The sequence below is a fragment of the Artibeus jamaicensis genome, unplaced genomic scaffold (genome assembly GCF_021234435.1).
Source record: "Artibeus jamaicensis isolate MK-2021 breed Jamaican fruit bat unplaced genomic scaffold, CSHL_Jam_final scaffold_1964, whole genome shotgun sequence".
In the NCBI taxonomy this organism is placed as follows: Eukaryota; Metazoa; Chordata; class Mammalia; order Chiroptera; family Phyllostomidae; genus Artibeus; species Artibeus jamaicensis.
In genome coordinates, this window is record NW_026522030.1 from 57,675,634 (window position 1) to 57,747,223 (window position 71,590).

At 43.9% G+C, this 71,590-nt stretch overlaps 5 protein-coding genes across 5 annotated transcripts; 2 read left to right on the forward strand and 3 right to left on the reverse strand.

The window, feature by feature from the left end:
• Window positions 1-1,786: 1,786 nt before the first annotated feature.
• LOC119056300 (interferon omega-2-like) lies at window positions 1,787-2,356 on the forward strand. Its single transcript, XM_037154690.2, has one exon. It carries the CDS (start codon window positions 1,787-1,789, stop codon window positions 2,354-2,356), a length of 570 nt encoding a protein of 189 aa, XP_037010585.2.
• A 20,685-nt stretch (window positions 2,357-23,041) lies between these two features.
• LOC119049818 (interferon alpha-4-like) lies at window positions 23,042-23,632 on the reverse strand. The gene has a single exon (XM_037145958.2). The coding sequence runs from the start codon at window positions 23,630-23,632 to the stop codon at window positions 23,042-23,044; it is 591 nt and encodes a 196-aa protein (XP_037001853.2).
• A 5,206-nt stretch (window positions 23,633-28,838) lies between these two features.
• LOC119043283 (interferon omega-2-like) lies at window positions 28,839-29,408 on the reverse strand. Its single transcript, XM_037137211.2, has one exon. It carries the CDS (start codon window positions 29,406-29,408, stop codon window positions 28,839-28,841), a length of 570 nt encoding a protein of 189 aa, XP_036993106.2.
• Window positions 29,409-48,890: 19,482 nt separating this feature from the next.
• Window positions 48,891-49,688, reverse strand: LOC128626046 (proline-rich protein HaeIII subfamily 1-like). Its single transcript, XM_053656419.1, has one exon. The coding sequence runs from the start codon at window positions 49,686-49,688 to the stop codon at window positions 48,891-48,893; it is 798 nt and encodes a 265-aa protein (XP_053512394.1).
• Window positions 49,689-62,125: 12,437 nt separating this feature from the next.
• Window positions 62,126-62,695, forward strand: LOC128626008 (interferon omega-2-like). Its single transcript, XM_053656143.1, has one exon. The coding sequence runs from the start codon at window positions 62,126-62,128 to the stop codon at window positions 62,693-62,695; it is 570 nt and encodes a 189-aa protein (XP_053512118.1).
• The last annotated feature ends 8,895 nt before the right edge of the window (window positions 62,696-71,590 follow it).

A 71,590-nucleotide genomic window follows, 5' to 3' on the forward strand; every position in this document is an offset into this window, starting at 1 on the left:
ATCTCCAAATGTAGCAACAGACGAATCATAGGGATGAGAGAAGGAGAAAATGAAGAGCGATAAACTGAAAACTTTTTTGAAAGGAAAAAAGTCCCTAAGCTGGTGAAGGAAATACACATGCAAGTGCATGAAGCACAGAGAGTCCCAAATAAGATGGATACAAAGAGGCCCACTCGAAGACACATCATAATTAAAATGCCAAAGTTTGCAGATAAAGAGGACATTTAAAAGCAGCAAGAGAAATGCAGAGAGTTATGTACAAAAGAGTTCCCATAAAGCTGTCAGCAGATTTCCCAAAACATACTTTGCAGACTAGAAGGCACTGGCAAGAAGTATTCAAAGTGATGAAAAGGAAGGACCTCAAACATGAGTTACTCTATCCAGTAAATCTAATGTTTAGAATTGAAGGACGGATAAAGTGCTTCTCAGACAAGGTAAAGATAAAGGAGTTCATTAACACCAAGCCATTATTATAGGAAATGTTAAAGGGAACTATATAATAAAAAGAAGATGAAAGCTATGAACATAAAAATGGCAACAAATTCACAACTATCAACAACTGAATCTAAAAAACAAACTAAGCAAACAAGCAGAACAAGAACAGAATCATAATTATAGAGATTATTTGGAGGATTATCACCTGGGAGGAGGAATGGGGGAAAAGGTGCAGGGATTAAGAAGTACAAATTGGTAGGCACAAAATCAACAGGGGGATGTTAAAAACAGTACAAGAAATGGAATAGCCAAAGAACTTAGATGCCTGATCCATGGAGCTGAACTCTCAGAAGGGATTGCTGGTGGGAATGGGGGTACTGGGCAGAGGTGGGCAAAGGAGGAAAATTAGGACAACTATGATGGCATAATCGATAAAATATATTTAAAAAATAAAAAAGAGTCAAAATAGATTTTCTTAATTCCTGGGTTTTCCTGTCAAATTCTTCTTGTACTTGATTGATTGACTGATTGATTGATTATTAGAGAGAGGAGAGGAAGAGACAGAGAAAGACAAAGAAACGTCAATCCATTGTCCACTTATTTCTGTATTCATTGGTTGCTTCTTCTATGTGCCTTGACCAGAGGGCAAACCCGACATCTTGGCACATCAAGATGATGCTCTAGCCAAATTAATAACACAGCCAGCATCTCTTATCAACTTGTTTATAAAGAAAAGAAGAATACTTGATTCCAGGGTCTAGATTATTTTTATTTTGCTATCACCCTTAGATAGACCAGACAAACCTTATTTTTTTTAATTTAATCTGCTCAGGGAAAAGTATTCTTAATGCAGTGGGCCATTTTTTGTCTGGTTTCCTAGTAAACCTAAGCACACACTTTATTCCCTATGTAAAGATCACAAAAATGTTCAGATTGAAGACCCAATTTTGTTTCTGATACAGTGAAGAGCAAAATGTATGCAATAAAAGTTGTGCACAAGTATGTGTATACGTGTGAGTATTTAACACCTACATACACTTCTGACTTTGTGATAATGATGTTTCTCATTTGACTAAGTATCCTTTTGGACTGACACACGCCTACTTCAGCAAGAAAATTAAAATGGCAAAATTAACAGTGCAGATTGATGACATCATCTTAGAACACATGGAGAGCTCATGAATGAAAACAAAAAAGGAAGTAAAAATGTAAAGAAATGTTTAGAAAATGAAAATTATTGTGTCTCTGTATTTAATGGCCATGCTTACAAACAAGTTCATGGGCTAACTAGGGTCCAAGGTTGTTCACCAGACACCCAGTTCAGCCAGGCCAGCAGCCCCCTCCTGTGCCCATGGCCCTTCTGCTGTCTCTGCTCACAGTCCTGGTGGTGCTCAGCTGTGGCCTCAGTGGATCTGTGGGCTGTGTCCTACCTCAGAACCACATCCTGCTCAGCAATGACAGCTTGGTGCTTTTGAGGCAAATGAAGAGAATCTCCACTTTGTCCTGCCCGAATGACACAGAAGACTTCAGATTCCCCCGAGGAATCATAAATGGCATCCAGGTCCAGGAGGCCCAGGCCATCTCTGTCCTCCAGGGGATGCTCCAGCACATCTCTGACCTCTTGCTCACAGAGCACGCCTCCTCTGCCTGGAACACCACCCTCCTGAACCAACTGCGCATGGGGCTCTATCAGCAGCTGGAGGACCTGAAGCCCTGTTTGGTGCAGGAGATGGGAGAGCAAGGCACTGCTCTGTCATCCCAGGGACCTACACGGGCTGTGAAAAGGTACTTCTGGGGCATGTTTCTTTACTTGAAAAAGAAGAAATACAGTGACTGTGCCTGGGAGTATGTCCGAGTGGAAATTATGAGATCCTTGTCTTCAATAATAACCTTGCAAGAAAAGTTAAGTAACATGGACTGAGACCTGTGGTCACCTTGATCCAATTGTCACTGGTGAATGTGCCTGATCACCCTTGCACATAATAAGACTTAAGTCATGGGAAAAGGCTCTCATTTCTGCTTTAGTCACGGAATTTATTGACCTTAATGGAGCACATCTTTTGTCAGAGTGTTCTGCAAGAAAATCTTACAAAATTTAGGTACTGGGATATCTCTCCTTAAGAGGTGATGGCCCTGATGTTATTTATTTATTGCTTGTGTATATATTTATTACAATTTGTTCTTCTATTCTATCATAGTTAAATATTCAACAAAATTTGCCCTTATGTTGTATTAAAATTTATAAAACATGTTTACTTTGTTATGTTGTTAAATTTGCACTTGCTTTAATAATTACATTCTTATCAAAGAAAACTTCTCGGGATCTTTTATTCTGAAAACTTGAATCTTTACTTATTTTCCTATTTACATCTATCTCAGAATAATACCTGTGTCATAAAATGCCTATCAAAAGGTGGAAATCCATGAACTTGAGAAGAGTCCTGGAATATGTGGGGTCTGATCAGTACTTATGTCTGAGCTGTAACTGAATTACATTCAGTTCACAAGGAGCAGTGGGTAGAAACGTCTCAGAGGAATCAGCTAGACTGAAGTGGGAAAGGTACACGGTGTTTATTGGCTGATTCTGGCACCCGGTACCCTTCCTCCCACCCTCTTTCTGGTCCTGCTTCACTCATTGCTTTCACTCCTGTCTACTGTCCCTTCACTCCCCCCACCTTACTGCCCACACCCACAGGTGCTGTGGTTCTCTTGTGTTTTCAGCTTCATGGTTTCATTAAGGGTAAAAAGCCACAGGGACAGAGCAAAAGTTGAGTGGAAACTCTTTCTTCTTCAAAACTATTATAGTCAGGTCTATTTCTCTGAGTGTCCTGATGTGTATTTTTGGGCCCTGAGTGAAGGCCATTGTTATGATAATGAAATAGGTGGTGACATAAAGGGAATCAGCTCAGTTCAGTTTACTGTGTAGAGTGTGTGGATTTCTCAGACAGCAGGGAGAGATATCAATTTGAGAGGAGTTTTTTGAAATATTGCCTCAGGTGACCTGGTCAACACACTAGTTTGCTTTTCTATATATTGTGCATAATATTTTAATAAATTTTTGTCTTTTATCTTTCTCTTTCTTACTACCTCTTCTTGGTGGACAGGTTCAGCAGAAGAGGAAAAGCTTAGCAATTCTGGACTTTCACATACCTTTCTTGATGGCCTTTTACCTCTAGAATATCATGACCCTATCTATACAGGGAGCTGTGGAAGATACACTATATACAAGATCAACCAAAAGGTTCATCGGGTTTTCTTCCATAAGATGGCTCTAATAGTGCTCAGTTGCCTTTAACTTCATTTGAAACAATTTAGTTTGGTTCTATTGTTACAGCTGTCATATCAGCATGCATTCAGAAAAAGCACTCATCCAAATCAGTGAATTTCTGTGTAGCCATTTTAATATTGAAGATGAAAAAAATTAGCAAAATTTTTAGCATATTATGCTTTTCTTTTTCAAGAAAGGTAAAAAGACAACTAAAATACAAAAAAGATTTGTGCTGTGTATGCAGGAGGTGCTGTGACTGAATGTGGCAAAAGTGGTTTGCAAAGAGATTTCTCGCTGAACAATGGTCTCCATAGTTAAGTAGACCAGGTGAAGTTGACAGCAATGAAATTGACATATCGGTTGAGAACAATTCATGTTATACCATGTAGGAGATAGCAAACATACTCAAAATATCCAAATCAACCATTGAAAATCATTTGCACAAGCTTGGTCATGTTAATTGCCTTGATGAATGGGTTTCACATAAGTTAGGCAGAACAAACTTTGTTGGCCATATTTCCCCTTGCAATTCTCTACTTAAACATAACAAAAACATTCTGTTTTTAAAACATATTGTGAATAGGTTATGAAAGGTAAATATTTTACAATAATGTGGAATAGAAGAGATCGTGGGGCAAAGAAAATGAACCACCAGCAACAACACCAAAGGCCAATCTTCATCCAAAGAGGGTAATGTGTATATGGTAGGTTTCAGAAGGAGTCCTCTGTTATGAGCTCCTTCCAGAAAATCAGTCAGTTAATTCCAACAAGACTGCTCCCAATTAGACCAATATAAAGTAGCACGGAATCAGTCAACGGAAAACACATAATCTTCCGCACGGACAACACAAGGCCACATGTTTCTTCAATGACCCAGCACAAGCTGTTACAGCTTGGCTGGGAAGTTCTATTTCTTCTGCCATATTCACCAGACATTGCACCTTTGGATTTCCATTTCTTTCTGTCTTGACAAAACTGTCTTAATGGGAAAAAATTACAACTCCTTGGAAGACTACAAAAGAGACCTGGAAGAGTTCTTTGCTTAAAATGATAAAAAGTTTTTGGAGGATGATATTACAAAGTTGCCTAAAAGATGGCAGAAGGTAGTGGAACAAAAGGGTGACTACGTTGTTCAATAAAGTTATTGATGAAAAAGAAAAATGTGGATGACTTTTGCCAAGATGGAGGCTTAGGTAGAAGCCTTTTGCCTCCTCACACAACCAAGTTTAAAAACAACAAAGTTTTAGCAACAAAAATGCAGCCAAATCACAGAAAATTGAACTATATGGAAGTCTGACAAAAATGAACCACTCAGCCAGACCAGTAAGAGGGGCGGAGTCAGCAGCAGAGTGGGGGTTGGGCAAGAAATATCCACTGGACCAACCCAGGCGCGTGACCCAGGTGTGCATGCAGCCGTGGGCAAATCCCAGGTGTGGAGTAGCAGCAGGCGGACCCACTGAGGGCTGACCGTGGTCACATATTCGCGTGTAGATAAATCGGCGAAGGAGCGAGCAGTGAGATGGACCGGGAAAACCCCAGGGGTGGGAAGCAGCAGAGGGGAACACCATTGTCCCTCTCTGACCCCGCCCCCACATACAGAGTCACAAACCAACAACCTGGGTGGCCCCACCCTGGTGAACACCTAAGGCTCTGCTCCTCATACCTAACAGGCACAAACAGATCAAAACATTATGCCTCAAGAAGAACTCAAAGCCCCAGAGCCCATAACTCTAAGCAATGAAGAAATAACCAAACTTTCAGATGCACAGTTCAAAACACTGGTGATCAGGATGCTCACAGAACTGGTTGATTTTAGTCACAAATTAGAGGAACATATGAAGGCTAAACTGAAATGAAGGGAAATGCACAGGAAACCAATAGTAATGGAAAGGAAACTGGGACTCAAATCAAGGGAGTGGACCAGAAGGAAGAAAAAAATGACCAAACAGGAAAATATGAAGAAACAAGAATTCAGAAAAAAAGGAGAGGCTTAGGAACCTCCAGGACATCTTTAAACGCTGCAACATCCGAATTATAGGGGTACCAGAAGGGGGAAAGGAACAACCACCAGTGAAAAACTTATTTGAACAAATAATAAAGGAGAACTTTCCCAATCTGGCAAAGGAAATAGACTTTCAGGAAATCCAGGAAGCTCAGAGAGTTTCAAAGAAGTTGGACCCAAGAAGGAACACACTGAGGCACATCATCATTACATTAGCCAAGATTCAAATGAAGGAGAGAATCCTAGAAGCAACAAGAGATAAGGGGACAGTCACCTACAAAAGACTTCCCATCAGACTGTCAGTGGATTTCTCAAAAGAGACCTTACAGGCAAGAAGGGGCTGGAAAGAGGTATTATTCCAAGTCATGAAGTCCAAAGACCTACAACCAAGATTACTCTATCCAGCAAAACTGTCATTTAGAATGGAAGGACAGATGAAGTGCTTCTCAGATAAAATCAAATTCAAGGAGTTCATCATCACCAAGCCATTATTATATGAAATGTTAAAGGGACTTACCTGAGAAAAAGAAGATAAAAAAATGAACAGTGAAAGGACAGCAAACTCACAGTTATTAACAACCACACCTAAAACAGAAGCAAACTAAGGGGACAGCTAGGTCAGGAGCAGAACCATAGAAATGAAGATCACATGAAGGGTTAGCAACAGGGGAGTGGAGAAGGAGAAGGTGGGATAAGGTACAGAAAATAAGTAGCGTAGATGGTAGGTAGAAAATAGATAGGGTGAGGGCAAGAATAGTAGGGGAAATATAGAATCTAAAGAACTTGAGACACGTGGTCATAAACTAAAGGGGGGAATGGTGGGGAAGGGGGTATGCAGGGTGGGGGGAATGAGGGGAGAAATAGAACAACTGTAATGGCATAATCAATAAAATGTATTTTTAAAAAATGTAGCTAGAGGTAGAGAAGCATAAGCGTAGCAGCGCCCCACGGTCTCTGTTTAAATCACCAAAACTTCAAGTTGGCAAAACAACACACACATAATTTAATGTAACACACTGAATGACACCAATTTAGTCTCTAAAGAAAGAACCTGTATAACAAAATTTTCCATATATTGCATTGGCCAAAATGTTCATGCAATTTTAAGTACTAATAAAGACACATTTTTCTTTTTTATATATATTTTATTGATTATGCCATTACAGTTGTTCTATTTCCCCCCTTCATTCCCCTCCACCCAGCACACCCCTCTTCCACCATTCCCCCCCTTTAGTTTATGACCACGTGTCTCAAGTTCTTTAGATCCTATATTTCCCCTACTATTCTTGCCCTCCCCCCTATCTATTTTCTACCTACTGTCTATGCTACTTATTTTCTGTACCTTCTCCCCCCTTCTCCTCCTCCCACTCCCCTGTTGCTAACCCTTCATGTGATCTTCATTTCTATGGTTCTGCTCCTGACCTAGCTGTCCCCTTAGTTTGCTTCTGTTTTAGGTGTGGTTGTTAATAACTGTGAGCTTTCTGTCCTTTCACTGTTCATCTTTTTTTATCTTCATTTTCTTAGGTAAGTCCCTTTAACATTTCATATAATAATGGCTTGGTGATGATGAACTCCTTGAATTTGATTTTATCTGAGAAGCACTTCATCTGTCCTTCCATTCTAAATGAAAGTTTTGCTGGATAGAGTAATCTTGGTTGTAGGTCTTTGGACTTCATGACTTGGAATACCTCTTTCCAGCCCCTTCTTGCCTGTAAGGTCTCTTTTGAGAAATCTGCTGACAGTCTGATGGGAAGTCTTTTGTAGGTGACTGTCCCCTTATCTCTTGCTGCTTCTAGGATTCTCTCCTTCATTTGAATCTTGGCTAATGTAATGATGATGTGCCTTGGTGTGTTCCTTTCTGGGTCCAACTTCTTTGGGACTCTCTGAGCTTCCTGGATTTCCTGGAAGTCTGTTGCCTTTGCCAGATTGGGGAAATTCTCCTTTATTATTTGTTCAAATAAGCTTTCCACTCATGGCTGTTCCTCTTCCCCTTCTGGTACCCCTGTAATTCAGATGTTGCAGCGTTTAAAGATGTCCTGGAGGTTCCTAAGCCTCTCCTTTTTTTCTGAATTCTTGTTTCTTCATATTTTCCTGTTTGGTCATTTTTTTCTTCCTTCTGGTTCACTCCCTTGATTTGAGTCCCAGTTTCCTTTCCATTACTATTGGTTTCCTGTGCATTTCCCTTCATTTCAATTAGTTTAGCCTTCATATGTTCCTCTAATTTGTGACTAAAATCAACCAGTTCTGTGAGCATCCTGATCACCAGTGTTTTGAACTGTGCATCTGAAAATTTGGTTATTTCTTCATTGCTTAGAGTTATGGGCTCTGGGGCTTTGAGTTCTTCTTGAGGCATAATGTTTTCATCTGTTTGTGCCTGTTAGGTATGAGGAGCAGAGCCTTGGGTGTTCACCAGGGTGGGGCCACCCAGGTCATTGGTTTGTGACTCTGTATGTGGGGGCGGGGTCAGAGAGGGACAATGGTTTTCCCCTCTGCTGCTTCCCACCACTGGGGTTTTCCCGGTCTGTCTCACTGCTCAATCCTTCACCGGTTTATCTGCGCGGGAATATGTGACCACGGTCAGCCCTCAGTGAGTCCACCACCTTGCGCCTTCAGTGGGTCCACCTGCTACTCCACACCTGTGATCTGCCTAAGGCTGCTGGCATGCCTGGGTCGAGCGCCCAGGTTGGTCCAGTGGATCTTTCCTGCCCAGCCCCCACTCTGCTGCTGACTCCGCCCCTCTTACTGGTCTGGCTGAGTGGTTCATTCCATATAGTTTAATTTTCTGTAATTTGGCTGCATTTTTGTTGCTAAAACTTTTTTGTTTTTAAACTTAGTTGTGCAAGAAGGTACAGTGTTTCCACCTATCCTCCATCTTGGCAGAAGTCTTCTCTAGCTACATTTTAAGGCAAGTTTCAGCATGGCTAGCTGTTGATTTAGCCAAGTTAATACATAAAATTAACCATCACAAAAACTGCCCTGGAAAAAGTATGTCCAAATTCTCAGGGCCTCTTTTGTTCCTGTGAACAGTGAAATCACAAGAATAATAAGAGGTCAGACTCTGTTGTCAGAAGGCCTAGCTTGTAAAATGCTGCTGCTATCTTGAAAAAGTTAATCTACCTGTGGCTGTTTTCTTCTTCATAATATGGGGATAGTAGAAGGAGCTGCATCTGCCCACTTTGTTAGTTCATGTGTACTAAAGCAAGTAGAACAAGACTGACACATGAAAGTGCTTGACAAACACTTGTTTTTAAAACACATGTACTCAGAGTGTTCAAAGGGATTGGTTGCAGTACAAATTCACATGTTTAGCATCAGACCCAGACCATAATAGGTACTCAATAATGTCATTCTTATTTTTAATATGGTGATATTTTCCAGCTGTATTATCTTGAGCATTACTGAGATTGAGGTAAATGAAGTTTTATTAATTGTATGAAATGTACATTGAAAACATAACATCCATGATTTTGACAGTTAGAATTCAAATTGGGTGATCTTATTTAAAGTGAGCCCCTTGTTGGTGGTATGATTCCACCTCAGAGTTCACAAACCAATGACATCTGGTGGGAAAAACTAAAAGAACAGTCATGTGGCTGGTTTGGCTGAGCTGGAGGTTGTCCACTAGACGAGAATTACTCTCCTTTAAGACCCTGTCAGAGCAATCAGCTTCTGTCCTTTCTTCATTCTATTCTGCCCTTGATACTTCCCTTTGCTACAAGTTTTATTGCATTAAATAGACCTGAATTATATTTTGTCGTTTTGTTAATCAAAGATCAGCCTTTTTGTTCTATTCAAGCCTGAAAACTGATTAGCTCTGGGTTATTCATGTCAGGGAGGAAAATCCACTGAACCCAGTCCATCCACTTCAGTGTCAATCTCACCACAAAACACCCTCACAGACACACTCAGAAGGACCTTTACAAGTATCTGGGTACCTCATAGTCCAGTCAAATCCACACATAAAATTAACCACCACAAGGATATGAAATAAAATACTGAGAGTTTTATTGCTAGTATTGCTAAACCTGAATATTTGTCATGCTTGGTAGTATGAATTGGGTTACATCATTTCAACCTGACATAAAACTGTATGAAAACATTCTCTGAAACACTGTGTGAGTGATAAAGGGTTTAAAGTAAGTTTTGTTTTGGTCACAAAGTCCTTCCCTTCTGCAAGAAGGGAATAGCACTGGGTATGCATACAAGTTTTTGGCAATTAAGAATAGCCACTATGTCTACATTATATGAAATCATGTGGATTTCACATAATGTAGGGGGAAATCATGAGGGGTATACCATGACCCCCTCACCCAAGGTGGATGTGTGTTCTCAGGGCAGATCAAGTGCCCATAAATAACCCCTACTGGAGCCTCGAATTCATAGAGAGACTCTGCCCTGTTCACCCTGAGTCTCACTTCCCCCAAAATTTGCTTATTTTTCTGGAACACAGGTCATACATCTGCACTACGAGGGCTGTTCAGACCCCAGGCCTCCTCTTCCCCAAGCAAGTTTATACTTGGCGTAGCATCTGCACATTAAGTCCAGAAACATGGGCAGTGTGGACTTCGTCCAAGTGTAGCATCACCCACATGCTGAGCACTGAGCTGGGCCTGCAGGAGAGAGACTATAGCTCTTCCCACCCTGCTTGGCCTCAGGTTCTTACTGTTCTATGTAGAGAAGTGAAAAAAGCATGGCTCTCAGTCTACTTTGTGCCCAGATCTGACTCTGTTCCTCAATTTCTCTGGACTTTGTTTGGGCAGGTCTCTGCTCTGAGCTTTGGGGCTCTACTTTGTCTTTTGAGATACAACTTAAAAAATAACTTTTTAAAGATCTGTGTAACCATCTGAAAACTGCCGTGTGGAGGTCAGTGGGTATTCTACAGCACCCCCAAGTGGGTTTAATTGGACTGTGTGTGCAGCTTGTTATATTTTCACAGCATTGTTTATTAGTTAAAGAATATGACTCTGCAGCCAGGGCTATGGGCTGTACCCCAACTCTAGCTAAGAGTAGTGCAAGCTTGACAAATAACATAAACTCTTATTCTCCTGTGTTTCATCCTTTTTCACATATGAGGACAATAGTAGCACTGTTTTATAGAGATTTTGTCAGGATTAATGGGTAAATACACACAAAATATATAAAAGTGTGGCTGGCAAAAATAATCAAGATAGAGGGGACTACCTGCAGAGAGGAGGCAGGAGAGCTGGCTGAGGGAGTGACTGGAAAGCAACAGTAGGGACATTTTGACGTCCTGGGGAAAACCATTTTTATTTGTTTGTTGTTTTTCATGGGTATAATTTTCACAGTACATTCAGTGAATGAATATTCCTTCTGCCATTGCTGAAGATACATGCTATTTTCATGTATTATACTCTTAAGACATTCCTGGGAGTTAGGAAACATATTTGGTAGATTTTTATCCTCCAAAAGCTGGTATGTGATGGGAGCCAGGCCTATTTTTCTAAGGAATAATGGAAAACCCATTCAATATGTTGAGATAAAACTAAAGCCAGGGAAAAGCATAAATATTCCTCCACCCTTTAATGGCCTTTACCACTTTCCACCTACAGTCTTCAAACATGCCCATACCTACACATTAAACATAGCAGATATCTTAGGTGCATATATATGTTACATATGTCTCACACATATATTAGATGCCCAAAGGTTGTGGTTTGAACGTAGGACCATGATAGGAATTGCTTTGGATCTGCAGATTGCTTTGGGTAGTGTAGGCATTTGAATGATGTTAAGTCTTTTTATTCATAAACATGACATGTGCTTCCATTTATTTGTATCTTCTTCAATTTCTTTCTTCAGTGCCTTACAATTTTCTGAGTACACGTCTTTCACAATTTTGGTTAGGTTTATTCCTGGGTATTTTATTAATTTTGAAGCAATTGTGAGTGGGACTGTTCTTAATTTCCCTTTCTGTTTGTTTGTTTGTTTTTGACATATAAAAGTGCAAGTGGCTTCTGGATATTAATTTTGTATCCTACTAATTTGCTGAAAACATTGACCTGTTCTAGTAGTTTGCTGGCAGAATCCTTGGGGTTCTCTATATACAGTATCATGTCATCTGCAAAGAGATACAGCTTTACTTCTTCCTTTCCAATTTGGATGCCATTAATTTCTTCGTCTTGTCTGATTGCTGTGGCTAGGACTTCCAGTGCTATCCTGAATATGAAATAATAGTATGTCCTGAGAACATGACATCCCTGTCTTGTTCCTGATCTTAAGGGGAATGCTTGTAGTTTTTGCCCATTGAATATGATGGTGATAGTGGATTTCTCACACACAGCCTTTATTTTGTTTAGGCATACTCCCACCATTCCCACTTTGCTGAGTGTTTTCATCATAAATGGGTGCTGGACTTTATCAAATGCTTTTTCTGCATCTGTTCATATGATCATGTAGCTTTTACCCTTCATTTTGTTTATGTGTTGAATCACACGTATTGATTTGCAATTGTTGTACCAACCTTGCATTCCTGGAATAAATCCCACTTGATCACAGTGTATGATCTTTGTGATACATTGCCACATTTGGTTTGCTAATATTTTGCTGAGGATTTTAGCCTCTACCTTCCTCAGGGATATTGGCCTACAATTTACTTTTGTAATGTCCTATATGGTTTTAGAATTATGATAATGTTGGCCTCATAAAATGAACATGGGAGCCTTCCCTCTTCTTGAATGTTATGAAATAGTTTGAGAAGGAGAAGTAGTTCTCCCTGTAATGTTTGGAAAATGCACTTGTGAAGCCACCTGGCCAGGCATTTTGTTTGTTAGAAGTTTTTAGGTTACTGCTTGAATTTCACTAAGTGTAATCTGTCTATTCAGATTCTTTGATGTTTCCTGATTACTTTTGGAAAATTATATGTTTCCAAACATTTATGCATTTCATCCAGCTGGTCTGGTTTGTTGGCATATAGTTGTTCATAATACTTTCTTACAATCCTTTGTATGTCTTTAATGCCAATTGTTATTTCTCCTCTTTTATTCATTTCTGATTTTTTAAAAGGTTTATTTATTTATTTTTAGTGAGAAGGAAGGGAGTGAGAAAAAGAGGGAGAGAAACATGAATGTGTGGTTGTCTCTTACGTGGCCCCCACTGGGGACCTGGCCCGCAACCCAGTCGTGTGCCCTGGCTGGGAATCGAACCAGTGACCCCTTGGTTTACAGCCAGCACTCAATCCACTGAGCTACACCAGCCAGGGTGTCATTTCTGATTTTATTTGTTTGGGTATTTCTCTTTTTTTCTTGATGGCTCTCATTTAGGGTTTGTCAATCTTGTTTATGTTTTCAAAGAAGTAGCTCTGGGATACACTGATCTTTTGTAACATTCTTTAGACTTTATTTTGTTTACTTCTGCTCTGATCTTTAATATTTCCTACCTTCCACTCACTTTGGCCTTTATTTGTTGTTCCTTTTCTAGTTCCTTTAAGGGTTAAGTTAGATTGTTTCTTTGAGTTTTTCTTTCTTTCTTTTTTTTTTTTGAAGATAGGCCTGCAATGCTATGATTTCCCTTCCTAGGATTGCTTTCCTTGTGTCCCACAGGTTGTGGATGAGTGTGTTCTCATTTTCATTTGTTTCAAGGTATCTCTTGATTTCTCCCTTTGTCTCATTGTTGAGCCATTCATCATTTAATAACATATCATTTAGGTTCCAAGTCTCTGCATGTTTTTCACTGTTCTTCTTGTGATTGATTTCTAGTTTCATAGCACTTTGGTCACAGAAGATGCTTGATGTGAGTTCAGTCTTCTTAAATTTACTGAGACTTCTTTTGTGTCCTAACATGTGGTCTATCCTAGAAAACATTCCATGTGCACTTGAAAAGTGTGCATATTCTACTGCTTGGTGTGACATGCTCTGAATGTATCAATTAAGCCCATTTGATCAAGTGTGTTGTTTAAGGCTGCTGTCTCCTTGTTGATTTCCTGCCTGGAGTGACTATCCATTGAAGTCAATGGAGTGTTAAAACCCCAACTATGACTATATTTCTGTCCATTCCCTTTATGTCAACCAATATTTGCTTTACATATTTAGGTGCTCCTATGTTGGATGCATAAATGTTTACCAGGGTTACATCTTCTTACTGGAATGTTCCCTTTATCACTATGTAGTGTTCTTCTTTGTCTCTTAATATACCCTTGGTTTCAAAGTCTAATTTGTCACACATTAGTTCTGCTACCTCAGCTTTTTTTCTTTTTTATTTGCGGGAAATAGTTTTCCATTCCCATACTTTTAGTCTGAGTTTCCAATGATGTATTTCACAGAACTAGAACAAATATTTCAAAAATTTATATGGAACCCAAAAAGGCCCCACAGAGCAACTATGAACCTGAGCGAGAAGAACAAAGTTGGAGGAATCACACTGTCTATAAGGCAATAGGAATCAAACTATACTATAAAGACCTAGTAATCAAAACAACATGATACTTGCATGAAAAGAGACACTTAGATCAATGGAACAGAGTAAAGAACCCATAAATAAACCCACATCTCAATAGTCAATTAATATTTGACAGAGGAAGCAAACACATACAATGGGCTAAATATAGTTTATTCAATAAATGGTGTTTAGAGATTGGACAGATATGTGCAGAAATATGAAACTAGACCACCTTCTCTTACTACACAAAAGAATAAATTCAAAATAAATCAAATATTTAAAAGTTAGCACCAAACTGTAAAAATCCTAGAAGAAAACATATGCAGAAAAATCTCAGACATTGCTTATAGAGAGATTTTTTTCAGAAATATCTCTTGAAGCAAGGAAAATAAATGAAAAAATAAACAAATGGGACTACATCAAACTGGAAAAAATTTTCACAACAGAGGAAAATATCAACAAGATTTGAAAACACACAGAATGGGAAAATGTATTCACCAATACATCTGATAAGGGTTAATATCTAAAATTTATAGAGTACTTATGAAACTCAACACCAAAAAAACAAACAAGCCAATTAAAAAATGGGCAAAGGCTCTGAATAGACATCTTGGGCCCCTCGGTATGTCCTCCTTGGAGAAGGCATGTCTGTTCATGTTTTTTGTACATTTTTTAATTGGGTTGTTCATCTTCCTGGAGTGGAGTCATGTGAGTTCTTGATATATTTTGGAGATCAAACTCTTGTCCAAGGTATCATTGGCAAATATGTCTTCCCATATGGTTGGTTCTCTTTTCATTTTAAGACTATTTTCTTTAGCTATGCAGAAGCTTTTTATTTTGATGATATTCCATTTGCTTATTCTTTCCTTTATGTCCCTTGATTTAGGGGACATGTTGATGAAAATATTGCTTTGTGGAATATCTGAGATTTTCCTGCCTACGTTCTCCTCTAGGATTTTTATGGAGCCATGATTTATACATAAGTCTTTTATCCACCTTCAATTTATTTTTGTGTATGTTGTAAGTTGGGGATCAAGTTTCATTTTTTGCATGTTGGTGTCCAGATAGCCTAACACCATTTGTTGAAGAGTCTGTTTTTTACTCCAGTTTTTGCTCCTGCCCTCTATATCAAATATCAATTGACCATAGAGACTTGGTTTTATTTCTGGGCTCTGTATTCTGCTTCATTGGTCTATGGTTCTGTTCTTTTGCTAGTACCAGGCCATGTGGATTACAGTGTCCTTGTAATGCAGTTTGATATCAGGTATTGAAATCCCGCCTACTTTGGTTTTGAAGTTAGTTGTGATTCTTCTTGTGACTACATGAGGAAGCAAAGCATGTCTTCCTACACCTTCATCTTGACTACAAGTTACCAAATTTTCTTTCTTTCCTTTCTATACCTTGTTTCTATTGTTTATCCTTATTATATTACCTCCCCCTATCCTTTAAAATAATTTTTCTTTCCTTTAGTAATCTCATACTCTTTTTCTTTCTTGTAATACTCTTTTTCTCTTTCCACCTCTTTAAATTTTTCCTCATTTATCATTGATATTGCTGTTGTTGTTGGGGGTTTGTTTGCTGGCATGGGTTTGTTTTCTGTGTTTTTTGTTGTTGTTGTTGTTGTGTCAGCACCTGTACAACAGCATACAAGAGGTGGTGGGGTTTGAGAATCTCAGTCAGCCAACCAGACCAGGGAACCCAACCAATGAATGAGCCCCCCAAATCATAACACAAATACAATAGGAGGGACCCCATTAACTGCACATAGTGCATCTGTAGAGTATCCAGCTCAAGGGATAAAGGAGACTGCACAACTGCATTTCAACATACTCCTCCCACAGAAGACCACCCAGTGAAGACAGGCAAACAAAGCAGAGCAATCTAGTACGTAGAAACAAACAAGAAGTCACCAAAAATAGGGAGACAGAGAAACAACCCCCAATCAAAATGAAAAGAATAATCTCTGGAAACAGGATTAAATGAAAATGAGGCCAGCAATTTACCATACATAGAGTTCAAAGTAATTGTTGTAAGGATGCTCAAATAGCTCTGTGAAAACTACAAGGAACTTTATGAGAGCTACAAGGAAGTTAGTGGTAACTATATCAGCATGAAAAAGACGTAGAGATTGTGAATACAAACCAGGCAGTAGCAAAGAATATAATATTTGAAATAAAGAGTACACTGGAAGGAATGAAAGCTGGCTAGATGAAGCAGAGGATTAAATCAGTGACTGGGAAAACAAGGTAGAAAAAAACACTCATCAAAGCAACAATAGGAAAAAAACTCAGAAAGAATACAGATAGTTTAAGGGAGCTTGGAGATAATATGAAACATAACAATATTCCCATCATAGGAATACCAGAAGGAGGTGAAAAAGAGCAAGGGATAGAAAACCTGTTTGAAAAAATAATGACAGAAAATGTCTCTAACTTGGTGAGGAAAAAGTCAAACAGTTCAGGAAACACAAAGGTTCCCAATCAAGATGAACCCAAAGAGGCCCACTGGAAGATATTTTACAATTCAAATGTCAAAATTTAAAGAAAGAGGGAGAATCCTAAAGGCAGCAAGAAAAAAACAGCTAGTAACATACTACAGATCTCTGATAAGGCTATCAGCTGATTTTTCAACAGAAACACTACAAGTCAGGAGTGACTGGCATAAATATACCAAGTAATGAAAAGCAAGGGCCCACAACCAAGGCTACTTTATCCAGCAAAGCTGTCATTTACAATGGAAGAAAATATAAAGAGCTTCCCGGACCAAAAAAAAAAAAAAGAGGCTAAAGGAGAACATTTCCATTAAACCAGCATTTCAAGAGAGGCTAAAGGTACTACTTTAAGGAGAAGAAGAAATAGAAAGAAAGAGGAACAAAAGTACAAAAGGAAAAATGGCAATGAATAAGTACCTTAATCAATAATAACCTTAATTCTAAATGGATTATATGCTCCAATAAAGATGTAGGGTAACTGGCTATATAAGAAAACAGAACCTGCATATATGCTGTCTACAAGAAACGAATCTCAGGACAAAAGATTTACACTAGTTGAAAGTGAAGGGATGGAAAATATATTTCATGCAAATGAACATTACAAAACACTGGGGTAGCAATACTTATATCATACAAACTAAATTTAAAGACAAAGGCCATAATGAGAGATAAATAAAGTCACTACATAATACTAAGGGAGTTTACCAAATAGGATATAACCCTTGTAAATATGTATGCACCCAATATAGGAGCACCTAAATATATAAAGAAAATTTGGGGAGATTTTAAGGGATAGACAGCATACACTCATTGTAAAGGATTTTAAAACCCCACTGTTAACAATGCATAGATGTTTCAAACAAAAAATCGACAAGGATAGTTGTTAACTTCATTAACAATTAACTTCACTAACAACTTCATTATTGTTTAATGAAGTTAACAACTTCATTAAACAATACTTTCAATCAAATGGCTTAAATGATATTTATAGAATATTGCACCCCAAAGAATCAAAATATACATTCTTCTCAAATACACATAAATCATTTCCACAGATAGACCATAAGGTAGGACACCAAATAAACATTACAGTAAAGAAAACTGAAATCATATCAATCATCTTCCTGGATCACAACAGTTTGAAACTAGAAACTAACCTGAAGGAAAAAAACTCAAAAGTATTCAAATACATGAAGGCTGAATAACATGTTCTTAAATAATCAATGTTTTAGCAATGAGTTCAAAGAAGTAATCAAAAAGTATCTGGGAAAATTAAAATGAACACACAAAATCTCAATTTTGTGGTACACAGTAAAGGCAGTCCTTAGAGGAATTTCTTAGCAATACAGGTCTACATAAAAAAGATAGAAAAGTCTCAAGTAAACAACCTAACCCTACATGTGATAGAACTAGAGGAACACCGATAAACTAAGTCCAGAGCAAGTGGAGGGAAGGAAATAAGATTAGAGCACAATTAATGACATAGAAACAAAAATAATAATAATTCAATGAATTATTTTTTAGTCACAAAGACTAAGAATTATTTTAGTCTAGAAGAATCAATGAATCCAGGAGCTTCTTCTTTGAAAAGATAAACAAAATTGACAAATTTTAACCAGACTTATGCAGAAAAAAAGTCAGAGGACCCAGATGAATAAAATGAGAAGTGAAAAAGGAGAAGTAACAACTGATACCAGAGAAATACAAAGGATTGTAAGAAATTACTATGAACAACTATATGCCAAGAAATTGTACAATCTGGGCAAAATGGATAAATTTTTAGACACAAACAATCTTCAAAAACTGAATCAAGAAGAAGCAGAAAGTCTAACTAGATTGATAACAACTAGTGAAACTGAAGCAATAATCAAAAAACTCCAAGTACACAAAAGCCCTTAGGTAAATGGCTTCACAGGTGAATTTCACCAAGCACTCAAACAAGAAATAACTACTATCCATCTCAAATGATTACAAAAAAATTAAGAAGAGGGAAGACTCTCAAACTCTTTTTTACAAGGCCAGCATTACCTAATTCCAAAACCAGGTAAAGACACAACAAAGAAGAAAATTAACAGCCAATATCTTTGATGAACATAGATGCTAAAATCCTCAACCAAATATTGGCAGTTTGGGTCCAGCAATGCATTAAAAAGATCATGCACCACGATCAAAAGGGATTTCTCCCAGAGATGTATGAATGGTACAATATTGACAAATTGATATATGTAATACACTACAAAAACAAAACAAAAAACAAAAATCATGTGATCACATAAGTAGATGCTAAAATTGATAAAATCAACCACAATTTATGATAAGAACAGTCAGCAAAGTGGGAATAGAGGGAGCACACTTCAACATAATAAGGATCATATACAAGAAACCTACTGCCAAGATCATACTCAAAAGAAAAATATAAAAAAGGTTCCCTTAAAGTCAGGAACAAGATAGGGATGTCTACTTTCACCACTCTTATTTAAAATAGCACTGCAACTTCTAGCCAAAGCAATTGGACAAGAAGAAGAAAAAAGAAGGCATCAAAATTGGAAAGGAGGAAATAAAACTGTTATAATTTACAGATGACATGATAGTATACATAGAATACTCTATATATTCCACCAAAAAAGTACTCTACCTAATAAATGATTTCAGCAAAGTAGCAGGATATAAAGTCAACCTTCAAAAATTGATGGCATTTTTGTATACCGACAATGAATACTAACAAAGAGTAAATAAGAAAAACAATCCTATTAACTGCAGCAATAACAAAAAGTACCTCGGAATAAATTTAACCACTGAGGTAAAAGATCTACACCTGGAAAATTATAGGACACTGTAGAAGGAAATTGAGGAGGATACAAATAAGTGGAAGCAAATACCATGGTCATGGGTTGGAAGAATTAACATCATTAAAATGTCCATACTACCCAAACCAATCTATAGATTCAATGCAATTCTTATTAAAATACTAATGGTGTATTTCAGAGAACTACAACAAATATTTCAAAAATTTATATGGAACCAAAAATGACCCCAAATAGCCTCAACAACTTTGAGAAAGAAGAACAAATTCGGAGGGATCACAATACCTGATATAAAACTGTACTACAGGGTTAAGGTAATCAAAACAGTCTGGTACTGTCATTAGAACAGACACATAGATCAATGGAACACAGTAGAGAACCCAAATAAATCCATCTTTTTATGAGTAATTAATATTTGATAAAGGGGACATGGGCATACAATGGAATAAAAATTTTCTCTTCAGTAAATGATGTTCAGCCCTGGCTGGTGTGGGTAAACGGTTTGAGTGCTGGCATGTGAACCAAAAGGTTGATAGCTTGCTTCCCAGTCAGGGCCCATGCCTAGGTTGCAGGCCAGGGCGCTGGTTGGGGGTGTGTGAGAGGCAAATCATTGATGTTTCTCTCACACATCAATGTTTCTTTCCCTCTCTTTTTTCCTCCCTTCCCCTCCCTAGAAATTATTAAATTAAATCTTTTTAAAAGGTAAAAAATAAATGCTGTTGGGAGAACTAGGCTGGTACATTAAAAAAATGAAACTAAACCACCAATTTACACTGTATGCCAGAATAAACTCAAAATGGATAAAAGACTTAATATAAGTTGTGAAACAATAACAGTCCTAGTAGAAAACATAGGCAGTAAAATTTCAGACATCCCACATAACAATATTTAGGCCAAAAAATAAAGAAAAAAATAAAGAAATGGGTTTATATCAAATTGAAAACTTCTGCATGGCTAAAGCAACCATCATCAAAATGAAAAGGGAAATGACTGTATGGTAGAACATACTTGCCAAAGATACATTGGACAAGGGGTTCATCTCTGAAATATATAAAGAATTCATGGGACTCAATCCCAGGGAGATAAGCATCGCAATTTAAAAAATAAGCACAGGACTGAAACAGACACCTCCAAGGAGGACATACAGATGGCCCATAAACATATGAAAAAATGTTCAACATCACTGTTTATCAGAGAGATACAAATTAAAACCACAGTGACATATCACATCACACCTGTCAGAATTGCTAACAATAATAATTCAACAATCAACAGGTACTGGCCAGGATGTGGAGAAAAGGGAACCTTAGTGCACTGTTGGTGGGAATGCAGACTAGGGAAGCCACTGTGGAAGACAGTAAGGAATTTCCTCAAAAAGTTAAAAACAAACTGCCTTTTGGCTCAAAAATTCAACTGCTGGAAATAAGAATCCTGAAACACCGATTCAAAAGGAGTTATGCACCTCTCTCTTCAAAGCAGCACTATTTACAATCACCAAGTACTGGAAAGAGCCTAAGTGTGCATCAGCAGATGAGTGGGTCCAACAACTGTGGTACACTTACACAATGGAATGCTATGTAGCAGAAAGAAAGGAGGAGCTCCCACCTGTTGTGGACACATTGGATGGAATTGGAGAATATCATGCTAAGTGAAATACAAATAGCATATGACGACACTTGTAAAAGGAATCTATGGAACAAAATAAACTAATGAGCAAAATAGAACCAGATGTGGAAACATGGAAAAAGACTGACAGTGGCCAGAGCAGAGAGAAGAGGGGAATAAAGTTGGAAAGAAGGGGAAGGGATTAGTCAAACAACATGTATGAATGACTCGTGGACAAAGGAATCAGTATGGGGATAGATTGTGGGAGTGGGGATGGGCAGGGCAGAAGAGGGCAAAAAGGAAAAATTAGGACAACTGTAATAGAATAACAATAAAAGTGATGGTTACTCAATATGACAAGTATTGAGTTGTCATATTGTTCTATTAAGTAATAGCTGATGTCTGGTATAATAAATCTGTGAAACTAAAAGTGTACTTTTTAGAGTTGTTTAATTAATGTTAGTGAGATTTTCCTGATTACCTGGGGTCCCATTCCTGGACTGGCAGCTCCTCCTGCCCCCCAGAGTCCTGTAGTATGTAAAAGGGGTAAATCGTAGGGAGGCTTTGGTCTGCAGAGTAGGGGTAGCCAGAAAGCACATCTCACTCTCTCCCTTTCACTGGCCAATCCCAAAGAGTCCATGCCCTGACTGCAGCTGGAGACTGTCTCTCTGTAACACAAAGACTAAGGAAAAAGGCTAGTGAAAGCATTAGAATCCATTGTTGCCAAGAAATAGCCTTTTTGTAGCATGAATAGACATCCCCAGGAAGTGGTAAGATTTCTGTCCACAGTAGAAGCCTGCTCTCCTCTTGGTGGCTGCCCTTGCTGCACTTGGGGACCAGGGGGTGGCCTTTCCTGAGAGGAGTTTCATTTGCCCACCACAAACTGCATCTTGCTTTCTGTTTCCTTTTAGCTACAGGGTCTATTACATCATAGTCCACAGACGTTAAGGAAAGCCTCTCTTGCAGATGTTTCTGCAAAACCTAGAAATGCTATTGAACTTTTGCTTTCTACTTGTGACATTCTGCTCTCTAGGGAAAACTTGATATGAGGCAATGATGCTGAAACCAAGACTGAACAAGAGCAGTTGTGTGGTTGGGTGGAGAGGTAAAGAGAATGAATGGCAAGCATGGTCTGGGGATTTCTACCTGGAGAGGAGGGAAACTTGTGTGATACGGGCATGTATCTGAAATGCCCCCATGGCATCCCCTGTAGATTGCAAACTCACACACCCAGCTGACAATGGACATTTGCACTTAGATGTCCAACTGTGGAGCAGACCTGCTCCTTCCAACTGTATGCCCTGGCATTCTCCACTCCAGCTGCTGGTGAGAGAAGTCACTTGTTTTTTCTTCCTCTCAATATACCATTTACCATAAGTGATAATAATTTTAATTATTGTGTTCAGGGCTCTTTCCCCACAAAAATCTAAAGTACATGAGAACAGTAACTGTATTTGTTACAATCACCTCTATATCCTGAGGGCACCACACAACCTGGCTTAGAGAAAGTCAGTAAGCACTTACAATTTGAACACAATGTGATGGGTAAATGAATTGTGCCATCTATTTTGTAATCAGGTTGCACAGTCTGGCTTGCTGTTTCGCTTCAGGATGAATCAATACAGTAAGTTTCCTACTGTAAAAATTTAATAGACACAGATAATTATAAATTGACTAAAATAAAGAATATATTTTATATAATAACACAATATGAAGGCGCACATGCCGAATGTTACATGAACCATAAAAGTTAAACTTTCCAAATACATAAAAAATTGAATTTTAAATTAATAAATGAATAAATAAATAAAAATACATACATACATGCATAATTAAACATTAGCACAGTCCTCTGTAAGCCACTGGTACCTGTAAGGCTGAACAGAAATTGATATACTACTCCTGAAAACTTTTAACAAATCGATTTCATTCATGTGATGATCAGAGCAGAAGCCAAAGGAAGTCTGGTCTGGCAGAACAGGAAGAAGTGTGATATTGTTAGTGAAGGAGAATCATGTCCATGCTGAGCCAGGTGTCCCTCCTTACTGTGCAGTTTCCTCCTCCTCCTCCTTCTCCTCCTCCTTCTCCTCCAAGATTTCAGATAAAGACAAGGATCTGCTGATTTCTTCTCTGACAATCTCCCAGGCACAAGGGCTGTGCTGCTTCTCCTGCAGGTAGAGAGTGATTCTCTGGAAGTATTTCCTCACAGCCAGGATGGAGTCCTCACTCATCAGGGGAGCCTCTTCCATCCCCACCTCCTGCATCAGACAGGCATCCAGGTCACTCAGCTGCTGATAAAGTTCATTGCAGAGTTGGTCTAGGAGGTTCTTGTCCCAAGCAGCAAAGGCGCCCTCTGTGGTGAAGAGGTGGAAGGTCTGCGTGAATACCTCATTGATGACAGAAGTGGCTTGAGCCTTCTGGAACTGGTTGCCACTGAACACCTTCAGGGGGAACTCAAAGTTGTTTCTGTCCTTCAGGCAGAGGAAAGGGGCGGTCCTTCTCATTTGTCCCAGGAGCACCAAGCTCCTCCTGTTAACCAGGCTGTGGATCTGAGGCAAGTCACAGCCCAGAGAGCAGATGGAGTTGCAGCTGAGTGTCACCAGGGCCACCAAGAAGGAAAAGGGCAGGGCCATTGGGATCCTTCCAGATGCTGCTGGCCTGGCTGAGCTGGGTGACTCTCTGAACCTTGGTCTCCAGGCTCTGTGAGGTCTAACTTTGTGCATGTGTCTTATATAGGGAAGATAGGACTTTTCAATTTCTGAGTGTTCCTTTCCTTTCTACTTGTTTTTGCTTTCCTTAATGCACTTTCTACATGCATTTTCATCACTATTTCTCCACCATATTTTTCACTATTGCCCCATACACAGAGACTTTCAGATGTTTTTCTAATTGAAGCCACCAAGAAAAGTATAAACACAGATATATAGTGTATATATATATATTATATATATATATATATATATATGAGTGTAAATAGTAATGTATTGTGTTTATACCGGTGTTTTATGAATAAAAGAAGAAAGTGTAAATTATACTCATTTTATTCAGTGCAGGATTAAGATTGGATAAATACAAATTTTACACTTCAAGGAATATTTAAAAGCTATTGTCTTTTAATTTAATGTAATTAAAATATCAATATAAGTGATAATTGATTAGTTTAATTAGTTTAATGTAACTTTATAACTAATTTTATACAACAATTTAAAAAAAGATTTTACTTATTTTTAGAGAGAGGGGAAGGAAGGCAGGAAGAAGGGAAAGAAAAATAAATGTGTGGTTGCCTCTTGCCTGCACTTTACTGGAGCCCTGGTTCACATCCCAGGCATGTACCCTGATTGGAGACACTTTGGTTAAAAGACCAGCACTGAAACCATGGAGCCACACCAAGCACCTTATGCAGCAAATTTTAGTGTACTATAGTAATTTATATTGAGAGTTATGTATCCAATTATGTGTTCAAATAAAATCACCACCTGGCTTATTTCATTTAGCATAATGCTCTCCAGTTCCATGCATGCTGTTGCAAAGGGGAGGAGCTCCTTCTCTTTGCTGTGTAGTATTCCATTGTGTAAATGTACCATATTTTTTGATGCATTCATTTACTGATGGGCACATGGCAATAGTCAAGGTTGCTTCCACCACTTGGCTATTATAAATTGTGCTGCTATGAACATTGGGGTGCATAGGTTGTTTTGAATTAGTGTTTCATGATTCTTAGTGTGTAATCCAAGCAGTAGACTTGCTGGGCCAAAAGGCAATTCCATTTTTAGTTTTCTGAGGAAATTTCCACAGTGGCTGTGCCAGTCTGCATTCTCGCCCACAATGTACTAGGTTTCTTATTCTCCACAACCTCATCAGAACTTGTTGCTTTTTGATTTGTTTATGATGGCCATTCTGATTGGTGTGATGTGGCATCTCATTCTGGTTTTAATTTGCATCTCTCTGATGGCTAGTGATGCTGAGCATCCTTTCATATGTGACTGCACCCTCTGTATGTCCTCCTTGGAGAAGTGTCTGTTCAGAACTTTTGCCCATTGTTTAATTGGGTTGTTTGCCTTCCTAAACTAAAATTGTGTGAGTTCTTTATATATTTTGGAGATAAAACCCTTGTCTGACATATCATTGGCAAATATGTTTACGCATACAGTTTGTTCTCTTTTCATTTTAATGCTGTGTTCTTTAGTCATGCAGAAGCTTTTTATTTTGATGAGATCCCATTTGTTTATTCTTTCCTCTGTTCCTTGCTCTCAGGGGACATAATTGTGGAAATATTGCTGCATGGAATATCTACATTTTCCTCTCTATGTTCTCCTCTAGGACATTTATGGTATCACAACTTATATTGAAGTCTTTTAACCATCTTGATTTTATTTTTGTGTATGGTGTCCATTGGTAATCGAGTTTCACTTTTTGCATGTAGCTGTCTAGATGTCCCAACACTGTTTTAGGAAAAGGCTATTTTACTTCATTTTATGCTTCTGCCTGCTTTGTTGAATATTAGTTGACCATAGACATTTGTGTTTATTTCTGGGCTCTCTGTTCTGTTCCACTGAATTATGTGTCTGTTCTTATGCCAGTACCAGACTGTTTCAATTAATGTGGTCTTGTGATACAGTTTGATGTCAGGTATGGTGAAGCCTCCTACTTTGTTCTTCTTTCTCAAAATTGCTGCAGTGTTTAGAGTAATTTATGGTTCTGTATAGAAAATTTAAATTTATTTAACACTTTAAAATAATACCCCTGTATAGATATAGTTTTACAACATTGAAAAACTTTAAACACTGTTTTAAAATTCTTTTCTTAATATTTATATTTAACTTTCAGTACTGATTCATACCAAAAAATAATTTTTAACTTCACCAGATGCTAGATACACATCTACATATTGTCAACATTTTACCTGTTTAGCATTTGACATACTTTGTTGAATAACTTTAGTAGAACTAAATAACACAACTATTTGCATTTAATTTCAAAGCCCACATCACACTGAGACTCCAGCCTAAGCAACATCCACAAGACCGTTGACGGCGGCTCGTGAGTGAGCAAAGGCTAGGCCACCTCTCACAGCATCACTGTGAGACCCAGTGAAGCATGGAAGGAAAGTCCTCCAAGGAGCCACCAGGTCACCACAGGTCTGTGGCACTGATCGGGCACACATTTTGTGTGTCCTCCCTCAACTTAAGACCAATCCTCCCAATGTGATAACAAGAGAATTCAAAGAGAAAAGTGAACACTGAGAAATACAACTTTTGGGTAAAGCTGAGTTAGGAGAACCAAAAACCATTGTAATACCTATGATTTGTTGTCACTCATAAGAACTAATTTTTGCACACCCTTGGGGGCAATATGACCCATAATGAGAATACATGACTTAAACAACATCAATTTGAATCCTTCTCTGTATTTTTGTATGACATTTCAAAATACTCAAAGGACTTTCAGTTTTCCATCAAATCTCTTATTCTTAAACAAAAGGAAACTATATAAGTAATGAGGCTTAATTATTACTAACTATGCCTATGTAAAAAATGTACTCTCAGATCTGATCCAAAACTCTCTCTTTTTTGCATAAGAAGTGATGTTGTCTCAGCCCTCCAGATTCTTACCCTTTAAAAGGTAGGCAGAGCCCAGGCAGGTGTGGCTCAGTAAACTGAGTGCTGGCCCATGAATCAAACAGTCCCCAGTTCGACCCCCAGTCAGGGCACATGCCTGGGTTGGGGGTCAGGTGGTCAGTAAGGGGCATGTGAGAGGCAACCACACATTGCTGTTTCTTTCCCTCTTTCTCTCTCCCATCCTCTCTATACAAATAAATAAATAAACAATTGTAGAAAAAATGAATGGTAGGTAGGACACCCTTGGTAAATTGGCTCTCTAGTAACTGGACTCTCTGTTATTTTCTGTGTTACTCTGGGCACCAATCCCAGAGTGATCACTGCTAAAGTAATTTTTACTGACGCAGTCTCTCAGATATTTTCCACATACTGGAAGGCATCATTATGGCCATATTTCATTAGGGTTATAATAGACAATGGCTAATATTTTCACTCTCTAATATTTCCACTCTACTCATACTAGTGTCAGTAACTTCTACTGAGTTTACTGTGAAAATCCCTAGGATTTTTTAAAGGTGCACAGGCTCTGGATGTTGAACTTGCAAGAGCAGTGACATAATTTTCAGCCTTTGCTTAGCATTATATTAAACTCACATGTATCCCCTAATCTCTCATTTGCTCTCTGCTTCATCACGGTAGAAAAGTAAGTAGCCTGGTGTCACATAGAGAACCATCAATCCAACTCAAGCTCTCCCTGCTTCACACACTCACAACATCAGACAGTTTACCACACTTCTGTCTGGTGGATCTTTACTGAAGTTACAATGACGTATCATCTTGCTGAGCTTTTGGAGACCCCTCACAAACACTGATGAATGATCATATGCTTTCGGGTACCTCCACACACTTCTGGGGGATAGTGGCTCCATTTCCGTTGGAACTCCAATATGTGGCATGTGATAGTCGGAGCATGACTTCAGGTCCAAAGGCAAGAGTTGGAATGCTGATCCTTCAACTGCTGTGTTGTCTCCTACCCTGCTCATTTTTCTTCATTCTCTAAACATGACTATATTCTCTCTCATACATGCCAGGCATGGAGACTTTAATTACCAGTTATGGTCTGAACGTTTATGTTCCCAGAGAACTCATATGTTAAGGTCCTAACCTCAAAAGCTACAAAGCATTGGCTAGGTCATCTGAGGCCAAGGTTCAGGAAATCCTCCCAGACTGTTATCTCCCCTTTCTGTCTGGGAAATGCACACAACACACACACACACAGCAAACTGAACTTAGCACATTCCTTTGAGTCAGCACCTATTTCTTCACAGTAACAGTGGCCTTCACTCAGGGACTACAAATATGCATCAGGACACTCAAAGAATCACACCTGAACTACAACAGTTTTGAAAGACAGAGAACTTCTGCTCACCATTACTCTATCCCCCTGGCTTTGTACACTGAGTAGAAACCTTGAAGCTGAAACCAGCAAGGACCAGAGCAGGTGTGCAGGTGGGCAGTGAGGTGAGGGGCACAGGGATAGTACACGGGAGTGAATGCACTCAGTGAAGCAGGGCCTCGGAGAGGGTGGGAGGAAGAGTACCGGGTGCCAGGATCAGACCATAAACGTGTCTTTCCCACTTCACTCTAGATGACTCCTCTCAGACATTCTACCCACCGCTCCTTGCTGTCTAAATGTAATTCAGTTAAAACTCAGACATGAGTACAGATCATATTCTATATTTTCCAGGAATCTTCTCGAGTTCATGAATATTCAACTCTTGATAATCATTTCATGATTAGCTCAGGAACTGTTCTCTACAACTTAATAGGAAGGTACTATTCTGAAACAATTTTATATAGAAAAATAAATACATTTTCAGACTAACAGAACACAAGCTGTTTTCTCTTATAAAACTTTAATTTAAAAAGAAAATGAAACTTAAATAATAAAAAAGCATGCTTTTTAAAGTCTAATAGGTAAAGGCATATACTGATTACATAAATACAAAATAAGGTAAGACAAAAATATGTGAATAATAAACATACCAAATATACATAAATAAATAACAGCAGAAACTCATCATTCTGAAACTCATGTCCCAGAAGCTGAATTTTGTGACATGATCTTGCCTAACACTCTGACAAAAGATACACTCCATTAATGTCAATAAATTCTGTGACTAAAGATGAAAGAAAAGCCTTCTCCCATGACCTAAGTCCTATGTGCAGGGGTGATCAGGCACATTCACCAGTGACACCTGGATCCAGGTGACCACAGGTCTCAGTCCATGTCACTTAACCTTTCTTGCAAGGTTATTACTGAAGACAAGGATCTCATGATTGCCACTCGCACAAACTCCCAGGCACAGTCACTGTATTTCTTCTTTTTCAAGTAAAGAAATATGCCCCAGAAGTACCTTTCCACAGCCCGTGTAGGTCCCTGGGATGACAGGGCAGTGCCTTGCTCTTTCATCTCCTGCACCAAACAGGGCTCCAGGTCTTTCAGCTGCTGAGAGAGCCCCATGCGCAGCTGGTTCAGGAGGGTGGTGTTCCAGGCAGAGGAGGCGTGGTCTGTGAGCAAGAGGTCGAAGATGTGCTGGAGCATCCCCTGGAGGACAGAGATGGCCTGGGCCTCCTGGACCTGGATGCCATTTATGATTCCTCGGGGGAATCTGAAGTCTACTGTGTCATTCGGGCAGGACCAAGTGGAGATTCTCTGCATTTGACTCAAAAGCACCAAGCTGTCATTGCTGAGCAGGATGTGGTTCTGAGGTAGGACACAGCCCACAGATCCACTGAGGCCACAGCTGAGCACCACCAGGACTGTGAGCAGAGACAGCAGAAGGGCCATGGGCACAGGAGGTGTTGCTGGCCTGGCTGAACTGGGTGTCTGGTGAACAACCTTGGACCCTAGTTAGCCTATGAGCTTGTTTGTTAGCATGGCCATTAAATAGAGAGACACAATGATTTTCATTTTCTAAACATTTCTTTACACTCTCACTTCCCATTTTGTTTTCATTCATGAGCTCTCCATGTGGTCTAAGAAGATGTCATCAATCTGCACTGTTAAGTTTGCGGTTCTAATTTTTCTCCTACCCTGAGGTGTGTTGCCTTGACCAGTGTGGCTCAGCTGGTTTTGTTTCATTCCACAGAAGGAATGGTTGCCAGTTTGATTCTGGTCAGGACTCCTCCTATGTTGAGGGTTTGGTCCCTGCACAGACACACTAGAGAGGCAACCAACTGATGATTTCCTCTCTCTTCAATTTATCTCTTTCTCCCTTCCTTCCACTGTCCCTAAAATAACAATAAGTAAATAAAATCTTTCATAAAATTAAAGAAAGGGAGACTTGAGATGTGTCAGGTCAAATGGATGCTTGTCAGTCTAATGAGAAATCTCACTGTCCTTAACTCAGAAGTGTATGCAGAGGTGAATATACTCACACACATGCACATTTGGGCACTTTTTATTCCATGAATATTGCTCTTCTCTGTATTACAGAGAACATTTGGCCTGCATTCTGGCCAAAGCATGTTTGCCTCCTTACTTTGCATAGGCAGCCAGGCTCCCTTGGCCCAGTGGGATTGTGTGTTTTGCGAGGTGCTCACCAGGCCATGTACAGCAAATGAGCTCTTTGGGTCCAAGGACTCAGTTTTTTTACCTTTCCCTTCACAGCAAAGGCTGAGGTTTTCAGGGAATGAGTTTCCGGGATATTTCCCTTCCCCAGACCCATTCATGCAGGAATTCTATAGACCTGCCGCTTCTTCCCAACATTTAGAAGCTGGTTGTCAGTGCTCCTGGGGCTGTGCCCACACCCCCGGCAGGAGTCCCGGTCCCTTTCCAGTGCCTGTTGGTGTGGAGTCAGCCCACATCCTGGTCACTGCATTTCCCCAAGCACCACCTCATTCTCGAGAGAGGTATTGGCTCTAGGCTCTTTTCCGTCTGGAATGACACAGTGTCCTCAACCCAAAATCTCCTGCACTCAGTCCCTGTGGGCAGGGTGACCACATCCGGGGGTCTTCAGAATCCCCCTTCTGTGCAGGGGCTTGTGTCCCACCCTCCCCCCTGAGTGTCTGTGTGAAGGACCCTGCTTCTCAGTGGTGACCTCCTCTTCCCTTGGGCTGTGACCTGGGTGTCAGTGGGGTCCTCAGCCCTCAACGCTGATAACCAAGTTTATTTTGTCTTAGTAGGTGGATGAATTAGTAAACCAGTTGCAATCATTTTACCATTAGTAGATCAGTATTTTTTATGTTATATAGGTACAGCTTTCCTTGTTCAGTTTTTACTTAATGATTGAAGAGTTGTTATGCTTAAAACCTCTGAGCTGGGTACAAGGCATTCAGTGAGGATGTTCCTTCATCAAAACTCATACTGCAGACACTACTGAACTTCAGTTGTCTGTTCAGTCTGTGTTTCTCTACTGGGTTTCTTCATTTGCCCAGCTCTGTCTCAGGCTCAGCATGCAGGGCAGTGGGCTCAGGCTGCTGTGTCAGAGAGAAATATCCTTCTCTCTTTGCCTGTTCATGACATTCACTGTAAAGTTCATTGACATCATAGTTACTACATGTTGGTTTCCTGGGCAGAGTGTGGCTTGCTCCTACTTTGCACTTCATCCTGAGGTCGACACAAGCGAAGGGAAGAAAAAGAAAGGCAGTGGGGCTTCACCCTGTTTCTCTCTAGGTTTGAAGAGTTCAGATGTTTTATTTCTCATTTCAACTTTCCCAGAAAGCAAAATTCACAGTAGTTTGCAGATGAGAATAAAATTCTGAATGTCATAAAAGTGAAAGAAGGGAAGTGACTTTCCTGATGACAAAATGATACCATGTAAGTTGGCAAAATCCAGTGTACCAATTTTGCTCTCTGCTGCTATGGTGGGGTGGGGGGGTGAGGATGAAAGGCAGAATGAATTACACCAAAGCAGAAGTGGGCTGCTTCTGCCACAGAGAAGATCAAGGAAGGGGAACCCCTGTGTCAATGTCCAGCCTTCAGCTTTGCAAGTGCAGCCACTTCATGTTCCTTTCCTCTAATCCACGTGGGGTCACTCTGAGGAGAGAAGGGAAGAGTGACAACAACCCGCTGTTCAGAGACTGGCACCCCCCGACCTTACTGCTGGGACAGGAGCGCTCTCTGCAACGTGGTGGGTGCTACCCGGTGCCTGAGTGCTCTCCTGAGTTTACAGATCCACTCAAGGGAAAAAAATTGTCTTGGAGCAACTGGAGTTAAGAGTAAGAAAAGTAGATGATCCTAAAAAATTCTGCTCTTAATCTAGACAGCAATAACTATGAAGACATTTTAAATGATGGCCCCGACATTTACTGCATGCTAAGTATAAAGCAGACACTGTTCTAAGGTGTCTGTAATTCTTAAGTCAGTCATCTCAACAACCCAATTTGGATTACACTGGTTTATGCCACTGTTTGGTGAGCAATACAAATGGGGAGGGATGAGCTCTTCTGAAGGAATCAAATGTCCCAGGTCAACACTTAAGGACCTTGAGATAAGGACTTGTCTGGAAGGACCTGTTACAAGACATCAAGCAGAGAAATGGCCATGGGCCTTATGGAGGAGATGAAGGCGTGGCATAAAGGCAAGAAGCAGCGGAGATGAGGTGCTGAAGGACTCCAAGTTCCACTGCAGGTGCCAAAGCATTGCTGGCTATTGTATGCAGCAGGGCTGTGGTATGGGTCCATTGAAACGACTGACTTTAAATTCCGAGGAAAAGTAGACAAAATGACTTTTAAATAGTTTTAAGGGAGTAGAGTTTCTGCCAAGTGAGCCAAGTTTACAGCTGGCACTGGAGTAACCCTCATCCCTTCCAATAGTCAGGAGGCTGCTGTGCTCTCAGGGTCACCCATGCTGGGGACACTGCTTTGGCCTCGTCTCTGAGGGAGAAGTCCATGCACTAATGTCCACTTTGATCCTCTCCCCCTTTGAATGGGAGTGACCTGGGGACACAGGGACTCAGAGCTGGCCTTTCCCATCGTTCCCCCTGCTGAGCACCTGCCTGCTGTTGCCCACACTTTACATGCCTCCCTTCTCCCAAGTTCTCCTGCTGCTGCTGCGGCTTCACCGCCTTCCTGTTTCTGGAGGGACTGTGTGGGCTTTTGTGGTGGGCAGGGGATTGTGGTGGTTGTTGCTGCTGCTGTTTTTGAGCAAAGGTGAGTCCTGCAGGGATGCAGCCTCCTCCCAGTGGGGTTAGATGTGGAACTGCCTAAGCAGGGGCTGGGATGAGCTTCTGGGTTCTTACCCAAGTCCCGTGTGCACCAGGCTCGCCAGCTTTACTGAGTTTCCCTGGGGGACTGGGCATGAGGGAGTGTTGACAGCTGCAGCCCAGATCCAGCTGGCAGGAAGGATGGAGGCGGGGCCAGGGTCACATTGTCCCACCAGACTCTGGAGGACCTCTGCCTCTTCCAGCTGCTGCTGCACAGTGACCCCTCACAGGCGATGCCTGGGCACCTGCCTCCCTTCTCACCACTGGGTTGTGAGGACCAGCTCCACAGGGTGACCTGTGCGGGACTGTGGGGGCTGGGCACTCCCTCCCCCCCACTCAGCCCCCAACCCTGCTGCTGGATCCTGGAACACTTTTGCATATTGAAGAACTCTGGGATATGAAACAGGGTATGGCCATAGTGAGTTTCAGGGCAGGGTGAGAGCATGGAACCAAAATTCCGTATTTTACCATGTATAAGGCACACTTTTTTGACCAACTATTTGAGGGGAAAATAAGGATACACATTATACATGGGTAGTACTACTTCCATATCTATATAAATGTCCTTAAGAGTTTTATATATGCTTATGTGTTAGAAGTGTAACTGTAGAAAGAAATGAACATATCTCAAAAATAATACCGTGGAATACAACAGATTTGATTCTGAAGGTCAATAAAGAAGAAAACAGAATTAGGAAGTTAAAAGGAAAGATTTGTTTCCTGACTATTTGGGCCAAAGACGTAGGTGTGCACCAGACACAGCAAAATACAGACTAGCTTTTACACCCTGAAAATATAAAGAAGAAACAACAAAATTCCTAAAATAAAAGTCGGGGGGCGGGGGGAGACAGCAAAATACTGGAAAGTGTCATGACATTTGAAAGATGTTAGGCAATCACAAGGACAGACCCAGGTGAAAACACCAAAAGTGACCTTTCTGTGCATCTCCTTCGCCCCTACAGGTGGTGAAGAAGTAGACGCAAGGGACAAAAATGATGTGACAGGTTGATTAGAGCCCTTTCAGCCCTCAATGGAAAGGAACAATCAAAAGGTTAAATGATGGGCACTGAGGTTCCTTCCTGCACCTGCCTATTGTAAATTGTGCTGCTATGATCATTGGGGTGCATAGGTTAATTTGGATCAGTGTTTAAATGTTCTTAGGGTAAAATCTCCAGCGCAATTGCCGGATCAAAAGGCAGTTTCATTTTTGGTTTTCTGAGGAAATACCATACTGTTTTCCACAGTGGCCATCAGCAAATAAGTGGATCAAAACCCTGTGGTACATTTACACAATGGAATACTATGCAGCAGAGAGAAAGAAGGAGCTCCTGCCCTTTGCAACAGCATGCATGGAACTGGAGAGCATTATGCTAAGTTAAATAAGCCAGGTGTTGAAGGACAAATACCATATAATCTCACCCATTCACTGGTACATAAGAAACAAAAGAAAAAAACAAACGAAATATAACCATAACCAGAGTCATTGAAATTAAGAACAATCTAACAATAGCCAGAGGGGAGGGAGGAGGGGACAGTGGGTAGAAGGGTTTTCAGCAACTACTATCAAGGGCACATGGACAAAACCAAGGGGGAGGATGGAAGCAAGGGAGAAAGGTGGTTTTAAAAGGGGTGGTGCAGGGTGGGAGGGGTGTGGAGAAAATACAGACAACGGTAATTGAACACCACCAGTAAAATATAATTAAAGAAAAAGATTGAGTGAGTACCTGAGGCACAGCTTTGAGAGACTCCTGCTACCTGCCTGAGCATTTCCCTCACCACACGCTTCCCAATAAACTCCTTCAAGGACAGTTTGGCTAACCTGAATACCTCTCAATTCCACCCCAGCAGTTAACCTCCAGCTTTCGGTTGGCAAGGATTGTATTCTCTGAAATTCCTTTAAGTAGTGCTCTCTCTTCCCACTCAGTGACTTTGGAAGGGAAGCAAGTGGAGTCATTACTCCAAGTGACAATGAGGATTTTCTCCTAATGATAACATTGAGCAACGTGAACGAACCCATGGTGGGAATGAATTTGAAAAACTGCCAGCTTCCTTTTTAGAGAGAGTGGGTGCACTTTCCAATAGGACAGGTATTTCCTGGTGGCCCTTGCTTCTCCACACCCAGAAAGACAGACTCTCAACCTCCCAGTGGCCCACAGAACTGTCAAGGGATACTGCTTCTGGGCTCTCTCTGGCCAGCAGAGCAGCCTGGAGGCCAGAGACACATTCTGCCTGTTTCCATAGAGCTGCCCACTGCCCAGAGAGGACAGGTGTCCGCTGTGTGTTCCTCCACTAAAATGCAAAAGCTAAGGGAGTGAGTGTCCACAAGTGTTGGGCTCAGTTCTTTCCAGGACAGGGCCCCTTGTGGCTCTGAAGATATAGGGGGAAGGGACCACACAGTTCTGCACAGAACAGAAAGAAGCCTGCCTGCTCTTCCCTCACTTGGGGGGTGTCTTTGCCTGTCATGGGCAATAGGTGGCTCTCTTCCTCTGTAAATGTTCTAATGAGTCAGTCAGTCCTGGGAGGAAAAGGTGTCTGACTGCCCAGTTCCTTAGCTTCAGCACTTGTTACATCATTGTAACAGGGCCATTCCTCAGTTCCAAAATTATTCTTCAGAAGAAGATAAATAGTCTTTTAGACGGGAGTTCTGAGAAACCTAGAACTTCCACCCAACTTGGCTTCTAGTTGGTGGTTTTCTACTCTTGGGTGGCAATTGGTGGCTGGAAGCTTCAATGGGACAGAGCACAGCTGTGTGGGTGTGGGGGGGGTGTGTGCACTGAGGGGGAGTGAAAGAGGAGAGCACGCTGGGAATGGCTACCCTGGAGAGGGGAACTTAGAAAAGCAAGGAGGTAAGGCCAGGGGTGGCAGGAGGCATTAATAAGAACTGTAGAGGAGTATGTTTCACAGTCTCGGTGACAAAGTTCTTTCCAAAGAACTAAGCAAGCTGCCATTCCCTAACTGGACGTGCAATCAGACTTCTCTTCCCTGTGAGTCGTGACTGTGCTTCAGTCTTGTTTACAACACGGCTCAGAATTTTGTTTTTCCAGCTGTCCTGGTCCCCAGAGATGTGAGGCTCACTCTTCCTATATGCACCTATGGGAAAAGAAGGAAACAATGACCATATTTAAGTTTGTGTGGTGCAATACAGCTTAAGTCTTTTAAATGTTTTAGTTTCATTAACAGTCCACTTTATTTTATGTTTGAGAAAACTGGGGCCCAGGAAATTAAGTGAGTTTTCCAGCATCACACACATTTACTGGTAGAATGAAGATTCGGTACAGAATCTGATATTACATAGACTGTAATGGGCATTGGAAATGTTCATATTTTAGAAATCTGTTAAGTTCTAAACTATGCTCTGATGCCCAAATTAAATACCGTTGTCTTTGTTTTATTGGTGCATGCTATTTTCCTTGTTTTATTTTACTGATTTTCACCTATCAAGTACCTTAGACATTGTGGATGAGAAATTCCTTGATCTAGTTTCACTTTCCACATTAGAAAATAATTCTCTCGGACTTTTATACTCACTATAATGTGTTTTTTTGTGTATCTCCAAGAGCCCATGATCTTAAAAAAACTGATGATTTATCCATTTTAAATGAAATTCCAAGCTAACATCCAGAAAGGAAGAATGTTCAGCACAGAAAAATTTCTGGAGTATCTGTCTTCTCTGCAAAGTAAAGTGACATTATTGTCGGGACACTAGAGACAGTGGGACAAAGGGAGAAGGTAGGTACTCAAATGACTAAAGCACATAATGTGTGAAACTGTGTTCCCCGTGTTCATTAGATGTACAATAAAAAATACATCTGGAGTTAACGTGGCGAAGAAAGGTTTGCACACATGGTGCTCAGATGATTACTTAGCAGCCGAGGAACAAATGGATGGAAAATCTCATCTCTTATAACTGCTCATCATGAAATCTTGATGGAATGAAAGATTGATAATAAGGTTAGAGTTTTAAAAAGAGAGAGGAGGTCCAGATTAATATGTTCAGCTTATTAAGAGAAAGGCTAAACTACAAAAGAAATGTTGGTTGTTTTCAAATGTATTCAAATTTCTAACTTTGTATAAAACAGGACATGGCTAGAGTGACTCATCTGGCAAGGGGACCGACTCAAGTTTTATATTAAGAGTTCCTCACCTAGAAATTAACAAAATATAGAAAATTTACAAATTCTATAAAATACAGAAGTAGCTCCAGCTGAAAGCTCAGTCGGTGGGAGTATCAGCCTGTACAGCAAAAAGTGGTGGGTTTTGTTCCCTGTCCCAAAGCTTGGCTGTGGGTTCCACCGCCCATTAGGGCGCATGTGGGAGGTGACTGATCACGCTCTCCCACACTGATGTTTTGTCTCTGCCACCACACTTCTCTCTCAGATGGACTGCAGGGTAAGAGGAGGCAGTCTGGCTTCCTCAGCCAGGTGTCTGGGTAACTCAGGGAAGCAGTGTCCCCTTAGCCTTGGAGGGGCCTGATAACCAGGGTTCTCATGGGCTTGAGACTGGCTCCCATAACATGAAGTGGGCTTGCACACACAGAATTATGCTATGTTATCTAATTTCATGGCTTTTTACCTGCTTTGTTTCTTCTCATACTGAAAAGGGGCTAGGGGCTCCCTTCTGGCCACCTCACTTAGGACCATGGGCCACAACGTGTGCCACGCAGAGACACACAGAGACACGCAGGGACACGCAGCTTGCAGCACCTGTGGCTTGCCCGCTGGTGAATAAAGGCACACCCAACACCCCTACGGCTCCGTGAATATCCTTCCATCTGCCCGAATACCATGGACCCGCCAGGCCTTGAACAGTCACCAAACATTGATTTTTAAAAATCCTCCAAAACAAAATAGATCAGCAGACTTCAAAGACTAGAGGAACAAAAATATTCAAAAAAGTTAGGACATCACTGAGGGAGGTGCAGTGTGATTGTTAATTTTACATGTCAGCTTAGCCTCAGTTCCCTGATATGTGAACAAACATTACTCTAGATGTTTCTGTGAATGTCTGCTTCACAGGAGAATTCAGGCCATGTAACATTTAAGTTAACAGACACTGAGGAAAGGAGATTTCCCTCCATAATGGGGGTGGGCTTCATCCCATCAGTTGAAGAGCTTAACAGGAAAAGAGTGATCTCCCAGAACAACAGCAAAAACAGAAAATACTGCCGACAGGCTGCATTTAGGCTTGAAAAGCAATTCTCCTGAGGGTTTCCTACCTGGTCATTCTGCTTCTGGGAAGTCCTCACTAATACCGTCCAGACACCAAGTGTTCACAAGTCCTCTCCACCTACTAAAACCTTTTATTCTCCCCTCTGCCAGCTGGTGGGATATGACAGCAAAGCACACAAGTCTGTTGAAGTGCCACTGAGGTCCTGGGCAAGCCCAGGCAGGAGAGCAGCACGTCCCAACGAGGAGTGTGTCACAGAAGGAAGAGACCAGAGACCCCTCCCCAGTTGCGGGGCCTCTCTGCCTCCCTAGTGATTCACACATAGGTCCTGGTGAGCGGGACAGTGAAAATATTGTGCTGACTACAGAAAATTCCTACAAAATTGTACCAAATTGATACATTTGAATAAATGAAAGGTCACTAGCTCTCAGGTAACAATGATGCTATTCACTCACATTCTCTAGTTTCCATGAAAACTCTCCCCTCTGCTTCCTGGGTGAGGTTTCTCCTGCATGACAGAGATGTGAGGATCTACATTCAGTGTGACAGGAAGACCGTTGTTTTAATAGATGAAGTGTGGTAGTAGGAATCAACTGTGAAAGTAAAATGGAACCATTGTGAGTTGCTTAATTAATGTTTAATGAGATCTTCCTCAATACCACTGTGTTTCATTTCATCCCGGCATTGGCAGCTCTACCTGCCCCCCAGAGTCCCATAGGACTCACAGTGGGAAATTCATAAGGGGGCTCTGGTCTGCCCAGTAGGTGTAGGCAGAGAACACATCTTTCTCTCTGCCTTTAACTGCCCCGTGCTGGAGACGCTTTCTTTTTGTAATGAATAAGGTGTCTGGAAATAGGTTCATGACAGCATTATTTTTGCCTAGAAGTAGCCTTTTCATACCATGAAAGGACATCCCAGGAAATGGTGGGATTTCTGTCCACACTAGGAGCCTGCCCTCCTCTTGGTGGCTGTGCTTATTGTTCTTGGCCACCAGGGGGCAGTCTCCCCAAGAAGAGTTTCATGTGCCCACCAACCAGCTGCATCTTGCTTTGTTTCCTTTTAGCTACAGGTTCTATTACATCATATTGAGCAGACATTAAGAAACAGTTTCCAGACCTGGCTGGTGTGGCTCAGGGTAGGCCTGCAAACCAAATAGCTGCCAATTCGGTACCCAGTCAGGGCACCTGCCTGGGTTGAGGTCCAGCGCCCCAGTATGGGTGTGTGAGAGGCAACCACACACTGATGTTTCTGTACCTCTCTTCCTTCTTGCCTTCTCCTGTCTGGAAATAAGTGAATAAAATCTTTTTAAACAAGAAAAGAAACACCTTTCTTACAGATGTTTCTGCAAAACCTAGAAATATCATGTAACTTATACTTTCTACTTGTGACATTCTGCTCTCTAGGGAAACCTTGATGCTGAAACCACTACTGAATACAAGGAGTCGTGAGATTGGGTGGAGAGGTAAAGAGAGTGAAGGAGGAGGTGAGGGTTTGAACCTGCAGAGGAGGGAAACCTGAGCGACATGGAAATGCAGCTGGAGGCTGAGAGGGAGGGAGGGTGTGCAGGTGACAGGACCACTCAGTGTCATGTGCTTCTGCCCCACATCTGGGTACTTATTCCCCTTTCTCACATGTTAGTACAAGCAAACATATCATTGTGGAACAAATCAGACACTTCTTTCAAATGAGAAATACAAATTTTCAGCCTTCCCCAGTATTAAGACAGAATTCTGGTTTTTTAGCTGACTCCTTTGAAGGTCAGGTACTGAATGGTAAGACACTAACCCTAAGGCTTTATAGGAAGAGACACATAATTGTACTCTCCTATGTAGCTCTCAGGAGAAAAACAGAAGCATACCTGTCATGTTTGAAGTTCTTAATCTATGGAAGATGCATTGTACTAAGCACCTTAAAATGAAGTATCTGACCCCACATCTGCCCATGCAGCTCATTTCCCCACCCCCTGTCAGGCACCCTCAGCCTCCCTCTGCTCCTGTCCTGCCCAAGCAAAGTTGGTAGTAAATCCCATCTTCCTCAGGTCGGAGACCACCGTCAGTGCACAATGGCTGGTGTAGGGAAGTGGGGGCAGTCTGGCTCCCGCATACAGGAGTCCCGGTAACTAAGGGAAGCAGTGTTCCCATGGCCTTGGAAGCACCTGATAACCAGTGTTCTCATAGCCTGGAGACTGGGTCCAAAGAAGTGTTCCCATAACAGGAAATGAGCTCGCACGCACAGAAGTATTTTATGTCATATAATTTCTGGCATCCTGCCAGCTTTGGGCCCCTCTAGCACTTTAGCAGGTAGGGACTCCCCACTGGGGGCAATGATGATGAGAGACACATGCAAGGGGACAGGTGCCATGATGGGTGCCACCCTGGGGAGCAAGGGCCATAACATGAGGCATGCAGATAGAGAAGCAGCCTGCAGCCTGGGTGGCTCACCCACCGGTGAACAAAGGCATGCCAGACATCCCAACTGCTTCACAAACATTTTCCCGTCTGCACAATACCATGAACCTGCCTGGTCTTGAAGGGTGGCCACAGTGCTGGAGTTTCAGAAACGTCTGACATTGACCACATCCTCCATTTAAAGTGGACCTTCTGGCCTGGCTGCTGTGTCTCAGTGGATTGAACAGCCTCCTGTGAACCAAAGGGTGGACAGTTCCATTCCCTAGTGGGAGCACACATCTGTTTCGCCAGCCAGGTCCCCAGCAAGGGGCCTGCCAGAGGCAACTACACATTGATGTTTCTTCTCCTCTCTTTCTCCTTTCCTTCCTCTCTCTCTAAAAATAAAAATAATTGTTTAGATATTTTAAAAGGGTAACAACAAATCAGTTTCTCTCCTCTCTCTCTCAAAATAAATAAATAAATAATGAAAAAACAAAACTCAAAAAATAAAGTTGATCCTTCTCAGGCTACTGTGTCATCCACATCTTCTGCTTTTCTGCCCCTCCTGCCTTCTTTCCTCTGCGGACCACCCCCTGTCATCTTGGGGAATCCTGTCGGTCCTCAGTAGTCCAAACAGGGCGCCACACCTCATCCTCTGTGCACAAAATCTCAACCTCCCACATGGTTCCAAATGTCAGCTCTATGGTCATGACTTGTATGTGCACGTCTTTACTCAGTCTCACCTCCCAATGTGAAACCTCTACTTTTACCTGCTATCCTAAAATACTTGCACTTTACACGTTAGTATAAACATGTAAAATGGATCATCATGAATTGGCCTGGCTAATTCCTAAAGATCCTTGGGGTCTCAGCTGACCAGATGCTAGTCCTGGTAGCTTTCCCTGACCCACGCACTTCCAGGCTCCCGGGTGCCTCTGCTAATGTCAGGCGCATTAGCAGTACTTTGACTGAATGCTTAGTTACCCACACGCCACCAGCCCCAAAGCAGCAGCAGCAGCAGCAGCAGCAGCAGCAGCAGCAAGCAATGGATACACAGCACCGCCTTGCATCAGGAACCCACAAACAGAAGACACGTACACATTACATGCTTGAAGGAATTTTAATTCTATGATTCTGTATTTCACTTCAGTTTCTATGTCATACACTCCATGTAGTTGAATCAACAACCACCAGACAAAATTTCTCCCAGAAACCAGGAGCTACACTCTGTCTTAGAGCTTTATGCATGCCCTTCATAGACCTGGCAAGGGCCCTACCTAATGACTAAAACTTCAAGTCCTGTTTTCTCTGCCAGAAGCCCCATGAAAGTATTCTGTCTGTTTAACTTCCCAATATCATTTCGAGTGCACTTCCATGAATGGCAAGGGTCTTAAATGATGCTGGACTCTGGTTTGGGTGTAAATATTTTAAATTGTTTAATGAAATGATGTTTTCAGGTTAGAACACTTTTTAAATTTTGGGGTTCCATGTTTCTATTTGATATAAAAGTAATGAGCTATTTCCAAAAGTCTAAGGTTGCTCTTCTGAGGGGTTTTGATACCTCGCCCCAGGGGCCCCCAACACCCTGGGGACCAGCAAAGCTCCCCGCCTTCCCCGACCCCCAGCCCCCAGGACCCCGCCCGCCCCCACCCCGCACCCCCCGCCCGCCATCCCTGGAAACTGTCTTCCACGCACCGCTCCCCGCTGCCCCACGGGCCGAGCACCGCCGCCCGACGCCGCAGCTCGCTCTCCGCCCCGGGACCCTGCTCCCGCCCACACTCCCGGCCCGCGAACGCGCCAGAAGCGCCTGATCCGCGCGTCTCCCCCCCGCACACGCGTGTGTCCTCCCCGGGGTGTCTCCCCGGGCTCGGGCGCCCACCCGGGGCGGCGCCCACGCCCCTGCGCGGCCACAGCAGCGCCGCCCCGAGTCCGCCCCAAACTCGCCGCCTGCGTTTCCACGCGGGAGCAAAGCGCGGACCGCGCGGCTCCGCGCGCAGTGGCAGCTCCAGGAGCCCCGCGAGGCCGCCCGCGGCGGCTCGTCCGCGGTCCGCGCGGCCGGAGCGCGGCCTCTGCCCGGGTCGCGCGCGCAGACGCGGGGCGCGCTGCCCGCTGCCGCGGGGGAGGCGGCTGCGGCGCGGAGGGGGCGCGCGAGGGCCCCGAACACGCACCACGCGGACACGCACCACGCGGACGGGGGCACAGGGGGAAAAACTCAGACAAGCCCGACAGAGTAAACGCTCATGAGAAATAAGTAAGTAACGAAAACAAATTAACAAGGACAAGTTTGGTTTGGGTCCCTCCCCTTCCCCACCGAGTCTTCCGCGTGGGCCAGTGCCGCGGAAGGACGCGGGCTCGGCCCTCGGGACTCGAACCTGCCTTTCCCTGACCGCCCGTCACCTCTCAGGCCTCTTTCCTCCCACCGCGCCCCCCCCCCCGGAAAAAACCAAGAACATAGTATGTCATAGAATTGTTTTACTAAGAAAGCAGTTCGCGTTCCTCTCTCTAAACATAATTTTGCAGACTCATGATTCACTATGTTTTGTATTTTAAAGTCCCCCCACGGTTTTGGATTCGGGCATTTCTCAGCCGGTGCAGACACGTGAGTGCAGGCCGCTCGGCAGCGCAGCGAACGGTCAGTTCAGGACCGAGACTCGCGGAGCACGAACCACCGTCTGACTCCCTGGCCTTCCTCGGAGGACCGACCGCTACCGCAGGACCAGGCGCCCCGCAGTCTGGACTCTGACGACTCCCGGGCGCAGGGGCCGGACTTCTCTCCCCGCGGGGAGCTGCGGGTCCCGGGAAGAACGTCCCGACAGGAGGCACTGCACAGGGACGGGCCGGGTTTCCTTCTTCTGTCCGACCCGGGCGCTCCAGGCTGCGGCCACCGCCGGAGAGCGCGCGCTGGGGGGCGGTGTGGGTCCGCCCGCACGGCTGTGCTCTGCCGTGAAGAGTTCGAAGACCTGCTGGGGCATCCGCTGCGGGAAACAGCTGCGTCGAGTCCTCGGCGTTTGGGCGACAGTCCCTGTTTTGCCAGAAAATTTGAATTCGTTTCTGTCATCCAGGCATGACTGCGGCGGGACAGTGTTCGGCTGTCTCAAAAGCAGCGCAGAGAGCTCGTGGTTGTCTGGGCTGTGGCTCGAAAGGAGGTCCCCGCGGAGACTGGAAGCGGGGATGGAGCAGAGCATCGGTCCCGCCGCCGGGCACAGAGGGATCCGGGCCCTGGAGACAGGATTCCCGCCTTTCAGGGGAAGGTCCTTCGCTGGTGCCGAGGGAAGCGCGAGTCTCCAGCCGACCGCCAGAGGGCGCGCAGGCGGCCTTCTCGGCCGCCGGGTCTGGAGCAGCAGCAGCTGGGAGCCGGTGCGTTCAGTCCGCGGGGGTCGCAGCGCAGCGGCAACGCCGTGGCGCCGCGGCCCCAGCAACTCTGTGCTGCCTGGATCCTGATGGTCGTGAGCAAAGATCCGCTCTGCCTGGCCTTGCCGGGGACGTGGTGTTAAACACTCCGCAGGGAGCCCCGCCTTTCCTGCACTTTTGGTTTCTTTCCATACACTTTCGTCCACGCCCCAGCGAGACCACTTTTGCACCCAATCCGTGGAATCCGTGTGTATGGAGCGGTGTGATGCTGGGAACAGGGCGTGACGGCTGCCACAGGAGACGGGAACGCAAGCCCAGGAAGAGGTCCCGAGAGTAGACCGGGATGCACGGATGGAGACTCTGATCCGTTTTTGCTCCTCGCACGCCCCGGCCCTGAGGACGCGGCCTTGCGGCGCTGGCTGCGCGCTGGCGGGAACGGACCCGGGCGTCCCCGCCGCGGTCTCCGGGACGCGGGCCTGCGCGCCGCCCCGTGAACCGCATTCCGGGGAGCGGGGCTTTTCCCGCGGAGCTCACTGCCCAGCGCCGCAGGGCGGGGCAGCGGGCCCAGCTTTTTTCGCGCCAGGAGCCTGTTTCGTGGGAGACAACTTTTCCACGGGTGGAGGAGTGAGGGGAGAGGGTGGGGGTGCAGAGTGGGGGGCAGAGAACTCGGGACCTTGGGGTGGGGACAGGAGGCAGGGCTCGGGCGAGCTTCGCTGTCGCCCATGGTTAGGCGACCTCTGGAGTAAGGTATAAAACACTTGAAAAGTGGAAGATTAAACTTTTGGAAATATTACATTGTTTTTATGTTAATGGAAATATCAGACGTAAGATTCTAAAAATATTTTTGAGGTTGGGGATAGGTGGGAGGAAACTCCGGAGGTGCCCCAGGGCCAAGATAAAGGACATGGATACAGGCCAGAGACCCAGTTCTAAGCCGGGTTGTTCCCGCTTTCTGGAGAAGAGCTGAGTCTGGTGAATCTTGAGTGCACCTGCGCAGAAGATTCTACAGGACCCCTGCTTCATTGTAATAGCATTATAATGAATTAACATTGAATTGCAACCCCCTTCTCCGGTGGCCAAGGAAAATCATGAGACCATGCCGGGGTCCAGCCTCTGCAGGGGTCAGAGTCCCTGAAGGATGGACGGCCCAGGCGAGGAATGAAGAGTCAGACACCCGGCTGGATGCCGGAGAACAGCCAGCCTCTTTGGGATTGATTGACTGAATTCCCAGAGTTTGATTTGAGCTTTATTTTTATAGAGATTGTAACATAATAGGTATATGGTATGACCAATTAAGCAGAAAAGATTAATGCAGAGGTAACTAGAAAAAGTACAGGAAATTCCATAGATCAAGTTATGTTAAACAAAGGTTATTTCGACCAGGAGAGTCATTAATTAGACAATTCGAACTAGCTGTATGTACAGAGCTTTAGATATCTTATTATTTATTAAAGTTCTTATAATTAAGCATGGGACATTTATTTCTACATGCTTAGTTTGTAATAGTTAATTAGCTTGTCCTTCTTTTATCTGTCTAATTCTACTTGATATGTATTTTTGTCTAAGGTAGAGGAGGGGCTGTTATTCCATCAACTTTTAGATATTCAGGGGCTACTTCATTAAAGGGGAACTTTGTTCTCTGGCCAAGAAATTATTTTGTCTAACTTCATTGGAATTATGCCGATCATTGGGCCTGAAATGCAGGTTTCTAAAAATCCCACCACCTACTAATAGAAAAACCAAACACACAAGGAGAGATAGACAGGAAATCCAGCCGCAGTTGCCTCTGCTGTGCAGATGCATCTCATCCGTCCTGACCGAGTCAAGGGACGGCTGCTGGTCGGCTCCCAACAAGACCACATGAACAAAAGCTTTAAAGTAATACTTGTACATGCCCAATAAAAGCCTGCCAGAACTAGCAAGGAAATATCCACCCCATGAGAATAGAATCCCTCCGCCCCTGAGGTCAATCTGTGCTCAGAGTGAGCCCATTCCCATGTTCTGTGGAGTGTGCTATAGCTTAAAATCTGCTCTCTTTCTGCCAAAAACTCTGTATATTCCTTTCAATTCTTTGTCCACCATCACCAAGAACCTGGTTACCTTTATCACCTGTGGCATAAAACATTATCCAATTAAGCAATTTAAAATACTTTAAAATCACTTATTAACTGAAGTCAATGTGAATTTAAATTTTTTAATGTTTTAACATTTAGATGGAACCAGCAGGGATTAAATTTCCACCTTATTTAAAGTGTATTCTATTTACACCAAAAGGAGAATTTAATATAATGTAATGCTCTTGGTGATCATGGAAGGAAACACATTAGTTTTCTCAAGATGATTAGTGTTTGAGAGCATTGCCATGGTGCCATTGCCTTTTTACTTCGTAACAATTTTGAAGAATTTTTGTAACTTCACGTTCCTGAAACGTCTTCACAGGCTCCCAACTTGACCAGATTGTTAAAAATAAAAATCAGGGTTGTAAATGAGCACTTGAGGGATCCGTTCTTTTCTTTGGTTGGAATGTTTAGACCAAGTGGAATTGGCACATCTACTTGCACCGGGCCATCTTTTTTTGTAGTCCTCTCAGCAGCCTGCAAGTGGAAGGTCATTTCATGTCTGTAACATTTTTATAATTTGTCCATCATGGATGTTTTGGTATTAATTTTCCTTTTTTTTTTTAGTACTGTGTGAAAGGATTATTTATCTTGCTTTGATGCCTTCTCTAGTGCCCTGCTTGAGGGAAGTACCCTACCTTACCACTAACCCTAACCCAGGAAAAAGCTTTCCAACGAGTGTTGTGATGTCCAATGGCTGAAAGCCTATGAAAGTCTCATTTCCCATAGTGGTCTCCTTCCCACCCTCCACCCACTCACCCCCTCCCTCCCCTCATCTCCACCTGCATCCTCTTTATTTAGCTTTGTCCCAGTCTTTACAGCATTTTCATTTATTCTGTGCCATAAAATAATATCGCCAGAGGTAGCCTGACCAGAACATGAAAGAAGAGATTGTTCAGCTCATGAATCCTTTGCAGAACAGCCATTTTTTGTTAGACAACTCTCCTCTGTGCTGATTGTCTGCACGGGTTCTCTCATTAATGGTTCAGGACCTGGACTACAGGAGAAAATGGGGCTCTCTCCCCTCACAGTCCTCCAGACAGTTGACTCTGGTAGAGTTTCCATTTGCTGGAGGACCTCAACAGGGCTCCACAGAGAGTGTTAAACAAGCTGCAGACAAAGCTTTTCCTGGCCTGGCTGGGACTGGATTGTGCAGATTATTGTTCGTTACTTTAATACTAAAGGCAGCTATCATTCAGTATGTCCAGATTCTCAGTCTGTAATTTACAAGTTTTCTTTCATTGAATCTTTACAGTTTCCTGAGTGACCACTAGTAAAGTTGTCTCAGTGTTTTGGAATAGGAAATGAAAATCCGATGTCCTTTAAATTCAGGAGCCACAGACATTTTGCAGAAGTGAAGCTTTCTCCAGTCTCGCCACCCTGCAAAGTCCTCCCCGGTGTTTCCCGCCCCCACAGCCCTCATAACCTCCCCAACGTTGCCCCCACTCCGCTCCCCATCCGTGGAAGTTGTCTTCCACGAAAGCGGTCCCTGGAGCCAAAAATGTTGGGGACCACACCGGTCTGCAACGTCGTAGCGTTGAAAAACCGCTGGGACCTAGTCCTAGCTGCTGCTGTCAGAGGACTGAGCGCCGCTCCGCGATCCGAAAGGCCAAGGATTGGATTCCCGGAGCTTCCCCTGCAGCGGTGCAAGTCTCGGTAGCGGGGCCGGTCCGCAGCGAGAAGAAACCAATGGCTGCTTCTCTCCTGTGCATTGATGGTATCTCTCCGGGACCTCTCTTCCCCTGAAACGGCTCAACACACACGGATTAAAAGTGGCCTCCTCCCGAGGTGGACGAAAGTGTATGGAAAGAAACCAAAAGTGCAGGAAAGGCGGGGCTCCCTGCGGAGTGTTTAACACCACGTCCCCGGCTGGGCCAGGCAGAGCGGATCTTTGCTCACGACCATCAGGATCCAGGCAGCACAGAGTTGCTGGGGCCGCGGCGCCACGGCGTTGCCGCTGCGCTGCGACCCCCGCGGACTGAACGCACCGGCTCCCAGCTGCTGCTGCTCCAGACCCGGCGGCCGAGAAGGCCGCCTGCGCGCCCTCTGGCGGTCGGCTGGAGACTCGCGCTTCCCTCGGCACCAGGGAAGGACCTTCCCCTGAATGGCGGGAATCCTGTCTCCAGGGCCCGGATCCCTCTGTGCCCGGCGGCGGGACTGATGCTCTGCTCCATCCCCGCTTCCAGTCTCCGCGGGGACCTCCTTTCGAGCCACAGCCCAGACAACCACGAGATCTCTGCGCTGCTTTTGAAACAGCCGAACACTGTCCCGCCTCAGTCATGCCTGGATGACAGAAACGAATTCAAATTTTCTGGCAAAACAGGGACTATCGCCCAAACGCAGAGGACTCGACGCAGCTGTTTCCCGCAGCGGATGCCCCAGCAGGTCTTCGAACTCGTCACGGCAGAGCACAGCCGTGCGGGCGGACCCGCACCGCCCCCCAGCGCGCGCTCTCCAGCGGTCGCCGCAGCCTGGAGCGCCCGGGTCGGACAGAAGAAGGAAACCCGGCCCGTCCCTGTGCAGTGCCTCCTGTCGGGACGTTCTTCCCGGGATCCGCAGCTCCCCGCGGGGAGAGAAGTCCGGCCCCTGCGCCCGGGAGTCGTCAGAGTCCAGACTGCGGGGCGCCTGGTCCTGCGGTAGCAGTCGGTCCTCCGAGGAAGGCCAGGGAGTCAGACGGTGGTTCGTGCTCCGCGAGTCTCGGTCCTGAATTGACCGTGCGCTGCGCTGCCGAGCAGCCTGCACTCACGTGTCTGCACCAGCTGAGAAATACTCGAATCCAAAACCGTGGGGGGACTTTAAAATACAAAACATAGTGAATCGTGAGTCTGCAAAATTATGTTCAGAGAGAAGAATGCGAACTGCTTTCTTAGTAAAACAATTCTATGACATACTATGTTCTTGGTTTTTTCCGGGGGGGGGGGGGCGCGGTGGGAGGAAAGAGGCCTGAGAGGTGACGGGCGGTCAGGGAAAGGCAGGTTCGAGTCCCGAGGGCCGAGCCCGCGTCCTTCCGCGGCACTGGCCCACGCGGGAGACTCGGTAGGGATGGGGCGGGACGCAAACCAAAAATGTCCTTATTAATGTGTTTTCGTTACTTACTTATTTCTCATGAGCGTTTACTCTGTCGGGCTTGTCTGAGTTTTCCCCCCTGTGCCCCCGTCCGCGTGGTGCGTGTTCGGGGCCCTCGCGCGCCCCCTTCGCGCCGCAGCCGCCTCCCCGCGGCAGCAGGCAGCGCGCCCCGCGTCTGCGCGCGCGACCCGGGCAGAGGCCGCGCTCCGGCCGCGCGGACGGCGGACGAGCCGCCGCGGGCGGCCTCGCGGGGCTCCTGGAGCTGCCACTGCGCGCGGAGCCTCCCGGCTTCTTCCCCGCGCCGCGCGGTCCGCGCTTTGCTCCCGCGTGGAAACGCGGGCGGCGAGTTTGGACGCGGCAGCCGCGCGCTGAGCGGGCTGAGGCCGCGGGGAGCGCGCTCGCGGGTTGGGACGGACTCGGGGCGGCGCTGCGGAGGCCGCGCAGGGGCGTGGGCGCCGCCCCGGGTGGGCGCCCGAGCCCGGGGAGACACCCCCGGGAGGACACACGCGTGTGCGGGAGACACGCGCGGATCAGGCGCTTCTGGCGCGTGCGCGGGCCGGGAGAGCGGGCGGGAGCGGGTCCGGGGGCGGAGAGCCTCTCTGAGCTGCGGTGTCGGGCGGCGTTGCCCGGCCCGTGGGGCAGCGGGGAGCGGTGCGTGGAGGACAGTTTCCAGGGACGGCGGGCAGGGGGCGCGGGGTGGGGGCGCGCGGGGTCCTGGGGGCTGGGGGTCGGGGAACGCGGGGAGCTTTGCTGGTCCCCAGGGTGTTGGGGGCCCCTGGGGCGAGGTATCAAAACCCCTCAGAAGAGCAACCTTAGACTTTTGGAAATAGCTCATTACTTTTATATCAAATAGAAACATGGAACCCCAAATTTTAAAAGTGTTCTAACCTGAAAACATCATTTCATTAAACAATTTAAAATATTTACACCCAAACCAGAGTCCAGCATCATTTAAGACCCTTGCCATTCATGGAAGTGCACTCGAAATGATATTGGGAAGTTAAACAGACAGAATACTTTCTTTCATGGGGCTCCTGGCAGAGAAAACAGGACTTGAAGTTTTAGTCATTAGGTAGGGCCCTTGCCAGGTCTATGAAGGGCATGCATAAAGCTCTAAGACAGAGTGTAGCTCCTGGTTTCTGGGAGAAATTTTGTCTGATGGTTGTTGATTCAACTACATGGAGTGTATGAAATAGAAACTGAAGTGAAATACAGAATCATAGAATTAAAATTCCTTCAAGCATGTAGTGTGTATGTGTCTTCTGTTTGTGGATTCCTGATGCAAGGCAGTGCTGTGTATCCATTGCTTGCTGCTGCTGCTGCTTTGGGGCTGGTGGCGTGTGGGTAACTAAGCATTCAGTCAAAGTACTGCTAATGCACCTGACATTAGCAGAGGCACCCGGGAGCCTGGAAGTGTGTGGGTCAGGGGAAGCTCCCAGGACTAGCATCTGGTCAGCTGAGACCCCAAGGATCTTTAGGAATTAGCCAGGCCAATTCATGATGATCCGTTTTGCACGTTTATACTAACGTGTAAAGTGCAAGTATTTTAGGATAGCAGGTAAAAGTAGAGGTTTCACATTGGGAGGTGAGACTGAGTAAAGACATGCACATACAAGTCATGACCATAGAGCTGACATTTGGAGCTATGTGGGAGGTTGAGATTTTTGCACAGAGGATGAGGTGTGGCGCCCTGTTTGGACTACTGAGGACCAACAGGATTCCCCAAGATGACAGGGGGTGGTCCGCAGAGGAAAGAAGGCAGGAGGGGCAGAAAAGCAGAAGATGTGGGTGACACAGTAGCCTGAGAAGGATCAACTTTATTTTTTGAGTTTTGTTTTTTCATTATTTATTTATTTATTTTGAGAGAGAGAGGAGAGAAACTGATTTGTTGTTACTCTTTTAAAATATCTAAACAATTATTTTTATTTTTAGAGAGAGGGGAAGGCAAGGAGAAAGAGAGGGGAAGAAACATCAATGTGTACTTGCCTCTGGCAGGCCCCTTGCTGGGGACCTGGCTGGCGAAACAGATGTGTGCTCCCACTAGGGAATGGACTGTCCACCCTTTGGTTCACAGGCGGCTGTTCAATCCACTGAGACACAGCAGCCAGGCCAGAAGGTCCACTTTAAATGGAGGATGTGGTCAATGTCAGACGTTTCTGAAATTCCAGCACTGTTGGAATTCCAGCCTTCAAGACCAGGCAGGTTCATGGTATTGTGCAGACGGGAAAATGTTTGTGAAGCAGTTGGGATGTCTGGCATGCCTTTGTTCACCAGTGGGTGAGCCACCCAGGCTGCAGGCTGCTTGTCTATCTGCATGCCTCATGTTATGGCCCTTGCTCCCCAGGGTGGCACCCATCATGGCGCCTGTCCCCTTGCATGTGTCTCTCATCATCATTGCCCCCAGCGGGGAGTCCCTACCTGCTAAAGTGCTAGATGGGCCCAAAGCTGGCAGGATCCCAGAAATTATATGACATAAAATACTTCTGTGCGTGCGAGCTCACTTCCTGTTATGGGAACACTTTTTGGGACCCAGTCTCCAGGCTGTGAGAACACTGGTTATCAGGTGCTTCCAAGGCCATGGGAACACTGCTTCCCTTAGTTACCGGGACTCCTGTATGCGGGAGCCGGACTGCCCCCACTTCCCTACACCAGCCATTGTGCACTGACGGTGGTCTCCGACCTGAGGAAGATGGGATTTATTACCTACTTTGCTTGGGCAGGACAGGAGCAGAGGGAGGCTGAGGGTACCTGACAGGGGGTGGGGAAATGAGCTGCATGGGCAGACGTGGGGTCAGATACTTCATTTTAAGGTGCTTAGTACAATGCATCTTCCATAGATTAAGAACTTCAAACATGACAGGTATGCTTCCTGTTTTTCTCCTGAGAGCTACATAGGAGAGTACAATTATGTGTCTCTTCCTATGAAGCCTTAGGATTAGTGTCTTACCATTCAGTACCTGACCTTCAGGTAAAAAAGCAGAATTCTGTGATAATACTGGGGAAGGCTGAAAAATTGTGTTTCTCATTTGAAAGAAGTGTCTGATTTGTTCCACAATGATATGTTGGCTTGTACTAACATGTGAGAAAGGGGAATAAGTACCCAGATGTGGGGCAGAAGCACATGACACTGAGTGGTCCTGTCACCTGCACACCCTGCCTCCCTCTCAGCCTCCAGCTGCATTTCCATGTCGCTCAGGTTTCCCTCCTCTGCAGGTTCAAACCCTCACCTCCTCCTTCACTCTCTTTACCTCTCCACCCAATCTCACAACTCCTTGTATTCAGTAGTGGTTTCAGCATCAAGGTTTCCCTAGAGAGCAGAATGTCACAAGTAGAAAGTATAAGTTACATGATATTTCTAGGTTTTGCAGGAACATCTGTAAGAAAGATGTTTCTTTTCTTGTTGAAAAAGATTTTATTCACTTATTTCCAGACAGGAGAAGGCAAGAAGGAAGAGAGGTACAGAAACATCAGTGTGTGGTTGCCTCTCACACACCCTCACTGGGGCGCTGGACCTCAACCCAGGCAGGTGCCCTGACTGGGTACCGAATTGGCAGCTATTTGGTTTGCAGGCCCACCCTGAGCCACACCAGCCAGGGCTGGAAACTGTTTCTTAATGTCTGCTCAATATGATGTAATAGAACCTGTAGCTAAAAGGAAACAAAGCAAGATGCAGCTGGTGGGTGGGCATATGAAACTCTTCTTGGGGAGACTGCCCCCTGGTGGCCAAGGACAATAAGCACAGCCACCAAGAGGAGGGCAGGCTCCTAGTGTGGACAGAAATCCCACCATTTCCTGGGATGTCCTTTCATGGTATGAAAAGGCTACTTCTAGGCAAAAATAATGCTGTCATGAACCTGTTTCCAGATACCTTATTCATTACACAGAGAAAGCGTCTCCAGCACGGGGCAGTTAAAGGCGGAGAGAAAGATGTGTTCTCTGCCTACACCTACTGGGCAGACCAGAGCCCCCTTATGAATTTCCCATTGTGAGTCCTGTGGGACCCTGGGGGGCAGGTAGAGCTGCCAATGCAGGGATGAAATGAAGCACAGTGGTAATGAGGAAGATCTCATTAAACATTCATTAAGCAACTCACAATGGTTCCATTTTACTTTCACAGTTGATTCCTACTACCACACTTCATCTCTTAAAACAACGGTCTTCCTGTCACATTGAATATCCATCCTCACATCTCTGTCATGCAGGAGAAACCTCACCCAGGAAGCAGAGGGGAGAGTTTTCATGGAAACTAGAGAATGTGAGTGAATAGCATCATTGTTACCTGAGAGCTAGTGACCTTTCATTTATTCAAATGTATCAATTTTGGTACAATTGTGTAGGAATTTTCTGTAGTCAGCACAATATTTTCACTGTCCCGCTCACCAGGACGTATGTGTGAATTGCTAGGGAGGCAGAGAGGCCCCACAACTGGGGAGGGGTCTCCGGTCTCTTCCTTCTGTGACACACTCCTGGTTGGGACGTGCTGCTCTCCTGCCTGGGCTTGCCCAGGACCTCAGTGGCACTTCAACAGATTTCTGTGCTTTGCTGTCATATCCCACCAGCTGGCAGAGGGGAGAATAAAAGATTTCAGGAGGTGGAGAGGTCTTGTGAACACTTGGTGTCTGGACGGTATTAGTGAGGACTTCCCAGAAGCAGAATGACCAGGTAGGAAACCCTCAGAAGAATTGCTTTTCAAGTCTAAATGCAGCCTGTCGGCAGTATTTTCTGTTTTTGCTGTTGTTCTGGGAGATCACTCTTTTCCTGTTAAGCTCTTCAACTGATGGGATGAGGCCCATCCCCATTATGGAGGGAAATCTCCTTTCCTCAGTGTCTGTTAACTTAAATGTTACATGGCCTGAATTCTCCTGTGAAGCAGACATTCACAGAAACATCTAGAGTAATGTTTGTTCACATATCAGGGAACTGAGGCTAAGCTGACATGTAAATTAACAATCACACTGCACCTCCCTCACTGATGTCCTAACTTTTTTGAATATTTTTGTTCCTCTAGTCTTCGAAGTCTGCTCATCTTTTTTTGTTTTGGAGGATTTTTAAAAATCAATGTTTGGTGACTGTTCAAGGCCTGGCAGGTTCATGGTATTCGGGCAGATGGAAGGATATTCACAGAGCCTTGGGGTGTTGGGTGTGCCTTTATTCACCAGCGGGCAAGCCACAGGTGCTGCAAGCTGCGTGTCCCTGCGTGTCTCTGTGTGTCTCTGCGTGGCACACGTCGTGGCCCTTGGTCCCCAGTGAGGCAGCCAGAAGGGAGCCCCTAGCCCCTTTTCAGTATGAGAAGAAACAAAGCAGGTAAAAAGCCAGGAAATTAGATAACATAGCATAATTCTGTGCATGCAAGCCCACTTCATGTTATGGCAGCAGTTTATGGGAGCCAGTCTCAAGCCCATGAGAACCCTGGTTATCAGGCCCCTCCAAGGCTAAGGGGACACTGCTTCCCTGAGTTACCCAGACACCTGGCTGAGGAAGCCAGACTGCCTCCTCCTACCCTGCAGTCCATCTGAGAGAGAAGTGTGGTGGCAGAGACAAAACATCAGTGTGGGAGAGCGTGATCAGTCACCTCCCACATGCGCCCTAATGGGGGGTGGAACCCACAGCCAAGCTTTGGGACAGGGAACAAAACCCACCACTTTTTGCTGTACAGGCTGATACTCCCACCGACTGAGCTTTCAGCTGGAGCTACTTCTGTATTTTATAGAATTTGTAAATTTTCTATATTTTGTTAATTTCTAGGTGAGGAACTCTTAATATAAAACTTGAGTCGGTCCCCTTGCCAGATGAGTCACTCTAGCCATGTCCTGTTTTATACAAAGTTAGAAATTTGAATACATTTGAAAACAACCAACATTTCTTTTGTAGTTTAGCCTTTCTCTTAATAAGCTGAACATATTAACCTGGACCTCCTCTCTCTTTTTAAAACTCTAACCTTACTATCAATCTTTCATTCCATCAAGATTTCATGATGAGCAATTATAAGAGATGAGATTTTCCATCCATTTGTTCCTCGGCTGCTAACTAATCATCTGAGCACCATGTGTGCAAATCTTTCTTCACCACGTTAACTCCAGATGTATCTTTCATCTTACATCTAATGAACACGGGGAACACAGTTTCACACATTATGTGCTTTAGTCATTTGAGTACCTACCTTCTCCCTTTGTCCCACTGTCTCTAGTGTCCCGACAATAATGTCACTTTACTTTGCAGAGAAGACAGATACTCCAGAAATTTTTCTGTGCTGAACATTCTTCCTTTCTGCATGTTAGCTTGGTATTTCATTTAAAATGGATAAATCATCAGTTTTTTTAAGACCATAGGCTCTTGGAGGTACACAAAAAAACACATTATAGTGAGTATAATAGTCCAAGAGAATTATTTTCTAATGTGGAAAGTGAAACTAGATCAAGGAATTTCTCATCCACAATGTCTAAGGTACTTGATAGGTGAAAATCAGTAAAATAAAACAAGGAAAATAGCATGCACCAATAAAACAAAGACAATGGTATTTAATTTGGGCATCAGAGCATAGTTTAGAACTTAACAGATTTCTAAAATATGAACATTTCCAATGCCTATTACAGTCTATGTAATATCAGATTCTGTACCGAATCTTCATTCTTCCAGTAAATGTGTGTGATGCTGGGAAACTCACTTAATTTCCTGGGCCCCAGTTTTCTCAAACATAAAATAAAGTGGACTGTTAATGAAACAAAAACATTTAAAAGACTTAAGCTGTACTGCACCACACAAACTTAAATATGGTCACTGTTTCCTTCTTTTTCCATAGGTGCATATAGGAAGAGTGAGCCTCACATCTCTGGGACCAGCGCAGGACAGCTGGAAGAACAGAATTCTGAGCCGTGTTGTAAACAAGACTCAAGCGCAGTCACGACTCACAGGGAAGAGAAGTCTGATTGCACGTCCAGTTAGGGAATGGCAGCTTGCTTAGTTCTTTGGAAAGAACTTTGTCACCGAGACTGTGAAACATACTCCTCTACAGTTCTTATTAATGTCTCCTGCCACCCCTGGCCTTACCTCCTTGCTTTTCTAAGTTACACTCTTCTACTCCTTATCACAACCGTTCCCCTCTCCAGGGTAGCCATTCCCAGCGTGCTCTCCTCTTTCACTCCCCCTCAGTGCACCCCCCCACACCCACACAGCTGTGCTCTGTCCCATTGAAGCTTCCAGCCACCAATTACCACCCAAGAGTAGAAAACCACCAACTAGAAGCCAAGTTGGGTGGAAGTTCTAGGTTTCTCAGACCTCCCGTCTAAAAGACTATTTATCTTCTTCTGAAGAATAATTTTGGAACTGAGGAATGGCCCTGTTACAATGATGTAACAATAGCTGAAGCTAAGGAACTGGGCAGTCAGACACCTTTTCCTCCCAGGACTGACTGACTCATTAGAACATTTACAGAGGAAGAGAGCCACCTATTGCCCATGACAGGCAAAGACACCCCCCAAGTGAGGGAAGAGCAGGCAGGCTTCTTTCTGTTCTGTGCAGAACTGTGTGGTCCCTTCCCCCTATATCTTCAGAGCCACAAGGGGCCCTGTCCTGGAAAGAACTGAGCCCAACACTTGTGGACACTCACTCCCTTAGCTTTTGCATTTTAGTGGAGGAACACACAGCGGACACCTGCCCTCTCTGGGCAGTGGGCAGCTCTATGGAAACAGGCAGAATGTGTCTCTGGCCTCCAGGCTGCTCTGCTGGCCAGAGAGAGCCCAGAAGCAGTATCCCTTGACAGTTCTGTGGGCCACTGGGAGGTTGAGAGTCTGTCTTTCTGGGTGTGGAGAAGCAAGGGCCACCAGGAAATACCTGTCCTATTGGAAAGTGCACCCACTCTCTCTAAAAAGGAAGCTGGCAGTTTTTCAAATTCATTCCCACCATGGGTTCACGTTGCTCAATGTTATCATTAGGAGAAAATCCTCATTGTCACTTGGAGTAATGACTCCACTTGCTTCCCTTCCAAAGTCACTGAGTGGGAAGAGAGAGCACTACTTAAAGGAATTTCAGAGAATACAATCCTTGCCAACCGAAAGCTGGAGGTTAACTGCTGGGGTGGAATTGAGAGGTATTCAGGTTAGCCAAACTGTCCTTGAAGGAGTTTATTGGGAAGCGTGTGGTGAGGGAAATGCTCAGGCAGGTAGCAGGAGTCTCTCAAAGCTGTGCCTCAGGTACTCACTCAATCTTTTTCTTTAATTATATTTTACTGGTGGTGTTCAATTACCGTTGTCTGTATTTTCTCCACACCCCTCCCACCCTGCACCACCCCTTTTAAAACCACCTTTCTCCCTTGCTTCCATCCTCCCCCTTGGTTTTGTCCATGTGCCCTTGATAGTAGTTGCTGAAAACCCTTCTACCCACTGTCCCCTCCTCCCTCCCCTCTGGCTATTGTTAGATTGTTCTGAATTTCAATGACTCTGGTTATATTTCATTTGTTTTTTTCTTTTGTTTCTTATGTACCAGTGAATGGGTGAGATTATATGGTATTTGTCCTTCAACACCTGGCTTATTTAACTTAGCATAATGCTCTCCAGTTCCATGCATGCTGTTGCAAAGGGCAGGAGCTCCTTCTTTCTCTCTGCTGCATAGTATTCCATTGTGTAAATGTACCACGGGGTTTTGATCCACTTATTTGCTGATGGCCACTGTGGAAAACAGTATGGAATTTCCTCAGAAAACAAAAAATGGAACTGCCTTTTGATCCAGCAATTCAGCTGCTGGAATTATACACTAAGAACCCTGAAACATCAGTCCAAAAGAACCTATGCACCCCAATGATCATAGCAGCACAATTTACAATAGGCAGGTGCAGGAAGCAACCTCAGTGCCCATCATTTAACCTTTTGATTGTTCCTTTCCATTGAGGGCTGAAAGGGCTCTAATCAACCTGTCACATCATTTTTGTCCCCTGCATCTACTTCTTCACCACCTGTAGGGGCGAAGGAGATGCACAGAAAGGTCACTTTTGGTGTTTTCACCTGGGTCTGTCCTTGTGATTGCCTAACATCTTTCAAATGTCATGACACTTTCCAGTATTTTGCTGTCCCCCCCCCACTTTTACTTTAGGAATTTTGTTGTTTCTTCTTTATATTTTCAGGGTGTAAAAGCTAGTCTGTATTTTGCTGTGTCTGGTGCACACCTACGTCTTTGGCCCAAAAAAGTCAGGAAACAAATCTTTCCTTTTAACTTCCTAATTCTGTTTTCTTCTTTATTGACCTTCAGAATCAAATCTGTTGTATTCCACGGTATTATTTTTTGCGATATGTTCATTTCTTTCTACAGTTACACTTCTAACACATAAGCATATATAAAACTCTTAAGGACATTTATATAGATATGGAAGTGGTACTACCCATGTATAATGTGTATCCTTATTTTCCCCTCAAATAGTTGGTCAAAAAAGTGTGCCTTATACATGGTAAAATACGGAATTTTGGTTCCATGCTCTCACCCTGCCCTGAAAATCACTATGGCCATACCCTGTTTCATATCCCAGAGTTCTTCAATATGCAAAAGTGTTCCAGGATCCAGCAGCAGGGTTGGGGGGCTGAGTGAGGGGGAGGGAGTGCAGAGCCCCCACAGCCCCGCACAGGTCACCCTGTGGAGCTGGTCCTCACAACCCAGTGGTGAGAAGGGAGGCAGGTGCCCAGGCATCACCTGTGAGGGGTCACTGTGCAGCAGCAGCTGGAAGAGGCAGAGGTCCTCCAGAGTCTGGTGGGACAATGTGACCCTGGCCCCGCCTCCATCCTTCCTGCCAGCTGGATCTGGGCTGCAGCTGTCAACACTCCCTCATGCCCAGTCCCCCAGGGAAACTCAGTAAAGCTGGGGAGCCCGGTGCACACGGGACTTGGGTAAGAACCCAGAAGCTCATCCCAGGCCCTGCTTAGGCAGTTCCACATCTAACTCCACTGGGAGGAGGCTGCATCCCTGCAGGACTCACCTTTGCTCAAAAACAGCAGCAGCAACAACCACCACAACCCCCTGCCCACCACAAAAGCCCACACAGTCCCTCCAGAAACAGGAAGGCGGTGAAGCCGCAGCAGCAGCGGGAGAACTTGGGAGAAGGGAGGCATGTAAAGTGTGGGCAACAGCAGGCAGGTGCTCAGCAGGGGGAACGATGGGAAAGGCCAGCTCTGAGTCCCTGTGTCCCCAGGTCACTCCCATTCAAAGGGGGAGAGGATCAAAGTGGACATTAGTGCATGGACTTCTCCCTCAGAGACGAGGCCAAAGCAGTGTCCCCAGCATGGGTGACCCTGAGAGCACAGCAGCCTCCTGACTATTGGAAGGGATGAGGGTTACTCCAGTGCCAGCTGTAAACTTGGCTCACTTGGCAGAAACTCTACTCCCTTAAAACTATTTAAAAGTCATTTTGTCTACTTTTCCTTGGAATTTAAAGCCAGTTGTTTCAATGGACCCATACCACAGCCCTGCTGCATACAATAGCCAGCAATGCTTTGGCACCTGCAGTGGAACTTGGAGTCCTTCAGCACCTCATCTCCACTGCTTCTTGCCTTTATGCCACGCCTTCATCTCCTCCATAAGGCCCATGGCCATTTCTCTGCTTGATGTCCTGTAACAGGTCCTTCCAGACAAGTCCTTATCTCAAGGTCCTTAAGTGTTGACCTGGGACATTTGATCCCTTCAGAAGAGCTCATCCCTCCCCATTTGTATTGTTCACCAAACAGTGGCACAAACCAGTGTAATCCAAATAGGGTTGTTGAGATGACTGAGTTAAGAATTTCAGACACCTTAGAACAGTGTCTGCTTTATACTTAGCATGCAGTAAATGTTGGGACCATTATTTACAATATCTTCATGGTTATTGCCGTCTAGATTAAGAGCAGAATCTTTTAGGATAGTCTACTTTTCTTACTCTTAAGTGCAGTTTTTCCAAGGCAATCTTTTCTTTGCCTGAGAAGATTTGAGAACTTGGGAGAGCGCTCAGGCACCGGGTAGCACCCACAACGTTGCAAGGAGCGCTCCTGTCCCAGCAGTAAGGTCGGGGGGTGCCAGTCTCTGAACAGCGGGTTGTTGTCACTCTTCCCTTCTCTCCTCTGACTGACCCCAGGAGGATTAGAGGAAAGGAACATGAAGTGGCTGCTCTTGCAAAGCTGAAGGCTGGACATTGACACAGGGGTTCCCCTTCCTTGATCTTCTCTGTGGCAGAAGCAGCCCACTTCTGCTTTGGTGTAATTCATTCTGGCTTTCATCCTCACCCCCCCACCCCACCATAGCAGCAGGGAGCAAAATTGGTACCCTTGATTTTGCCAACTTACATGGTATCATTTTGTCATCAGGAAAGTCACTTCCCTTCTTTCACTTTTATGACATTCAGAATTTTATTCTCATCTGCAAACTACTGTGAATTTTGCTTTCTGGGAAAGTTGAAATGAGAAATAAAACATCTGAACTCTTCAAAACTAGAGAGAAACAGGGTGAAGCCCCACTGCCTTTCTTTTTCTTCCCTTCGCTTGTGTCGACCTCAGGATGAAGTGCAAAGTAGGAGCAAGCCACACTCTGCCCAGGAAACCAACATGTAGTAACTATGATGTCAATGAACTTTACAGTGAATGTCAAGAACAGGCAAAGAGAGAAGGATGTTTCTCCCTGACACAGCAGCCTGAGCCCACTGCTCTTCATTCTGAGCATGAGACAGAGCTGGGCAAATGAAGAAACCCAGTAGAAAAACACAGACTGAACAAACAACTGAAGTTCAGTAGTGTCTGCAGTATGAGTTTTGATGAAAGAACATCCTCACTGAATGTCTTATGCCCAGCTCAGAGGTTTTAAGCATGTTCAATGCTTTAAACTGTTCAATCACTAAGTAAAAACTGAACAAGGAAAGCTGTACCTACAACATAAAAAGTATTGATCTACTAATGGTAAAATGATTGCAACTGGTTCACTAATTCATCCACCTGCTTAGACAAAATAAACTTGGCTATCAGCGTTGAGGGCTGTGGACCCCTCCAACACCCAGGTCATGGCTCAGGGAAGAGGAGGTCACCACTGAGAAGCAGGGTCCTTCACACAGACACTCCAGGGGGGAGGGTGGGACACAAGCCCTGCACAGAAGGGGGATTCTAAAGACCCCCGGATGTGGTCACCCTGCCCACAGGGACTGAGTGCAGGAGATTTTGGGTTGAGGACACTGTGTCATTCCAGAGGGAAAAGATGCCTAGAGCCAATACCTCTCTCGAGAATGAGGTGGTGCTTGGGGAAATGCAGTGACCAGGATGTGGGCTGACTCCACACCAACAGGCACTGGAAAGGGACCGGGACTCCTGCCGGGGGTGTGGGCACAGCCCCAGGAGCACTGACAACCAGCTTCTAAATGTTGGGAAGAAGCGGCAGGTCTATAGAATTCCTGCATGAATGGGTCTGGGGAAGGGAAATATCCCGGAAACTCATTCCCTGAAAACCTCAGCCTTTGCTGTGAAGGGAAAGGTAAAAAAACTGAGTCCTTGGACCCAAAGAGCTCATTTGCTGTACATGGCCTGGTGAGCACCTCGCAAAACACACAAACCCACTGGGCCAAGGGAGCCTGGCTGCCTATGCAAAGTAAGGAGGCAAACATGCTTTGGCCAGAATGCAGGCCAAATGTTCTCTGTAATACAGAGAACAGCAATATTCATGGAATAAAAAGTGCCCAAATGTGCATGTGTGTGAGTATATTCACCTCTGCATACACTTCTGAGTTTAGGACAGTGAGATTTCTCATTAAACTGACAAGCATCCATTTGACCTGACACATCTCAAGTCTCTCTTTCTTTAATTTTATGAAAGATTTTATTTACTTATTATTTTAGGGACAGTGCAAGGAAGGGAGAAAGAGAGATAAATTGAAGAGAGAGGAAAACATCAGTTGGTTGCCTCTCTAGTGTGTCTGGGCAGGGACCAAACCCTCAACATAGGAGGAGTCCTGACCAGAATCAAACTGGCAACCATTCCTTCTGTGGAATGAAACAAAACCAGCTGAGCCACACTGGTCAAGGCAACACACCTCAGGGTAGGAGAAAAATTAGAACCGCAAACTTAACAGTTTAGATTGATGACATCTTCTTAGACCACATGGAGAGCTCATGAATGAAAACAAAATGGGAAGTGAGAGTGTAAAGAAATGTTTAGAAAATGAAAATCATTGTGTCTCTCTATTTAATGGCCATGCTAACAAACAAGCTCATAGGCTAACTAGGGTCCAAGGTTGTTCACCAGACACCCAGTTCAGCCAGGCCAGCAACACCTCCTGTGCCCATGGCCCTTCTGCTGTCTCTGCTCACAGTCCTGGTGGTGCTCAGCTGTAGCCTCAGTGGATCTGTGGGCTGTGTCCTACCTCAGAACCACATCCTGCTCAGCAATGACAGCTTGGTGCTTTTGAGTCAAATGCAGAGAATCTCCACTTGGTCCTGCCCGAATGACACAGTAGACTTCAGATTCCCCCGAGGAATCATAAATGGCATCCAGGTCCAGGAGGCCCAGGCCATCTCTGTCCTCCAGGGGATGCTCCAGCACATCCTCGACCTCTTGCTCACAGACCACGCCTCCTCTGCCTGGAACACCACCCTCCTGAACCAACTGCGCATGGTGCTCTATCAGCAGCTGAAAAACCTGGAGCCCTGTTTGATGCAGGAGATGAAAGAGCAAGGCACTACTCTGTCATCCCAGGGACCTACACGGGCTGTGGAAAGGTACTTCTGGGGCATGTTTCCCTACTTGAAAAAGAAGAAATACAGTGACTGTGCCTGGGAGTTTGTGCGAGTGGCAATCATGAGATCCTTGTCTTCAGTAATAACCTTGCAAGAAAGGTTAAGTGACATGGACTGAGACCTGTGGTCACCTGGATCCAGGTGTCACTGGTGAATGTGCCTGATCACCCCTGCACATAGGACTTAGGTCATGGGAGAAGGCTTTTCTTTCATCTTTAGTCACAGAATTTATTGACATTAATGGAGCATATCTCTTGTCGGAGTGTTAGGCAAGATCATGTCACAAAATTCAGCTTCTGGGACATGAGTTTCAGAATGATGAGTTTCTGCTGTTATTTATTTATGTATATTTGGTATGTTTATTATTCACATATTTTTGTCTTACCTTATTTTGTATTTATGTAATCAGTATATGCCTTTACCTATTAGACTTTAAAAAGCATGCTTTTTTATTATTTAAGTTTCATTTTCTTTTTAAATTAAACTTTTTTAAGAGAAAACAGCTTGTGTTCTGTTAGTCTGAAAATGTAAGTACTTATTTCTTTATATAAATTTGTTTCAAAATAGTTCCTGCCAATAAGTCATATAGAACAGTTCCTGAGCTAGTCATGAAATACCTTTGAAAAGTTGGATATTCATGAACTCAAGGAGATTCTTAGAAAATATGGAATATGATCTGTACTAATGTCTGAGTTTTAACTGAATTACATTTAGACAGCAAGGAGCGGTGGGTAGAATGTCTGAGAGGAGTCATCTAGAGTGAAGTGGGAAAGACACACGTTTATGGTCTGATCCTGGCACCCGGTACCCTTCCTCCCACCCTCTCCGAGGCCCTGCTTCACTGATTACATTCACTCCCGTATACTATCCCTGTGCCCCTCACCTCACTGCCCACCTGCACACCTGCTCTGGTTCTTGCTGGTTTCAGCTTCGAGGTTTCTACTCAGTGTACAAAGCCAGGGGGATAGAGTAATGGTGAGCAGAAGTTCTCTGTCTTTCAAAACTGTTGTAGTTCAGGTGTGATTCTTTGAGTGTCCTGATGCGTATTTGTAGTCCCTAAGTGAAGGCCACTGTTACTGTGAAGAAATAGGTGCTGACTCAAAGGAATGTGCTAAGTTCAGTTTGCTGTGTGTGTGTGTTGTGTGCATTTCCCAGACAGAAAGGGGAGATAACAGTCTGGGAGGATTTCCTGAACCCTGGCCTCAGATGACCTAGCCAATGCTTTGTAGTTTTCCCGTCTATAAATTGAATGTAGTATGTTAATAAATTTTTGCCCTTTCTCTTTCTCTATTCTACTACTTCTTCATGGATAAGATCAGCAGGAACAGGAAAGCTTGGCTATTCTGGACTTGTCTGTGTCTTCCTTTGATTGCCTAACTCCTTTCACTCATTGTGACCCCTTCTGTAGGGGGTGCTGTAGATGATACAGTATATATATTTGGGGAATTTTGGTACTCAGGGCTCTTGCTTTCCAGATTAAATGGATGTGAAGTCTGCTACATTGAAGTTACAAATGTGTTTCTGAGCCGAGTTGAAGGTCTGCTGGTATAAACTATGACCACGGGGGCTATGATACATAGGCTTCTCTACCTTCAGCTACATTTTAAGGGAATTTCATAAGGGCTGGTTGTTGACTTAGCCAGACTGATATATGTAATTAATCATCACAAAGACTGTCCTGAAGAAAGGAGGTTCAGTTTCTCAGCAGCCTCTTTGGGTCTTGTGAACAGTGAACTCACGAGAATGGTACGAGGGTAGACTGTGCTGTCAGAAGGCCTAGCTTCTAAAGTGTTGCTCTGATCTGGTGAAAGGTAATGTCTCTGTGGATTCATTTTTTTCTTTGGTAAATGGGGATAATGAAAGAAACGACATCTCCTCATGTTGTAGGTTTGAGTGTACTAAAGCCAGCAGAACAAGACTGGCACATCAAAGTGCTTGACAAACCCCCGTTTTTAGATGCATGTACTCAAAGGAATGCTCAGGGGATGGGTTGTGATCATTAATGAACATGTTTAGCATTGTGCCTACACCATGGTAGTGATCAGTGCTGTCATTCTTGTTATTGCCTTAATTTCCAGTTGTACCATCTAATGTTGTCAAAGTAATTCAAGTTTCCTGATTGTTTTTCATTGATAATAGGAAATGCACATTGAAATAAACTACCATTCCTCAGTTTGCCAAATAGAATAGGAATTTGGTGATCTTGCCTAAAGTGAGTCTCCTGTGAGTTCGTGGGTGTGATCCCACCTCAGTGTTCAGAAACTGAGTGATGACGTCTGAGGCAAAGAGAATAAGAGAATGATCATGTGGCTGGTTGTGCAAAGATGGAGGTTGGCCATTGGTCATGAACCGTTCTCATTTAAGGCCCTGCCAGAGCAGTCAGCTTGCCTTCTCTCTTTATTCTAGGGCCCTTCATCCTCCCTTTTCCTAGAAGGCTTGTTGCAGTGAACTGAGCTGAATTATATCTTGTCATTTTGTTACTCAAGGGTCAGCCTTTTTGTTGTCTTCAGGCCTGAAAACTGGTTAGATCCAGACTACTCAAATCAAGGACCATGATCCCCTGTACCCAGTCCACCAATTTAAGTGTCAATCTTGCCCCAAAGCAGCCTCTCAGACACACTCAGAATGTTCTTTACAAGTATCTGGGCATCTCATACTCCACTCAAATTAACATCTAAAATTAAGCACCAAAAGGATGTGAAATAAAATACTGTGAAGTCCAGTGGATTGCTAACCTCTGTCTCTGCCACCCAAGGTAGTCTATGAATTGTGTTACCACATTTCACCTGACATAAGACCATATGAGAACATTCTCTAGAACACCAGGTGAGTGTTTAAAGAATTTAAAGTCAGTTTTGTTTTGGTCACAAAGTCCTTCCTTTCTACAAGAAGGGAATAGCACAGGGTTTGTATACAACATGTTGGCCATTAAGAACATCCACAATGTCTATATAATGTGGTATCTTGTGAGTTGTGGGCACAATAGACCCACTTCCCCAGTTGGTTCTGTGTCTTCAGGACAGATCCAGTGCCCACAAATCGCAGCTATTGGAGCCCTGAATTTGTACACAGACTCTGCCCTGGTCACCTTGTGCCTCGCTCCTTCCCCTAATTGGTTTATTTTCATAGAAAACAGGTCATTTTGCACTACAAGGGCTGTTCAGACCCCAGGCTCCCTCTCTCTTAAGCAAGTTTATACTTGGTGTAGCATCTGCACATTCAGTCCAGAAACATGGGCAGCGTGGACTTCGTCCAAGTGCAGCATCACCCACATGCTGAGCACTGAGCTGGGCCTGCAGGAGAGAGGAGACTACAGCTCTTCCCACCCTGCTTGGCCTCAGGTTCTTCCTGTTCTATGAAGAGGAGTGAAAGAGAATGGCTCCTAGTCTATTTTGTGCTGAAATCTGTCTCTGTTCCTTCTCCTCTGTCCCCTTAGGGTGAGTGTCTTCTCTGAACCACTGGCCTCCACACTGCCTTTGGGAAATTATTTGGAAAACAAGGTCTTTAAGAGCAAATTGAGGGTCACTGAAATAAAAGTGGAGAGTGAGTCTTCCATTTATGACCAGTCCCATGATTCTCATTTTGATGTTATAAATATTGAAAAGACATACTCGAAGAATATATGCCTGGAACCAAACAATTTTTTAAATACCACCTCAAAGAATATTTCATTATATATTTTCTTGTAGAACCATGAAATGTTTATAAAGTACCTGCAGCTCTATGGTGCTGTCAGTTCATATCTACATAGGACAGGTTGGGATTATCTGTTCCCCTCCTAGTATGATGATCATTCCTTTCATGAATATTGACCAAGCTCCTGAACTATATGGACTGGGGTAAATACCTAGCAGACAGGGTCGGGTAAAATGATTTTTCTCTCCTTAGGTATTTTATAAAATCCTGGGAGGTGTTCCAAAAAGAAACTAGGTCAGGTCATATCTTAGTCTAGTTGGACTACTTTAACAAAGTAGCATAGACTAAGTAGCTTGTAAAGAATAGAAATGTTTTTCTGACAGTTCTAGAAACTGAAATTCAAATCAGGGTATCAGTAAGGTTGGGTTCTGATGAGAGCCTGTTTCTTGGTGACACTGCTGATTTCTGCTTGTATCCACACATGGCAGAACCAGGAGTGGTCTATCTGAGGCCTCTTTTATGAGGGCACTTATTCCATTAAAGTGGACTTTACCCTCATGCCCTAAGTATTCTCCAAAGGCTCCACCACATCACACCATCGCTTTTGAGGTTAGGACCTTAACATATGAGTTCTCTTGGAACATAAACATTCAGACCATAACTGGTAATTAAAGTCTCCATGCCTGGTGTGTATGAGAGAGAATATAGTCATGTTTAGAGAATGAAGAAAAATGAGCAGGGTAGGAGGCAACACAGCAGTTGAAGGATCAGCATTCCAACTCTTGCCTTTGGACCTGAAGTCATGCTCCGACTATCACATGCCACATATTGGAGTTCCAACGGAAATGGAGCCACTATCCCCCAGAAGTGTGTGGAGGTACCCGAAAGCATATGATCATTCATCAGTGTTTGTGAGGGGTCTCCAAGAAGCTCAGCATCATGATACATCATTGTAACTTCAGTAAAGATCCACCAGACAGAAGTGCAGTAAACTGTCTGATGCTGTGAGCTGTGTGAAGCAGGGAGAGCTTGAGTTGGATTGATGGTTCTCTATGTGACACCAGGCTACTTACTTTTCTACTGTGATGAATCAGAGAGCAAATGAGAGATTAGGGCATACATGCGAGTTTAATATAATGCTAGGCAAAGGCTGAAAATTATGTCACTGCTCTTGCAAGTTCAACATCCAGAGTCTGTGCACCTTTAAAAAATCCTAGGGATTTTAGCAGTAAACTCAGTAGAAGTTATTGACACCAGTATGAGTAGAGTGGAAATATTAGAGAGTGAAAATATTAGCCATTGTCTATTATAATCCCAGTAAAATATGGCCATAATGATGCCTTCCAGTATGTGGAAAATATCCGAGAAACTGCTTCAGTAAAAATTACTTTAGCAGTGATCACTCTGGGATGGTGCCCAAAATAACACAGAGTCCCGTTACTAGGGAGCCGATTTACCAAGGGTGTCCTACCTACCATTCATTTTTTCTACAATTGTTTATTTATTTGTTTGTACAGAGAGGATGGGAGAGAGAAAGAGGGAAAGAAACAGCAATGTGTGGTTGCCTCTCACATGCCCCTTACTGACCACCTGACCCCCAACCCATGCATGTGCCCTGACTGGGTGTCACAGAGGGGACATTTAAAGGGTAAGAATCTGGAGGGCTGAGACAACACCACTTCTTATGCAAAGAGGGGGTTTTGGATCAGATCTGAGAGCACATTTTTTATATAGGCATAGTAATAATTAAGCCTCATTACTCATATAGATAGTTTCCTTTTGTCTGAGAATAAGAGACTTGATGGGAAACTGAAAGTCCTTTGAGTATTTTGGAATGTCATACAAAAATACACAGGGATTCAAACTGATGTTGTTTCAATCATGTATTCTCATTATGGGTCATATTGCCCCCAAGGGTGTGCAAAACTTAGTTCTTATGAGTGACAACAAATTATAGGTATTACAATGGTTTTTGGTGCTCCAGAACTCAACTTTACCCAAGAATCATATTTCTCAGTGTTCACTTTTCTCTTTGAATTCTTTTGTGTATCACATTGGGAGGATTGGCCTTGAGTTCAGGGAGGACACACAAAATGTGTGCCCAATCAGAGCCACAGACCTATGGTGACCTGGTGGCTCCTTGGAGGACTTTCCTTCCATACTTCACTGGGTCTCACAGTGATGTTGTGAGAGGTGGCCCAGCCTTTGCTCACTCACGAGCTGCCATCAACTATCTTGTGGATGTTGCTTACGCTGGAGTCTCAGTGTGATGTGAGCTTTGACATAAAATGCAAATAGTTGTGTTATTTAGTGCTATTAAAGTTATTCAAGAAATTGATAATTATGTCAAATGCTAAACAGGTAAAATGTTGACAATATGTAGATTTACATCTAGCTGCTGGTGAAGTTAAAAAAATTATTTTTTGGTATGAATCAGTACTGAAAGTTATGTATAAATATTAAGAAAAGAATTTTAATATTTTTTATATAGATTTTTTTTAGATTTGTTTATTTGTAGAGGGGAAGGGAAGGAGAGAGGGAGAGAAACATCAATGTATGGTTGCCTTCGTGCATCCCCTGCTGGGAACTGGCCTGCAAGGAACTGGCCTGCAACCTGGTATGTGCCCTGACTGGGAATCGAACCACGATTGTCTGGTTTGCAGGCCCACTGAGCTACACCAGCCAGAGCAAGAAAAGAATTTTAAAACAGTGTTTAGAGGTTTTCAATGTTGTAAAATTATATCTATACATAGGTAGTATTTTAAGGTGTTTTATAAATTCATATGTTTCAATACAAAACCATAAATGATTCAAAAGACTCCAGCAATTTTGAGAAAGAAGAACAAAGTAAGAGGGTTCACCATACCTGACATCAAACTGTATCACAAGGCCATAGTAATCGAAACAGTCTGCTACTGGAATTAGAACACACACATAGTTCAGTGGAACAGAAGAGAGAGCCCAGAAATAAACACAAGTCTCTATGGTCAATTAATATTCAACAAAGAGGGCAGAAGAATAAAAGGGAGTAAAATAGCCTTTTTCTAAAATAGTGTTGGGACATCTAGACAGCTACATGCAAAAAGTGAAACTCAACTCCCAACTGACACCATACACAACAATAAACTCAAAATGGATAAAAGACTTCAGTATAAGTTGTGATGCCATAAATGTCCTAGAGAAGAACATAGACAGGAAAATCTAGATATTCCATGCAGCAATATTTTCACCATTATGTCCCCCCAGAGCAAGGGATAGAAAGGAAAGAATAAACAAATGGGATCTCATCAAATTCAAAAGCCTCTGCGCAGCTAAAGAACACTGCATTAACGTGAAAAGAGAACCAACTGTATGTGAAAACATATTTGCCAATGATACCTTGGACAAGGGTTTGATCTCCAAAATATATAAAGAACTCACACGATTCCAGTCCAGGGTGGCAAACAACACAATTAAAAAATGGGAGAGGAGGGAAGATGGCGACGGAGTAGGACGGAGCAGATTCCAGTTCCTTGTACACAAGGGAGAGAAACCTGTGGGCGGAGGAGAAGCCAGCAAGCCAGCAGTTGCCCAACATAAATGAAAATAAGGGACCAGAAATCTCCACGGTCACAGAGGAACCAGAAGGTAGGGAGACAGCAGCGGTACAGTAGAGTCTGGGGAAGGAGCAAAGAGAGGAACAACAGGGAACTCGGGGTGTGCACAGTCCGGGGACTAGAGCTCAGCGCACGGTGCCCCTTGAGGAGCAGCCAGCGTTCTGGACCAGTGACCCGTGCAAACCCCTATTTTGGATTCGTCTGGACGCTATGGCCTAACAAAACAAAGACAGGAGCTGAAGAGCTTTTGGCTGGTGCATGGTTGGGGGGCCAGCGCCCTCAAGCAGTGTATCTGGGCCATTGCCGGGCGCTGCTCCCTCCCTAGGATTTCCTGGCAGGGCCTGCCAGGGGACCCAAACAAAGACAGGAGCAGAAGGCACACAGTTCTGGGGATCAGTACACAACCTGCAGTGTGCCTTGACATGGGAGCGCACAGTGTTTTGGCGGGGCCCAGCCCTCAGATCGGATCCCAGCTTTCAGTTCATCTCCTTCAGACTATCTGGAAGCCATGGGCCTGCCGAGGGGTCCTGGGGAAAGAGCCGAGATCCTCAACTCCCTCTTTTTCTGGCCAAGCAAGGTTGGGTGCCAGGAGAGACTTGCTTGCTAGAGTTTACAGAGAGGGTGCTGAGGACTCTGTGCTTGCCAGCCCCAGAGATCTGATAGGTACAGTGTGGGGTTCTGAATCCAATAGACACAACTGCCCAGCCGGCACCACATCCAACCTGGCAGAGAACCCAAGGTCGGGCAGAGGGCCTGGAGCTTCCCCACAAACAGGGGCAGGTCTGTGCTCTGTGCTTGATGAACTGGGAACCAGGCAACTTGGCTGGCGCAAGCACCTGCACGCACACTGCAACCCAACCCACAGCAGTAAACCCTGGGAAAAGAGCGCTGAGAGGAAATCCTAGTTCCCCATTGTAGGGAGTTCCTGGGAGGCACCAACAGAAAAACCGGATTGGCCAGTTTGAAACCAACAAGACCTTTCCTTCTTCTTCTTTTTTTTTTTGTTTTGTTTCTCTCTTTTCTTTATTTAAAATTTTATTTTACTTTATTTTATTTTTTATTTTTATTCTTTTTCCTTTCCTTTTTTATCTTTTTGCTTTTTAAAAGTAATCTATTATTCCTTTTAAATTTTATTACTGTTTTATCTTTTGATACTTTTGTCTTTTTTTTCCAAATTTTCTGCTTTATTTCTTCTTCCTTTCTTTCCAAACTTATCATTCTTTCCTCCATTCCTCTACCTTCCTTTTTTCATCCTTTTATTTATTTCCTTGTGTTTTCTTTTTTTTACCCACAAGAGACACAAACAACTTGAAAATACAAAAAGGCCAGAGCTGGACCCATACAAGAGTCCTCCCAACAGTAGAGTCAGAGAGACAAATTGCACTTTGCAGGAGGAAAGAAGTCACAAGTTGCTGCATATTTGAGTAGGTGGAAGCAGAGAACGACAGGATAACCAAAAGAGACCGCACCACTGAATTTCACAGGCATTCCACCACAAAAGTTCACACCATAAACCCAGGAATTCAAAACAGATCAATCTAAGAAGCTGAGGCTAACAAGAAGAGTCTCACAAACAATGGGAAGACAAAGAAACAATCCCTAAATGAAAGGAAAGGAGGAACCCTCAGAAAGAATGTTAGATGAAACAGAGGCAAGTCAACTATTGGATACTGAATTCAAACCACTGGTTATTAGGAAGTTCAAAGAGCTCACAATGAGATACCAGAAACTACAGGGGAGCTACAACGGTCTCACCACAAACTATATCAACATGAAAAAGG

Excerpts from the sequence above, each read along its gene's own strand:
- LOC119056300 (XM_037154690.2), top strand. The coding sequence starts at position 1,787 with ATGGCCCTTCTGCTGTCTCTGCTCACAGTCCTGGTGGTGCTCAGCTGT.
- LOC119049818 (XM_037145958.2), bottom strand. The coding sequence starts at position 23,632 with ATGGCCCTGCCCTTTTCCTTCTTGGTGGCCCTGGTGACACTCAGCTGC.
- LOC119043283 (XM_037137211.2), bottom strand. The coding sequence starts at position 29,408 with ATGGCCCTTCTGCTGTCTCTGCTCACAGTCCTGGTGGTGCTCAGCTGT.
- LOC128626046 (XM_053656419.1), bottom strand. The coding sequence starts at position 49,688 with ATGAGCTATTTCCAAAAGTCTAAGGTTGCTCTTCTGAGGGGTTTTGAT.
- LOC128626008 (XM_053656143.1), top strand. The coding sequence starts at position 62,126 with ATGGCCCTTCTGCTGTCTCTGCTCACAGTCCTGGTGGTGCTCAGCTGT.